The sequence below is a fragment of the Phaseolus vulgaris genome, chromosome 1, assembly GCF_000499845.2.
Source record: "Phaseolus vulgaris cultivar G19833 chromosome 1, P. vulgaris v2.0, whole genome shotgun sequence".
NCBI lineage: Eukaryota > Viridiplantae > Streptophyta > Magnoliopsida > Fabales > Fabaceae > Phaseolus > Phaseolus vulgaris.
The window spans coordinates 18,096,704-18,168,792 of record NC_023759.2 but is presented as its reverse complement, the minus strand read 5'-3'; the positions used below and the strand labels follow the sequence as shown (position 1 = coordinate 18,168,792).

The following is a 72,089-nucleotide window of genomic DNA, read 5'->3' as shown; positions in this document are numbered from 1 at the left end:
AACCCTGATTAACTGAATCACTATTGGATTCGTTGGGAGATGACTTGGGGTCATCTGGCCACAATTATACTATCATCTCTCTAGTGTTAGACAAGTCTACGCTAGAACCATATTAATTTGACAGCAAAACGACAGCTATCAGTCATCAGTAGCAGAGTCTCAATCTTCTTGAATCCTCTTTACCGTGGACCTAGTTGTTGGGCCTAAACTAGGGCCTGAGGTTGGGACTCTTCTATCATCCCCTCCCTCTTGAAGAGGATTTTTCCTCAAATCACATGCTTCTGCCTCTTCATCTTCACTATCTGCAAAAGGTGTTAGATCCATAACATTGAAGGTAGTATGTACTCCATATTCTTTAAGCAGGTCAATTTGATATGCATTATTATTGATGTTTTTGAGAACTTGGAAGGGACCGTCACCCCGGGGACTAAGTTTAGACTTCCTCTTATTAGGGAATCTATCTTTTCTAAGGTGAAGCCAAACTCATTCTCCCTCCAAAAAAAAATAATCTCTCCCTTCCCCTTATTGCTATGTTTCGTGTATTTCTCTGTTTGTTACTGTATTTTGTTTTTAATCCTCTTGTGCATTTTCTTTACAAATTTTGCCTTTGTTACTCATACCTTATGCACAAAATCTTGTGGATTAGGTAAAGGTAAAAAATCCAAAGAAGTAAGAGGATTGAACCCATATACAACCTCAAATGGAGAAATGTTAGTAGTTTTATGAACTACTCTATTATATGCAAACTCAATACGAGAAAGGTGTTGAACATGGGAGCTTTGATGTTTCAAATCCACATGAAGCCTACAGTTGTGCTGCTTTTTGGTTTGGGTTTAGATTAGGTTCTTTAGAATCTTTGTTAAGATAAGTTCTTATTCCTACACAAAGCTTGATAAAACAGTTTTAAAAGAAACAAAGTGTTTTTCCAAGCAAAGGGAAAACAACCGGTGGAATCATCGAGATAATCGGTTGTTTGTCACTTAGCTGGCTTGAGGTTTTTAAAACTGCTTTTTAAATTAGTTATGCAATTGCTTGACTCGTGTGGAGGAAATCTGTATGCTCTTGTGGTTGTAGATTACTTTTCCAGGTTTACTTGGACTCTTTTCCTACACTCAAAGAAGGAAGCATATCCAGAATTCAAAAAGCTAGCAAAAAGGCTGCATAACACATGTTGCAGCAACATTGGAGCTACCAGGAGTGATCATGGAGGGGAATTTCAAAATGAGAAGTTCATCAACTTTTGCAACAAGTTAGGAATCTTTCAGAACTTCTCTGCACCAAGAACACCCCAACAAAATGGAATGGTGGAGAGGAAGAATATATCTCTAGAAGAGCTTGCATGGACTATTATGAATGATTCTTCCCAACCTAAGTGCTTTTAGGTTGATGCTGTGAGTATTGCTTGTTATGTGATGAATCATGCGCTAAGCAGACCTATCTTGAAGAAAACCCTGTATGAACTATTGAATGGAAGGAAGCCAAACACAGGCCATCTGAAGGTCTTTGGTTGTAAGTGCTACATTCTAAACAATGACAAAGATAGTCTGGGTAAGTTTCATGCTAAATCAGACAAAGGTATCTTTCTTGGTTACTCTTTATCTAGCCATGCTTATAGGGTCTATAATAAAAAGCTTATGGTTGTTGAAGAATCTATATATGTTGTCTTTGATGAAACTAACAAGTCTGAACAAGGTTTAGCAAAGATCAACACAGAAGAAGATTAATAGAACATCTTCCTGAAGAATCTTGACAACAACACAGAAATTCAACCGGTTGATTCTGCGAAACAACCGATTGAAAATCTACAACAGGATGATCTACCAAAGGAGTGGAGGATCCCAATAGACCTATCTTTTGACAATATCATTGGCCATATCAACAAAGGTGTGTCCACGAGAAGGAGTATGGCAAACTTCTGCAACCATACAACTTTTGTTTCCAAGATTGAACCAAAATCAGTCAGTGATGCACTCAAGGATGAGCACTGGACAACAACAATGCATGAGGAGCTCAACCAGTTTGTGAGAAACGATGTGTGGTCCTTTGTCCCTAAAACAACCCAGATGAATGTAATAGGTATAAAATGGGTTTTCAGGAACAAGTTGGATGACTCAGGCATCATCACAAGGAACAAAGCCAGGCTCGTTGCCAAGGGTTACAACCAAGCTGAATGAATTGACTATGATGAGACCTTCGCACTGGTAGCAAGGTTAGAAGCTGTAAGACTTTTTTTAGCTTTTGCTTGCATGTGTGGTTTCAAATTACTTTAGATGGACGTGAAAAGTGCTTTTCTCAATGGAGTTGTAAATGAAGAGATTTATGTTTCACAATCACCTGGGTTTGAAGATCATAAGCATCTTGATCATGTGTACAAGCTAAAGAAATCCTTGTATGGCCTCAAGCAAGCACCACGACAATGGTATGAAAGGCTAAGTCACTTTCTTCTATCTCATCAATATGAAAGAGGGAAGGTTGATAAAACTTTGTTCATTAAAAAGGCTGATTCTGATGTTATCTTAGTACAAATATATGTGGATGATATTATTTTTGGCAAAACTTTGTGAGGATTTTGTCAAAGCTATGTAGGCAGAGTTCGAGATGTCAATGATGGGGGAATTTTCCTTCTTCCTTGGAATGCAAGTCAAGCAATCCAAAGAAGGTATCTTTGTATGTCAAACCAAGTACTGTAACGACATACTCAAGAAGTTCGAGATGGAAGCCTGTAAAGCTGCAACGACGCCTATGTCAACAAATTGCTACTTAGATGGTGATGAAGCTGGACCACAAGTTGATCAAACCAAATATAGAGGTTTAATAGGCTCTCTACTGTACCTTATGACAAGCAGGCCAGATATAATGTTCGTTGTCTGCCTCTATGCACGATTCCAATCTTGTCCCAAGGAATCACATCTTAAAGCTACCAAGAGGATCCTGAAGTATCTGAAAGGCACAACATCCATGGGGTTATGGTTGCAAATTAGACAGAAAGAGTACGAGTGGAATATTCCACCTACTTGGATCAAGCCTCATTTCATCGCACAGTAAAAATCAAGCATGTGTAGCTTTATCAACAACTGAAGTTGAATATATAGCTGCATGAAGCTGTTGTGCACAGATTTTGTGGTTCAAGCAACAACTTGAAGACTTTGGATTAAAGATTAACAAATTTCCTTTGTTGTGTGACAACACGAGTGCCATAATTCTGACGAAAAATCTGGTTCAACACTCAAGGACAAGGCATATTGTGATTAGGCATCACTTCATCCGTGATCATATCAACAATGGAGATTGTGAAATTAAGTTTGTCTCAACAGAAAGTCAGCTTGCAGACATCTTTACCAAGCCTCTATCCAAGGATAAGTTCTATTCTCTAAGGAATGAATTGGGTATAATTGATATGCATGCCTTGTCTTAAAGTTGTTTTTAATCCTGCCTTTTGTCTATTAGGTGAGACAAATAGGGGGAGAAGTTGGTTTTGTAATGTTCTTATTAACTGCTTTCTTTATTGCTTTGAACATGTTGCTATGAACTGTTTTAACTAGTTTAAATTTGAATTTTGTTAAAAATATTAACCTCTGATATACAAAATTTCAACCGGTTATTCCTGTGAAATAACTGTTGTTTATCTGTTTTGCACCTATGTATGTTTGTTGGTTTCTCATCTGAATTGGCTGATGTTCCTGTTTTGGAAATCACCAAGAGAGAACTGGTTTCTAGTGCGTATTTGATTTGGAATAGATTACCCTGTGTTTCTTTGTTTGCTCATGAATGTAGGTTGAACAAATTCTAAACAAAGAACATTCCTAAAAGCATCCCAAGGATTTGTCTCCATCAAATAGGGGGAGATTGTTGAACATGAGAGCTTTGATGTTTCAAATCCACATGAAGCCTGAAGTTGTGCTTCTTTTTGGTTTAGGTTTATATTAGGTTGTTTAGAATCTTTGTTAAGATCAGATCTTATTCCTACACAAAGCTTGATCAAACAGTTTTAAAAGAAACAAAGTTTTTTTCCAAGCAAAGGGAAAACAATCGGTTGAATCATCAAGATAATCGGTTGTTTGTCACTTAGCTGGCTTGAGGTTTTTAAAACTTCTTTTGGAACTAGTTATGCAACTGCTTGACTCATTCAACCGGTTAAATCGTGGTTTCAAGCAGTTAAATGTGTGTTTTGATAACAGATTTTTCAAAACTTGTTTTAACTGATTCAGTGATTAGAACTGCCTTAAACAACTACATTTCAAGTGCTATAAATATAGCCTCTCTTTCAAAGCAAAATATACATTCAAATATAACAAGTATTGATACAAATTTGAGATCAAAGAAAGAGATTTGTTTTTTATAGGAGTTTTTCAAAGTGCAAGATTGTTGTTCAAGCTTTTTTGTGGTAACAAGATCTGATCATAGGGCTTATGGTTTTTGTAAATCCAAGTGTTATCTATCCTTGTGTAGATTCTTGTAATTGTACTTCCTTTATATACTGTGTGTGTTTGAAATCCTGTAAAGACAAAGGTTGTTCTGTCTTAAGGTGTGAAGTGTTGCAAAGAGGGTGAGTGGGCTTTGTGGGATTCAAAGTCACCTCTTTGTGGTGTGTGTTGTAATTTGGTTTTGATTACTAGTGGAACTCAGAGGATTGTCTGAGAATTGGATGTAGTTTAAGGATTGAGTAAACCAGTATAAACATATTGTGTAAATCACTCTTCTCTCAAACTCTCTATAACTGTTTGTGTTAATTCATTTCTGTTGCTGGTATAAACAATCGATTAAAATGAAGTTTTAACCGGTTAAAATTTTGATAACAGTTTCTGTTTGATTGCTTTCCTTAAGTGCTTATTTGGATTGTTTGTTAAAGATTCATTCTAAACCAAGTCTTTGCGAAAATCTTTCATAAAAAAATTCACCCCCTTCTTGTTTAAGCCATCAATTCTAACAAAAGGCACTCATCCCAAGATTTGTGGTTTCCCTTCATGATTGATCTAAGCATAGTGGAAAGAGATCTATTTACAACTTTAGTTTGTCCATCCGTTTGAGGTTGACAAGAAGTAGAGAAATTCAACTTAGTTCCAAGCCTTTCCCAGAGAGTTCTCCAGAAATGGCTTACAAATTTAGGATCTCTATCCGAAACTATGGTCTTAGGTAAACCATATAGTCTTACCACTTCTCTAAAGAAGAGCTTAGAGATGTTGCTAGCATCATCCACTTTATTGCAGGGTATGAAATGAGCCATCTTGTTAAACCTATCCACTACCACAAAGATGGAATCAAAACCTCTTTATGTCCTAGGGAATCCTAATATAAAATCCATGCTCATATATTCCCAAGGAGCACTTGCAAAAGGTAAAGGAGTGTCGAGTCCAATGGGTCCTTCCTTAGGGAATACATCACCAAATTCTTTTAAAAGTTTTTGGACTTGAGGAGGTAGCTCACAAACTTTAAAAAGTGTGGCAATGCATGCAAGTATTCCTTTACAAAGAAGGAGGCCTGAAGGTTGTTCAGATAGAAGTATCTTTTCAATTTTGTTTTCAAATTTTTCTTCTTTCTGAATGACCCGTGGGAAGGAACACTCTTCTCTCACGCCTTAGCTTTCTCTCGAAGGTCTCTTTTGGGTTTTTCTATTTCTCTTTTTATTTTCATTTGTACTTGGTCCTTTACCACTAGTGAAGGTGTTAAAGGATATAGTACAATTTTTTTCTCCCTATGAGTAAAAATTATCTCATTGGTAAGAACATTATGGATAGTTTTCTTGTCAAATTGCCATGGTCTTCCCAATAAGATGTGACAAGCTTCCATGGGTACTACATCACATAAAATCTCATCTTTATAGTTCCCCACAGAAAGACTGACTTTTACCTGCTTATCTACAGTTAATTTCCGATCTTTATTTATCCATTGAAGTTTGTAAGGTTTTGGATGAGGTACTAATTGTAGATTAAGTTTTTCAACCATCCTAGTGTTACAATAATTGCAGCAAGAGCCACTATCCACAATGAGAGAACAAATGTTTTATGAAACTTTGCATCTTGTATAAAAGATGTTCTCTCTCTGTGTTTCATGGTTCACATTAGGGTGACTGTTGAGGGTTCTTCTGATCATCATTAATTCTGCCTCACAAGGATATGCCCCCTCACTATCTTCCTTCTCTTCTTCCCCACTAAACTCATCTTCTTGGTTGTTATACTCATCCCTCCCTCTTAAGATCATGGTTCTCCTATTTGGGCATTGGGATGCTATATGGCCTCTACCAAGACACTTAAAGCACTAAATATCTATACTGCGAGGTTGTGAGGTAGACACATCTTTTCCTACAGTTTTGGGAGTTTCTTTGGATTTATCTTTTGAAAGACTATCCTCCCTTTCTCTTATGTACTTTTTCTTGGGATAAGAGTTAGAGTAAGAACTCTCCTTGCGACTTGATTCCTTTCTCAAATTTTGTTGTTCAACTTTTATACAGAGTTGGATCAAGTCATTCAAGTCCCGATAAGGTAAGAGTTCCACTGTATCCCTTATCTCAGGACTGAGACTGTTGAGGAACCTAGCTATGGTGGTGGTTTCTTCCCCCCTAATAGAGTCTCTCATCATGTAAAGCTCCATCTTTTGCCTATAACCTCTACACTCATGTTCTTTTGTTGGAGTCTTTGGAGCTTGTCCATTAACTCCCTATTGTAGTATGAAGGAATATGGCAGTGTCTCAGGGCTCCCTAAAGGTCATTCCAATCACTACAAAAAAGAGTGTATATTGTGGCGGTTATTTTCGTATAAACTGACATTTATAACCGCCACAATATACACTCGTGGCGATTTCCCAAACCGTCATAGAACTGACCGCCACAAAGTTTAATATGGCGGTTTTACGCTATCCGCCGTAACACCCGCCACTTTAAACATGTTGTAAGTAGTGACGGTTTTTATATGTAAGTAGTGTCAGTTATAACTATCGCAATTTACATTCATTGAAGAAAATTTTGGTGCCATAATATACGCAATTAGTGGTGTTTTTAACTGACGTAATTTTAATTCTTAATAAATAAAATTTAACCACCATTTTTTTATAATCTGTTTAATACAATTAACCTAAACATAATATATTTTCATAATAAAATAAAATAATGTATAAAGTTATAAATCATCCATTTATTTCATTAAAAATTAAAACAAACATAATAATGTTCAAAAGTTTATATGTAATTGAAAATTAAAACACATAACTCATTTTTGTTATCTTATGCATATCTCATTTTCATCTCCTGTTTTTACTGCATGGCTGATAGATATTTGGTAGCTGAACTTGTTGAAAGGTTTTTGGATCTAGTATTTGGCTTGTAAATCAGTTAACTTCATATCATTCCCTTTTCTCTATTTCAGGTTCAATCTTTCTTTTGAAGAAAGCTTAGATGATATTGATGGTTCTGATGAGGGGAAAGATGAAGCTGGAAAACCCTGGTTTTTTAGATAGAAAGAAGTGCTGGTTTTCTTGATAGGGAACTTGCTGTTAGTGGCTTTACTAGAAAGGAAAAGGAAGATATTCAAAGGGTATAGTTTTTTTCTTGTTCGTTTAGAGGGGGAAGAAAATATAGGGATCATTTTTGTAAAGGCAACATAACTTTGCTTTTATATTTTACACCTCGTTTGGCTTAGCTGCTAACACCCTGCATGGACCTCCATTTGGAATTTGGTGATGCATAAAATTGTTTATTTTTAGTTATTGTGCGTAGATTGGTAAGCTTTCATTTTTGTATTTGGTTCAGCCTCAAAGGTATTTAAATCTCTAAGTGCAGTTCATTGAAGGCAAGGCAGAGAGTGATACAAATTCAGACAGTGAAGATGTTGACTTAGTAGAAGACGTGAATGAAGCAAGCACTATTGATGGTAATTCTTCAGACGTTTTGGAACAGGTAATGCCATAAAGCAGATACAAACTATGTAAAAATGTGTTGTTATTTATTTTATTTCAATAAAATCAATTATAAAAGGTGTACATGTAAATAGAGATAAAATAATAGCTAGCACAAGTTGACATAAAACAAATAGGCTTACCTGTAGCCATAAGAGCCAAATAATTGATTCCCGTATCCTTAAATGTTCCACATGAGGGACCGACCACTCTGCACCAAAAAAGAAATATTTGATTGAATCATCAAGGTTTTCAGTCTGCAAATATAATGAATAGTCATTGTTGGTTCTTGCATTGATCAATGGCTAGGATAGTAATGCAATATTAGTATACTTTCTATCTAAAATGGAATTTTCATCTTGATTTTCCTTTTTTAGAATCAATTTAAACAACACGTTCATGATGCAACTGAAGCAGAGTGATATTCAGTATCTTACCATGGTGTGAGTCTTTTCAAATCCAGTTTGACCATAAGCAAAAATACAAAACATTGTATCCATCCATCACAGATGTAATCAATGGTTAAGTATCCTTGTAAACCTCATCTGAGCACAAAATTCTAAATTTCAACAAAGGGATGGTAAGAGAAAAAGGTAGTCACACTGGTTCCAAATACTATTTTGGCTATTACAACTCTACCTTGGCCAGTTGTTGGACCAAAAACACTATTAAATTGAAAAAGTTTCCTTCTATCTTTCAGTGTTTTTGATGGATCTAAAATTAATAGAGAACCATCTTCCCTAATGAAATCAACAATATTCCTTGATTCAACCTGGAATGATGGCCTGATTCTGCAGTAAACTTGAATATTACCTAAGTTCAAAACTAACTTATCATCAAGACAAGAATACACAAAAAAAAAAAAAAAAAAAAAGTGAGCTTATACATTAAACATAATCAAACTAAAAGTATTTCAATCTTTCAAATCTTGGACCATATTGTATAGTATTCTCTTTGTGTGGAGGCAACATTAGGGATTTTTGGTTTCGTTAGCAGAGAGAGGGAAGAGGCGTTAGGGTTTCGTGTGGAGCATAGAGAGGGAATATGCATTTGGGTTTCGTGAGGAGCAAAGAGAGGGAAGAGGCGTTAGGGTTTTGTGTGGAGTAGAGAGTGGGAAGGGAAGGGAGTGAAGACAGGTTTTGGTTTTGTTAGCAAAGAGAGGGATGAGGGTGAAGACATGTATTGGTTTCCAAGAGTGAATTTGGTTTCCAAACTGAAAGCAAATTTTCAAAAAAAAATTATTTTCCAAGGGAAAGTAAGTTTTCAAAAAAAAAATCAATTTCCAAGTAAAAGCAAGTTTTCAAAAAAAAGGAATAATGAGAAGTGGTCTATGGAGGGAAAGAAACTGGGGGACTTTATTCTGAAGGATAATTGTGGCAGTTAGTCAAATGACGTATTATACTGAAATTTGTGACGATTATTAATAAGCGCCATATTAAAATCGCCATTTTTTACACCATTTTTTGTAGTGAATATTCTATGGGAAGGCCCCTGTGGAGGCGCCTATCTCTCTCTAGGGTTGTCCACCAATACATAGCATTTCCTTAAAAGCTTAAAGTGGCTAAGGGTACCTTCCTCTCCTCACTAACATGATGGCAAGCAAAAAACTGTTCTACTTTCCTTTCTCAATCTAGATATGTTTCAACATTTTCCTTTCCATAAAAATGAGGTAGGTTTACCCTAGTCTCTTTGTGGCTCTCTCTTCTAGTTCTTCTAGGTGGAGGTTGATAATAATCATTAACTCTCAGGCTCCCCTCAACATGTGAGTCACTCAACCTAGAACGAGATGCATGTGATTTTTTTAAGTTTCTAATGTATTCATCCTTTTCCCTGAAAATCTTCAACTCCTTTTCCAAAATCGCAAGATGGGCATCTCTTTCCTTTTTATCTTCCAAAATTTGAGCGTCATGTTGCAATTGTCTTAACGATAGTGATTGAAAATCTCTAGCCAATTGTTTCAAAAGAGATTTTGTGGATTTTCTATCACTTTCACTATGACTTGAAGAACGAGTAGACATGTTTAGGATTTGTGATAAAAGTAATTTTCAAAAAGAAAGATAGGTTGAGTGAAGTAGGTAATTTCCCAGGAAAGGGAGGTGGATCACTAAGATCTCTTAAGTACCAAGCCTTTCCTTAGCCAGATACTATCCCACAACACTCTCAGAAACCTTTATCTAGCCAATTTACTTAGAGCACAATCAAAGATGAAAACAAAAATTTTATGCAAGAAAACTATGCAAAGCAATAAAACACAAATGAAAATTTCTATCTAAAAAGCTAGTGAACTAGTCGAATCCTAAGGTGAGGCTTCTTGACACTTTGGAACCTTGAAGACACACTCACTAACTAAAGCGTATTAATCCACTAATTAATCAAAGTTCTTGAAAATTACAACTTAAATAACTACAATGAAATTAGGTCAACAATTTTTTTTATGCACAAAAATTAAAGTTCTATTCTATGCATTCTTTCTCTTGTAGCTCCTTTGTGTATATTTGTGTATTTTTCAAATGAGGTTGTTGTTGTTGTCCCTTGCTTTGTCTCCTTAGGTTATTCAACCTTGAATATTTAATTCAGCTCCTTTTTAGTGATATAGCTTTCACCAAAACAAAATTTTAGCTCCACTACTCACCAAAGCACTTTTAGGTAAATTCCACCAAAGAGAGGTCAAACAAGTTTTAAAGCAACAAAACTCAAATTTAAAATCAAGGACTACTGCAAATGAAGTTGATATTTGACAAGACTTGAAAGAGTATTCAATAAAATTGACAAGCAAAAAATTAAGGCACACAAGAAAAGGTAGCACACAAAGTGGAATCCTAGTGAATGGAACTAGAAAAGATGAATAAAACCAAAACAACACTACAAAATTTTTGTGTAAATTTTTCACAGTTTTCCAAATTTATTCTGGACAGAATACTTCAAATTTGAGCTTGAATTTTTAACCACAGAAATTTCAATGTTTTAGCTCAAAATAGGCGTTGGAATTTCACCAAAAAAGTGAGCCAAATATTTGTAATATTTTTTTCAAGATCACTGCCCCATCACTGTTTTTCCAGAGCCAGAATTTTGCACTCTGTTCATATTTCATTTATCATTTTTTTGTATTTTGAATTTTTATGTCCTTCTTTTTTCCAATTTTTATCAACAAATCAAACTACTCAAATCCAAAATTTCATAAATTTTCACCCACAAAATTAATTTATGGGAAAGATTCCATCCAGCATAGTAACAGTGAAAACAGAGAAATCCTAACTTGGAATTAGAAAACATCTAGGAAACTTCAAAAACACAATGGAAATTATTGGAAAAGAACTTGTATGGAACTAACACACAAGTATGAACTAAAATATGAAAATTAAAAAGGCACCAAAGCTTAAAAACAGAAATATAAACTGCACTCAAAATCAAAATCAAGCAACCAAACCAACAATAAAAGGCACCACTTGGAATTTATGACATTGTAGGATGAACATGACTTTGACAAAAGTTGTATGGATTCAAAAGTAAAAAAGACTCAACCACAAACACTTTGCACCGATGAAAACATCAATAAGACTGAAATAAAATTAAAAACAAAATAGCCAACACAAAATACTCAATGGAACCTAAAAACAGTTTGGAAGCTTAAGAACAATTTGAACCAAAATAAAACCGTACAACAATATGAACTAAAAACAAGATTAAAACGGCAAGAAAACCAAACAACATATGACAACACAGAAATAAAGAAGACTCAAAAATAAAATGAAGAGAACACTTATCTCTTGAAAAACCTTGGCTCTAGATACCAAATGATAGGTTTCACTTCATGACCGGTTGTTCTTCTTGGAAAAGGGTGGCGGAAGCAATGGATGTGATGGATCAAGGAAGGCTCATATAGAGCTATGGGTTCCTTGTACGTGCATGAAATGTATGAAGACTGATTGGTTGGGCCATATCACTTGGAGAAAGGTGAAGGTGAAGATCAAAGTGTCTAACCTAGAGATACTAGACAAGGGAGTTGAAGCTTGCAATATTTGGAGCATTTTAATCATAAAATTGATCTTACTAAACATGAGTCAAAGCACCCTATTTATAGGAGATGGTGCCTTGAAGAGAAAGGAGCAAGGGTAGGACACAAAAGAGGGGTTGCTAGGGTATTGACTAAAGTCAATGTCGCACCCTAGGAGCAAAGTTCTAGAAGCTAGGTTAACTTCCTACCCTAAAAGGCTCTACTTAAGCTACAATGATAAGCACACATCCCCTATTATGTTAAAGGAACCCTATTCTACTAAAATTACAAATAAATAAACTAGCTCCCGTGGCTTGGGCTTTACTTCTTGTGGTCCTCTTTGAACATATAAAGAAAAGTTTCTCCGCCATCAGTAGCAGAGTCCCAATCTTCTTGAATCCACTTTGTCATGGACCTAGTTGTTAGGCCTGAACTAGGGCCTGAGCTTGGGCCTCTTCCATCAAGTTTGGTTGAGTTACTTAATTAACAAACTTTATATTTTTATATGTTGTTTAAAAGATCCTTCTTTATTAGTACAGATAAAACTTACATAAAGAGATATGGAAGAAAATAAGTACACAATGTATTTTTTATTGGTTTGAATGACCATACAGACTACGTTCAATTCTTAATCTATATATTGAGCTCCATTAAGTCAATTAACATTGTGAATTACAAAATGAGTATTTTTTGGATTCATAGTTACTCTTCATTAAATCCTTGAATATTATTTTACTAAGTCACTCCTAGCTCAATATTTTTTTCAACTCCTAACCATTCCTGGTTGACCTTATTCAAGTTTTTTTTTTCCACAGGACACTTTTGGCTTAAATAAAAAAAAATTGACAACAATCACCTCTTGGCTAATAACCTAAGTATTCTTTACCAAAATAACCACTCATGTCCAAGATGAGAAGAATGTGTGAAGACTGATAAAAGGATCACATGATTGCTCACTGGAGAGGTTGATTGTCTGTTAGTGTGTATGAACTGAAGTTCTCTCTTCTAGTTTGTATTAAAGGAAAATTACCAAAGTTCAAAAGGGGTGAATTGAACTTTTAAAAAAATTCTTTGAAAATTCGAGTTAGAATGAAATTCTTATAAAAAAGTAACTTATTAGAATATGGAATAAGTGATTGAAAATACATATCACTAGTACAAATAAGAAATGTTAACTGGTTAAGTTTTATTTGTTCAACCAATTAATCACTTGAATTTATGAATACACAAGAAACACTGATAAAATTGAATACAAAAATGTTAAGAGAGAGAAAAAAAAGAATCATTCATAGATTTTTATACTCGTTCACTCTTCCTCAAGAGCTACATCTAATTTCTCAACCACACTAGTTGTGATAACACTGACAACAAAAAATCTTTACAACAAAAGACTGATTAGATTATCACACTTGAACCCTACAATGATGATTTACACTACAAGCAACACCATGTTGCTCTAAAGAAATCAGAAACACTATCTAATTTAAGTACAAAAATTTAGAAACAAAGTTATCAATGGAAAACTACACTTGAACTGTAGAAACAACCAGGTTCTAGAAATTTAAGAAAACTTCTTCAATCAAGATATGTAATCCAATAATGCACCAAGAATTCTCTAAGAATTAAAAGTATTCGTTCAAAGTAAAAGTGTTATAAAAAATCACTTAGCTCTTTCTTGAAAATTGTAAGAATTCATCTTAGAGAGATTTTCAAAAGATGTTTTTATAAACCTCACATCAAAAAAACTTTTTTAATCATTCTATTATTTTTAATGGATTAAAAAAATTGATTCAACGAATTGATTTCACATAAAGTGAAAGTAGTAGATTAATTGAAGTCTTTAATTTGTTAAAAACATAACAGATAACAACATCCTAAAAAAAATAAAGAGATTTCAAATTGTTAAATAACATATTTCAATAGACTAAACATCTCTATGTGACTTTTTTTTATATTTTTAGGTAGTTTTAAAATATTTAAACAAAATTTCAATCCACTAAAATTTTCTTAATACCAACAATAAGTTCTAGACAATTAAAAACATTTTCGAAAACATTTTTCTTCGATTCTTATGGATTATTTACCTATAAATAAAGAAACTTACAGACCATAGACACGTATAGACCATATGACACAAAAGAACACTAATACATAAAGGAGATCTTCTTCAATATGATCTTCAATCTTCATCAAATACAAGCTTTAGCTCCAACAAACTTCAACAACTTGTTGATTTGAATACTAATGATGTTCTTCTTGAAACTTTTGTTGACTTAAAAACTTATGCAACGTTCTTACACAATACAATGTTGTATTTTACTTCTTTTTCTTGAATAACTTTATATAGACTCTTGCAGAAAGCAGACTTTGTAAAACTGTTTTTGGCTATTTAGCAACTTCTACTCTTTTTAATTCCTTCTCATTTGTCTAAAGAGCTTGATAGTGATGATTGTGTTTAATGCACTTCATGCAACAAAAAATGCTTAATTATTTGTTTATGCAACATCCTAATAGCTAGATGTACTTATCTCCTTTTAGAGAAAAGTGAATTTCCTTGATTAATCTTTAATTGTAGTGTCATATGAAGTAGAAAACTCTTCTAAAGTTGACAATGCTTTGTTTAGGATTTTGGTGAAGAAAAGCAACTTTACATCTTTGTTCAAGAGATCCTTCTGATGTGATGTGTCCTTTGTCTAACGAATCTCTTTTCTTAGACGTAAGTAGTAGATATTCCCAACAATCATAGAATATACATCTATATGTTATCATTTAGTATGAGGTCAGCTTACTTTTATATATTGATCATATAAATATATTTGAGCAATATCAAACATAAAACAAGACCACACAATGTTGTATCCTTTGTCAGATGAACCACTTGCGTCTTATATGAGTTGTTGTTGAACAAAACTATTGTCTTACAAATGAAACACACTTATGTTTTTATGCTTAATTGTTTTTAACACTTAATCAAAGTTATAGAGTATTTAACTTTTTTCAAATAGAAGTACTTAAAAAAAATACTTTTATCATATACTACAAGAAAAACATTAAATAGAAACTAATTTTAGACACAAAAAATAATTAATTATTATATTGACTAAGTTAGATACTATTTTATAAACCAAAAAATTATCAATATCTAAAATAGTTTATATTATTAATAAAAAATTATAAACTAATTTTTAAATTGATATCTAACATTAGCTATTAATATTTTAGCTACTAACTACTTTATGGTGTAAAATAGTTAGTAGTTAAAATCTTAATAGTTAATGTTATATACTAATTTAGAAACTACTGTAAAAATTTATTAATAATAAAATCTACTTAGATATTAATAGTTTTTTTAATTTATAAAATAATATTTAACTTAATTAATATAATAATTAATTATTTTTTATCTCTAAAATTAGTTTTTTATTTAATAATTTTCTTATAGTGAGATGTGTACTGTGTTAGAATATATGGCTTTAAACTAGAGGGGAGGTGAATTGTTTAAAGAGGGTTTTTATAAACTTTTAAGCCTTGAATGAAAATACTTCAAGAAAACCTTGATTAAGAAACCAGTTTTTCAAAACATAAAGCAAAAGGCACAATACTAGTAAAAACAATCGGTTGTTTTACCGAAACAATCGGTTGTTTATACCAGTTAGCAAATACCAAAACTGAATTTAAAGAGTTAGTGATAGAGAGATTGCACACAGATATTTATACTGGTTCACTCCAACACCAGAGCTACATCCAGTCTTCTCAGAAACCCTGAGGAAATCCACTAAGCAATCACACCTTGATCACTTACACAACAACCAAGAGAATGACCTTGAACACCTCAAGAAACACACTCTCCTTGGCCAACACACCAACACCAAGATTGTTGATCTTGATCCCCTCAAGAACACACAACCAATCTTAGCAAACACAGAACCGAAACTTGATTCACAGAGTATAAGGATTACACTTGTTACAGAAGATAATATGAAATCAATACAGGCAGAATCCTATTCCACGAACTTTGATCAATCACAAACTTTCAGCAATCTCAGCTCTTTGAAAAACTCAAAAACTCTTAGCAAAAACTTGTCAAAGATTAATTCTCAAATCTTTTTTTCTGAATATATTCAAAGATGTAGTTTGTTATCGAATCTTAACAAACTCTTAAATTTCATTAAAAGATTGGTCAAAGCATTTAATGACTGGAGCGTAAACAGTTAAATCATTTAAAGCTCAGTCAAAGATAAAACATTTTTTCTGTTATGGTCCCAAAACAATCGGTTGTTTCCTCGAATCAATCGGTTGTTTTGGTTCTTAATAGTTCAACCATTTGAAAAACAGTTTTCAATCTTTTTCTCAAAACACCTAAGTATAAACAATCGGTTGTTTCGACAAAACAATCGGTTGTTTTAACTTAGTTTGAAAACATTTTATTTTTTACAAAGATGGAGATGTTTTATGCTTTAGATTCGATCAAGGGGCGGATTACAAAACTCAAACTACCCCAAAACTATACTAAACCAGCACAGCAACACTAAGCACAACCAAGGCTTCAACATCCTTCAAAGGGTTTGGATTCTTCAAAGGTTGAACATCACTTGGTTCAACAATCTCCCCCTATTTGATGAAGACAAATCCCTGGTGCTTGTGTTTGATCTGATTGAATCTGAAGCAGTACCTGCAAAAATAGCATTTAAACTATCCAATGCTTCTTACAACAGCAAGTTATATTTTTACATATTCCAAGCATATACCATGATAAACAATCGGTTGTTTACACGAAACAATCGGTTGTTTTTATCAGCAGCAGCAGAAAACACTTTCATATCAGAGATTTTAACAGATTATTCAATATCAGATAAAGATATACAAGAACCAATTAATTATCCCCCTATTTGTCTTCACAAATAGACTTTAGCATGTAAAAAAACAGATTTAGGAGAGATTATTAAGATCAAGAATACCTAACTCATTTCTTAAGAAGAAAAACCTCTCTTTTGGTAAAGGTTTTGTGAAGATGTCAGCTAACTGCAGTTTGGTCTCCACAAACTTCACTTCACAGTTCCCATTGTTTACATGATCCCTGATGAAATGATGCCTTATCTCAATATGTTTGGTCCTTGAGTGTTGAATCTTATTTTTGGTAAGATTGATGACACTTGTGTTATCACACATTAAAGGAACCTTGCTGATTTGTAAACCAAAATCTGCAAGTTGTTGCTTGAGCCATAGAATTTGTGCACAACAGCTTCCAGCAGCAATGTATTCAGCCTCAGCAGTAGAGAGAGCAACACATGCTTGCTTCTTGCTATGCCATGAGATTAGGCTTGAGCCAAAAAGGTGGCAAGTACCACTTGTGCTCTTTCTATCTAGCTTGCAACCTGCAAAGTCAGAATCTGAATAACCAATTAAATGAATTGGAGAGTGAGAAGGATACCATAATCCTACAGATGATGTTCCTTTGAGATATTTCAAAATTCTTTTTTGTAGCTTTGAAGTGTGACTCTTTAGGATTTGCTTGATATCTTGCACATAGACACACAACAAACATGATGTCCGGCCTACTAGCTGTTAGACAAAGCAAAGATCCAATCAATCCTCTGTATTTTGTTTGATCTACACTCTTTCCAGCAACATCCACATCCATGTAACAACTTGATGGCATTGGAGTGTTTGCTTCTTTGCAACTCTCCATTTCAAATTTCTTGAGAATCTCCTTGCAATACTTTGATTGACTTAAGAAGATCCCATCCTTTGTTTGTTTAACCTGCAATCCAAGAAAGAAAGACAATTCTCCCATCATAGACATTTCAAACTCACCTTTTATTACAGCCACAAATTCTTCACACAAACTATCTTGTGTAGCACCAAAGATGATATCATCAACATAGATTTGCACAAGAATTATTTCTGCATTTGATTTCTTGATGAAGAGAGTCTTTTCTACCATTCCTCTTTCATATCCATGAAATAGCAGAAAGTCACTAAGCCTCTCATACCACTGCCTTGGAACTTGCTTCAGTCCATACAAAGCTTTCTTCAACTTGAAGACATGGTTGGGATACTTATGATCTTCAAAGCCCGGTGGTTGATCTACATAGACTTCCTCATTGATGTAGCCATTCAAGAAGGCACTCTTGACATCCATTTGGAAGAGTTTAAAACCACTCATACAAGCAAAAGCCAGCAGCAGCCTCACAGCCTCCAATCTAGCAATAGGAGCAAAGGTTTCACCATAATCTATACCCTTTTCTTGATTGTAGCCTTTTGCAACTAGCCTTGCTTTGTTCCTTGTGATCACACCATCCTCATCTAGCTTGTTCCTGAAAACCCATTTCGAACCAATAATATTCATTTCATTGGTTTTAGGGACAAGAAACCATACCTCATTCCTTGCAAACTGATTCAGCTCTTCATGCATAGCTTCAACCCACTTCTCATCCTTGAGAGCTTCCTCAATTGACTTTGGTTCAATTTGAGAGACAAAAGTTGTGTGCCTGCAGAAGTTTGAGATGAAGCTACGTGTGGAGACACCTTCCTTTATCTGTCCTATGATGTTATCCATTGACAGATCTCTAGGAATCCTCCACTCCTTGGGCAACTCACTCTGTTGTAGAATTTCAATCGGTTGTTTCTGCGAATCAACCGGTTGTTTTTCTGCACAAATTTCCAGCTTTTCCAAACTGATGCTTTGTTCATCTTCCTCAGCACTGGTCTTTGGGATTTGATTGATTCTGCGATCTACCTCATCAAAGACAACGTGAACTGATTCTTCTACAGTCATCAACCTCTTGTTGTAGACTCTATATGCATGACTTGTGAGTGAATAACCAATGAAGATACATAGGTCCACTTTCTCATCAAATTTTCCCAAGTTTTCCTTTCCATTGTTGAGGATGAAACAGCTGCAGCCAAAGACTTTGAGATGACTGATGTTAGGCTTCCTTCCATTGAAGAGTTCATATGGAGTTTTCTTCAAAATAGGCCTTACAAGCACCCTATTCATCACATAACAAGAGGTGTTCACTGCATCTGCCCAAAAATACTTAGGAAGTGATGATTCACTAAGCATTGTCCTTGCAAACTCTTCAAGAGACCTGTTCTTCCTTTCTACCACTCCATTCTGCTATGGTGTTCTTGGAGCAGAGAAATTATGCAAAATTCCCAACTTCTCACATAATTTGCTAAACTTCTCATTCTGAAATTCTCCTCCATGATCACTTCTAATAGAACCTATGTTGTTGTTCTTTGTATTTTGTAGCCTTCTTGCTAGCTTTTTGAATGCAGAAAAGGCATCACTCTTTGATTCCAAGAAAAGAGTTCAAGTGTACCTAGAAAAGTCATCAACAATAACAAGAGCATAATAATTTCCACCAAGACTCATAGTTCTTGAGGGTCCAAAGAGATCCATGTGAAGAAGTTCAAGAGGTCTCAAAGATGAAACAACATTTTTAATTTTGAAAGAACTTTTCACTTGTTTCCCTTTTTGGCATGCTTCACAAATGTGATCCCTTTCAAACTTGAGTTTTGGCAGCCCAATCACAAGATCCTTTTGAAATTAGCTTGTTCAAATGATTCATGTGAATATGAGCAATTCTTTTATGCCAAAGCCAAGATTCATCTTGCTTGGATAGAAGACATCCATTAGAACATGGTGAAGAGATATCTAGTAGATATACACATTATTAACTCTCTTACTTACCAACATTACCTCTTTGGTCTTGGGTAGACAGATTTCACATGTGTTTGATTTGAACATCACTTGATATCCCTTGTCACATAGTTGGCTAATGCTCAGCAGATTATGCTTTAGCCCTTTTACATAAAGCACATCATGGATTACCAAGATGTCTTTGTCTCCTATGGATCCTCTCCCAAGAATCCTTCCTTTGTTGTTGTCTCCATAGGTGACATGACCCTCTTGCTTAAAAGAGATATATAGGAACTTTGATTTGTCCCCTGTCATGTGCTTGGAGCATCCACTATCCAAGTACCATAGTTGCTTGCTCTCCTCCAAGATTTCCTACAAAAGAGATTTTCATGTACAAAGATTTGGTCCCCTTATGAGTGTGGGTCCATCTGGTTTATACTCATCAATTAAAGCTTTATTTCCCTTAGGAATCCACTTCATAAGACCTTTAGGAACATCATGTTTTCTGATTTTACAGAACCTCATAGAATGGCCTCTTTTCATGCAATAAAAGCATGTAACAATCGGTTGTTTCGATGGTCCAATCAATTGTTTTTCTGGCATTTTCGAAAATGATTTTGAAAATCTATCTTGTTTGTTTTGTGGATTAAAACCCAATCCAACTTTTCCAAAAACACAGTTTTGAGATGCTAGAACATTCTCAAAGTTGGATTGGCCTTTAGAAAGCTTATCCACTGTTTTAACAAGATAATGGACCTTCTTTTCAAGATTTTCGCAATTTTCACAAACTAGAGTATCACACTTGCACGAAGAGTTTTTGTAAGTGATTTCCAGATTTTCAAAATTTGTTTTTGAATTTTCTAATTCCTCTTCCAGTGCCTTTACTCTGTTTTCAAGCCAACTGTTCTTTTTCTTTTAACCGATTGTTCAAGAGAGCCAATCGGTTGGCTTCTTCATGTGTTTCTTGAAAGGCTTGAAGCAATTGACCATAATTTTCAGAGTTTGAGGAGTTTGATGAACTTACACTACTTGAGTCATCCTCCCTTCTGGCCATGAAGCAAAGATTGAGACTTTTCTTATTTTGCCTTCTTTTCCTTCTTGCTTGGCTCTTTGTCATTGCTTCCTTTGGTTCATGAGCAGCCTTGAGTGTGTCCCACATATCCTTAGTGGTTTTGCATTTTGATATCTTGAAAAATTCATTAGTATCTAGTGCAGAAGCTATAATGTTTTGAGCAGACCGATCAAGTTGGGCCATCTTACATTCATCATTTGTCTATTGAGACAAAGGTTTTGCAATGAAAGAATTATCCTTTTTAAACTTTGGAATGTAAGGACCATTCTCAATTGAATCCCAAATTCCTTGATCAATAGATTCCATAAAGATTTTCATTCTTGCTTTCCAAATATTGTAATTCAATCCACAGAATAAAGGTGGTTTGTAGATTGAAGCACCTTCCTCAAAAGATAGTTTTCCAGCCATAGAAGAAAAAATTTGATCAACTTGAATATCTTTCAAGAACCAAGCTCTTGATGCCAATTGTTAGAATATATGGCTTTAAACTAGAGGGGGGGGGTGAATTGTTTAAAGAGGGTTTTTATAAACTTTTAAGCCTTGAATGAAAATACTTCAAGAAAACCTTGATTGGGAAACCAGTTTTTCAAAACATAAAGCAAAAGGCACAATACTAGTAAAAACAATCGGTTGTTTTACCGAAACAATCGGTTGTTTATACCAGTTAGCAAATATCAAAACTGAATTTAAAGAGTTAGGGATAGAGAGATTGCACACAGATGTTTATACTGGTTCACTCCAACACCAGAGCTACATCCAGTCTTCTCAGAAACCCTGAGGAAATCCACTAAGCAATCACACCTTGATCACTTACACAACAACCAAGAGAATGACCTTGAACACCTCAAGAAACACACTCTCCTTGGCCAACACACCAACACCAAGATTGCTGATCTTGATCCCCTCAAGAACACACAGCCAATCTTAGCAAACATAGAACCGAAACTTGTTTCACAGAGTACAAGGATTACACTTGTTACAGAAGATAATCTAAAATCAATACAAGCAGAATCCTATTCCACGAACTTTGATCAATCACAAACTTTCAGCAATCTCAGCTCTTTGAAAAACTCAAAAACTCTTAGCAAAAACTTGTCAAAGATTAATTCTCAAATCTGTTTTTCTGAATATTTTCAAAGATGTAGTTTGTTATCAAAACTTAACAAACTCTTAAATTGCATTAAAAGATTCGTCAAAGCATTTAATGACTGGAGCGTAAACAGTTAAATCATTTAAAGCTCAGTCAAAGATAAAACATTTTTTCTGTTATGGTCCCAAAACAAACAATCGGTTGTTTCCTCGAATCAATCGGTTGTTTTGGTTCTTAACAATTCAACCATTTGAAAAACAGTTTTCAATCTTTTTCTCAAAACACCTAAGTATAAACAATCGGTTGTTTCGACAAAACAATCGGTTGTTTTAACTTAGTTTGAAAACATTTTATTTTTTACAAAGATTGAGATGTTTTATGCTTTAGATTCGATTAAGGGGTGGATTACAAAACTCAAACTACCCCAGAACTATACTAAACCAGCACAGCAACACTAAGCACAACCAAGGATTCAACATCCTTCAAAGGGTTTGGATTCTTCAAAGCTTGAACATCACTTGGTTCAACATACTGGACCAGAGCTCTTAGAGCTCAGCACTCGATGGTTGGACCTCGGCACCTATAAGAAACAGGTCAGGTCAACTTCTGGTCCAGAATAATGGGTCATGTAATTGGTCTCAGGTGTATGTATAAGTCCATTTTTGTATAATTAAGGTAATCCTTCTTGCATAAGGCCTAGGTGGCTGGCGAGGGGTAGTTATGGACATAGGGGTGCGCTTAGTGCGCATGGGGTCTAGCTTAAGTAAATACTTTCTTTTAGACCTAAGCCCGTGTATGCTAGGACGTGTCAGAGTTAGGTTGCAGGTATGATGAGAGTGAGCGTAGCGCCACGTTGTGGGTGCCTACGTAGACAGATTGGACCCCTGATGCTGGTACATGAGTTGGTACCCTAATGGTTATTCTGTTATTATTTTATGCACTTCCTGGAGAAAAGATTTTGTTCTGTTGCAGCACTGTGAGAGTGTGCCCCTGCACATTTTCCTGTTGAGTATGCTTTCAGTTGATATGAGATTCTCATAATAGAAAGTTGTTACAAGAGGTAGGCTATAAAAGGGGCTTGAGACCCCAGGTTAAGGTACGTTGTTTCTAAGACTGAAACTTATTACTTCTTAAATTCTTATAAGTTCGGTACTGACTTGATCGTTGGAGTGCAATCAACAGGTAGGATCCCCTTTGTTACAACGGAATTACGTTCCAGAGCAGCAAGAGATAAGACGGGTTCGTAAAGAAATAAACGGAGTTAGAGCTTGTCATCGGAGTCAACAGGCGAGCAAGTCAACCAGCAAGAACAAGATGTTTTAAAATTCTACTTAAATAAATAAATAAAAAAATCTTACTCTTACTATTGTGCATTAAATAAATAGAATGTATTTAGTATTTAATGTTTTTAACATTTAATATTGTGCATTAAATACTTTATAAAATAATAAATGATTTGAACATTTATTAATTGTGCATTAAGTACTTTATAAAATAATAAATGATTTGAACATTTAGTATACGTTAACTTTTTTCTATTCACATAATTAAAATAAAATATATTAACTCTTACTTTTAAAGATTTATAATAAATAAATATTTAAAATTCACAATTAATTGGAAAATTTAATAATTAAATATTTTAATTATTATTTTTATATAAGTATTATTCAAATTCATATTAAGAAAGAAAAAAAGAATAAGAATTCAAAGCTTATTTTTGAATAAATAAAATGATGTTTTCAGCATATATATTTTCAGGGAAATTCACAATTACACTTTAAAAAAATCACTTAACAAATTAAATTATTAATAAAATATTATATTTTATCTCATAATAATAAATATGAATGAAGTAAAATTATATTAACTTATTAAGGAGTGTATAAAATATATGGAATGTCTACCTATTATTAATTTTTTATGGTGTTCAATGTATGATTTAATAACTGACATTTTCTAATTCAATTTTTAACAATTACATTAATGATACCCCACTAAAGAATTAATTATTTTCATAATTTCTAGAAATCTCAATTAAAATATCAGGAATAAACGCTCTTACTTAAATTTAAATTTATTTTATTTTTCAAAAAGTGAATGAATGCCTGGTAAAATGTGGGATACTTTCCTTTTTCGTAACAAAAAATATATAGTTTTTTTTTTCATTTCATTTAAATGATTAAGTTTTAAATATTTTATAGATTTGAGTATTTTTAATTATTTTTTTATCAAAAAATATTTAAAATATTTTTTTTAACGGAATAATTTACAAGTTGAAAACGAATGAAAAATTAAAACAAAAAACAAAAATAATATTCACACTGTTTTATTGAAAAATAATAATTAACAAAAGTAAAAAAAATTAAATATTTACTAAAACAAATATTTTTAATAAGAATTCAATTAAAAATAGTTAAACCTGTAACAAACTTAAAACTGAATTATTTTGTTTACTTTATGTATTTTTATGGATTTATTCGGCGGTGATGTAAGTGTTTTCCCGTTAACTAGTTGGTTTTTTTGCGTGAAGAGTGAAGAGCTTCGTAATGAGCATGATGCTAGTCGACCGTTTCTAACCAAGGTACACACTCTTCAAACAACTAGCACTTTGCACAAAACCATGATAAAACCTTATTCTCGTCACGTAGTTCCTTTTCATTCTATGAAACAGATACACGCACACTTTGCAGGACAGAGTGGAACCAAAGAGAATTAAATGTTGAAGGCCAACTTCCTTCTTCGTTATGGAAGTAATCCTGTGCGGGTTGCGGCTTTCTGCTTCAAGAACCTTAGGAAAACTCAGGTCCTTGATACTGACATTTCTTCTGCTGTTGGTTGGTCTTCTCTCTCTCTCATCTCATTCTTTACGTGGCCTTTCGAAGAAATGGCAAATGTTTTTTGTTTTACTTCGAAAAAAATCCAAAATTTTGGTTGGTTTGTTTCATTCTTCATTAGTAGACATGAAATTCTGGTTTCTCTTTTGTTGTTGCTGTTGTGTTTTTTGTTCCATGTGTGGTTATGGGGGGCGGGGGGTTGTAAATTTTTGTTTTTGTTTATGTTGTTCTGTACTTGTGAGTAGTTTGGGAATGGTCGGAAAAGGGGCAGTTTTAGCTAGGTTTGTTTCAAACAGAGTTTTCTTTAATATGCAATTTTAATTGTTGTGTGCAATTTACATGTCTATTATATATATGAAACGATTATCCTGATCCTAAATTCTCTTTGTGTGGAAGTTATTGGCATTGAATTCAAGTTTAAGGAGAACAAATAGTGACAATGATGAATGTGTGGTTGCGGTCACATTGACTGAAAGTTGAAAAGAAAATCCGTTTATGTGATTGTACAGATATATGCGAAGAGAAGTTAACAGTAGCCTAGTAGGGTGTCACATACTAACGGAAAGACAACTAACAGTGATCTAAACTACAATCATATATGTGCAAGGATAGATGTTGCAGAAGTGCTATTTGATACTTGTTTCTGCAAACATTGTCAACAACTTATCAAAAGGGGTAATGAATATATCATGTTATGGTATATTTCCTATGGAGTTAAAAATGGAGACGAAAAGTTCATTAATCAGAATAAAACCTCTGCTGCTCCTCATCCAACTGACTGAACTGACCTACACATCAGTGGAATATTCTGGTTGTTACAAGATGGTATGTTACAGCTAATAATATTCCTACTCATCATAAGACATACGAAAAATCATCCTGGGTTCATCAAACTCATACCAAACTGACTCTTAGCATAAATTGATGGACTATGAATAAAAATAGCGGTGTTGGAGGGCTTAATAATGAAAGTGTCAAAATGGAATAATTTTATAGGGAAAATTACAAATAATAGATTTTTTGGTAAAAATATTTCAGGTTTGGGACAATTATTACCAAAGTGTTTATTCGTTAACCAATAATAAATATTATTCCTAAACTGGAAGTATTTGAAACTGCATTTTTGTTCATTTAATTTTGTAATTTTCTCCAATTCTGTATTCTGCTTTAGCGCTTCTGCCCTCAGAATATACTTTTTTATGATCTTTTTTCATTTGCATCATGAAGTTCCTTATTACATTGGGAGAATAGTTTAGGTTAGGTATTTTGTCATGATTTATGTTGTCGTGAATTTTCCATTTTAGATGAATAACTCTCAGATTTTCCATTTGATGTTATTACTATCAGATCAATATTTTTTATGGTCCTACTAGGTTTTGTTTTTGTCTAAGTAAAGGGTATGAGGCATAAACACTTCTCTTATGTGAATTGTCACCATGTTGGACAAAAGTGATTTTTTGTCAGCTCAAACACTTGAATCGATACCTCCCTTTGGCTCAAATGCATGAGTTGACACCTCTGAATACATACTAGTATTAATTTGAGTTAACACGTGTTAGGAATGAATTTAGGGAGCATCTAAACTGGAACAAACCTATACAGGTTTATTATAGAAAGAAAAATAGGGCAAAGGGTCAAATTGTAAATAATAGTTCACTGGGTCAAGTTGTTAGTTATTTCCATTAAGTCTGTTGGAAGTCTTTTACATATAGGACTTCTTCCTGTTCAGCATTTTTTCAGAGAGTGTTTTTGTCTTATGGGTTTCCAGTGTGAAAAGGAGAGTGCTTGTTTTTGGGGGTATACTTTATATACCTTGGTTCTTGTAAGAGTCTTGTTAATAATCACTATAGAAGTTATGCAGTTCTTTTTCTCTCTTGATGTGTCTGAGTGTTGTTCTTTTTTGGAATCAATTATCTTTTTCCTTCTAGTTCAAGAGATTCCTAACAAGTTTGATCCGATCTGTTGGATCCACTACGCAATGGATAATCAGGTAGAAAGTTTTTGAGAAGGAGGTCAGCAAATAGGGGGTGCAGTTGGCAGATATAAAGACTAGCATGGAATACATCAAGAAATTGTTGTTACAGCAGCATAACCCGAAAAGTCCTTCTGTGGAGGGCGACAATTCAGTAAATCAGAGAGATGACTTCTCAGAAGAAGAGGAACAAGTCCTATATGTAAAAAACTTCCAACAGACTTAGCAGAAATAAGTAACAACTTGCCCAGTTATTTTGTTTGCAATTTGTGACCCTTTCCCCTATGTTTCTTTCTATAATAAACCTATAGAGGTTTTTTCCATTTTAGAAACTCCCTAAATTCATTCCTAACAACACCTCCATTTAGATATTTTATCATGATACTCATTTCATTTCATTTGTGTCTTTCTCTCTTTTATATATATAGATGTGTTTGTGTGTTGTCTCAATGTCCTATATTTAGACATTAGTCATTTGTCATGTTGGAATGTCCATGTTGTAATAGGTCGTTTTGTTAATGTTTGCCCTTCATAGGTTAGAACTAAGAAAATGAAAATAGTTGCCAACTCTAGTTCAAAGGTTGACAATCATGCAGTAGCTGAAGCAACCTTTGAACTTATGTGGTTATAGCCATCACTTCAACGGCTCAAATTGGGTAACAACAAGGAAATGTTAGTGATTTGTTTACAACCAAGTTGCATTAAATATTGCTTCTAACCTAGTCTCATAGAAGGAACAAACACAGATATTGAGTACATTTTGTCTGTGATAAGGTTCTTTTAGGACATAAACTACTAGTTTTGTTAACATCAATGATCAATTAGCAGATATATTAACTAAGTTCCTTTGAGGGCCTTGGGCTGTTTGTGTCATAAGCTTGGTGCCTGACATATATGCTCCAGCTTTAGGGAGTGCATAAACTTGATTTTATTTACTCCTAACTTCTCCTAATTCTGTAGTCATTAAGGATGTTTTAATCCTGTTGATTATGTGTGGAGTTGTATACTTGCCAAGGGGAATGGTCTTGGGGCCAAGGGACCCTGGTGCCTTGTGTTCTTGGAGCTACACATGCAGCAATTATAGTATTTAGCATTTTAATTTTTCTTCACTGGGTTAAATATTAAAATGCTTGTGCTAAAGTTTTATTTGCACTAATAAACTGGTTAATTATATTAGAGGTTTCTAAGAACACTTTTATATGGATCATTGTTGATGGTGCTTGGTCTTGTTACTCCCAAAAATTGTAAAAAATGTTTTTTTTTGTCTGTTTATAATCCACTTTGTGAAATCAAGATTAACTTTATGCTATTGATTTGCTATTTTTTTATTATTTTCTTTACCTTCTACAGACAAGATTTTGCAAGATGAAATGGATGTTGTATCCTATAGAGTGCTAGGCTATCTTCTTCTTGGCATTGTCAGAATATACTCGAGAAAGGTTGAATATGCACTTGATGATTGCAATGAGATGCTCATTAAAATTAATAAATTTGTGGACTATAGAGAGGACTTTGCCCATGTGGAAACCTTGCGTATGTCTGTTAGTATACCAGACAGATTTGAGTTGGATGCTTTTGAGTTGGATGTACTTGAATATACTGGCAAGTAAGGTTTTACCAGATTATAACTTGTAAATTTACATGCTTTAGAAATCTTATTTTGGTTTTTGAGCATTTCATTACTTATCTTCTATTGTTTCAGAGATCATACTGCTCTTCCAGAAGAAATTACTATTAAAGACAGAGGTACTAGAATTCTTTCACTATTTTACTTTTATAGTAAATTTAATCTTGTCCTAATTTTTGAGTAATATATGCTGTGAAATGCAACAGAGGTTGTGTGTAAAACTGGGGGATTTGGGCTGTTTACTCAAGAGAAGGTATGCATTCCGTAGTTCTTCATAGGTGTCAAATTGTAGTGTCTCAATTCTGTAAGCCTTAACTGAATAATGTTTATTCTATTTTATCCACTCAATTATTTTTGTTTTTGTTTCTCTTTGGCTCTTCAGTAATATATTGCCTAATAAATGGTTTTTCATGAGTATATAGGTCTGTTTCTGTTGGATTCAAGAAATAAACACATTTAATTCTAGATAAACACATCTTATTCTATTTAGTTAACTTTTTAGTACAAAAGTCAACAAATACCAGGTTTCCCTAAAATGGATCTCTTTCAAAACACCAAAATCAACAACCTCACCCCCTTCTTGCCTTCTGCAAGTTGTCAAACTATAACTTGCACACCATTGCATCAACTGCCTAATTTTGATTTTAGCCTAATGCCTTTTGTTACACAAGAAGCCTTGCACTTAGTACTGAAATAAAGTAACCGTTCCTTGCAGATCAGCTATGAATTTGGTCCCAACAGTTCAACTTTTTTTATCTTCATCTCCCAAAATAAGCATTCTTAAATTTTTTCATGATACCCATGATGTGGCCATAATAATGGTTGGCCACATTGAAAACAATAAACTTCTTTCTTTCTAACATACTCTTAACAAGTTAAATGCCTAGTGCTGCAGGTTTTGAACAATGAATTTTTGTGAATTACCACTAGTATAACTTCTCCCACTGTATGTCTATAAGGTTTAACCCTTACAAAAGAAACAAAATGTTGTTCTCGAGTTCGATTAGGACTCAAAATTCACTGGTTATAACAGCCCAGACCCAGTGTTCTGGTGCAAAACCACCCCAAACAGCAAGTTGAGGATTTCATTTTTTCTCTACACCTAACATCATAAATATAGAATTTATTCTTTATCTGTTTGTCTAAATGAATGACAGTGGGCACAATTTTTGGATCACGAGTCCTCACTTTTCTTCTATGTTCTAATCACATTCATAAATAATCCTAAAGTCAATTCTTCTGGAATCTGGGTTAATTGGGCCAATGAACATTATAAATTGCTGCTCAAACTCCTATACACAATTTGTTTGATTGCAAGGCTGGTAATTGTTCATAGGGATTTTCTGTTCCATTACTAGAAAACGTAATAATTCCACTTTGAAAACCTCCAATGTTGATAGAGCCCAGGAACAAGGGTCAGCTGGAGGACCAATTGTTGGGTCAACAAAACCCAAGGATTCGGAAACTTTACTCCAGCAAGGAGGAAACCTGGCAATCAGTAGCAGAGGTTGTAGTAGTTCACAGTGGAGTGCTGATTGTAGCAGAGGGAATAATAAAAAGGGTGTGGCTCATAGAGTGCTGATAGCAAGATGAATTGTGAGTGAAATGGCTTGGTACCTACTGTTCTAGGAGCTGAGAGGTTTGTTCTTGTGATTTCTAACTATCCAAAAGCTTTTTCTTCATTTTTGGCATTGTGGTCTGTGTTAGTTTAATGCTAGTAATTCGGTCAGTCTACGTAATTGAAGGCTTCCAGATCTAATCCACTTTACATTAGTCCCTTTGATACAAATCAAGCCCACGGACAATTTGAATTCTGGTTTAGTCCTTTGCATTTCAAAAAGGTCATGTTTATTAATATAGCTAATTACAAACCTTGTCAGTCCTGGCTATCTACCCAATTGGATCTTGCCCATGAAAATTGGGTAATTTCACTTTCCACTCTTTCTTTTTAAACGCATTTTAATCCCCATCTTCAAGGCTGGATGAGTGACCGATGACATGACCTTGATTATGTAGTTGACTAGTTCTAGAATGGTTAAAACTTCTTCCATGGCGTTTTTCCATTGATTGGCCTTTTGTTCTTAGCCAAAATCCTCCAAATTATTTGGATAGTGTCTCCTATTATTTCCCTTTTCTTGGGTATTTAAATTTTCCCTTTTCTTGGGTATTTCAATTTGTAGTATAAATTATTTAATCCGTATTCTAATATTTAAAATAGGGGTCATCCGCTTCCTGCTATCCTGCCATCCTGCTTGGCATTTTCAGAGCTATATGCACCACTGTCAGATATGATAACAATTCAAACATCAACAAATACATGGTTTCCTCTCAGCAAAGCGTTTTCACCTTGAGAACTTCAAAATGACAATCTGACACATCAATTGCCTTCTTCAAGTCTATCATAGAACCTATATATCACTATAAGGATGATGTGTATAACTGCTAGATCTAAAATTCATTTAAAAATAGAATTCTATTAACATAATACAAAGATATGACTGCCTAATTTAAAGACCTAATTATCTTCCATTGATTGGCAATCACATGCTGGTTAATAAGTAATTCCCTTATGGAGTTCCACTTTAGGGATTTAATTGATTATGTACTGCAGTGCAATCAATGTATAACGTAGATACTGTCTTGCTTGGGCTTTCACCTTAAAGCTTAAACTTTTAGGTGAATTAGTCTTTTACATTCATATGAGAAAGTTATCTTGGTTTTTAATTGTATTCAATGTCTTTCTTTTTTGTTTTTATTTTCTTTTTCATCTTTCTTGTTATAAATTTTCTCCAAATAATATTAAAGTGAAAATGAAGGCAGACAAGATTTAATGAAAATTTGTTTGGAACATCTATAGAAACAAAACAGGGCATAAATTTGTACCAGATAACTGGAGCTTATCTTTGCCAACAGAGTCAAATGGGGGAATATGGTGCTGACTAATAAAATTGTACAATGATTGTAGATTATCTATAATCATAAATGTTTGGAATAATATGCAAGGTTCGGATGGCGAAGGGTGTTGACCTGCCAAAATATGTTTTATATCGAATGGAATTGGTAATAATTTGTTATATTGTACTATATATAAAGAATAATTCTTATATATGTATGGTGTTAATGAATATAATTAATTGAAACAGTAATGTAAATTAAATTAATACTAAAAGGAACTAACATTCTTAAATATTGGTGGATTAAGTCACTCAACCCACCTTGACTTGGTGGGTTGGCGTGTTTGTAGATTGAATCATCTAAGCAACTCCACTAATTTTGATAGGTTGACTATTCTAGTTCTACCTGCATTATCACCATCCATGCAAGATGTTTTATGCCAATCTGAATCATTGATGATTGACCAAATGAGCTAGTTAAATTAATTTCCGCCTTAATTGTAGCCATAATATGTTATAGGCTTATTGATGGAAATCATTTTCATATTCTTGATAGTTTTAAATTTACTTAAAATAGAAAGAACAAACCCTTATGTTATTTTCTTGATTCTGTACATTCTAAATGCCTTTTACTATGCAGTTTGAGGAATTTGATAACAGTGAAAATACCTGCTCTTCTGATCGCGATAAAGTGGGAAAGTATGTTGATCAAACTTATGAAAATATTATTTTATTTCTTCTGTCATAACATGCTGATGATTATAATTTGGATTGTTCTGTATCTTCTTCATTGAACTTATTTGATTGTGTAATATACTTGGCAGTGCTCATCTAACTGAACTGTTGAGTATGATGGGTATTAAAGTTGATCCACTTAGGGATACATTAGAAAGCAGCATTTTTTCTCTAAAGGAACCAATGAACTTGGAAAGTGTTTTAACAGTAGAAGGACGAGTAGAAAAAGAATTTGTTAAGTTGTCTGGTAAAGAGCAACAAATTATTGAAGATCAGACAATTAAAGACGCAGTTACAAGTGAAGATGAAATACATGAAGATAGTAGTAGAATCTCTCAAGATGAATGCATAGATATCAGTATGTTTTGTGGGAGAGAGGAGGAACATGTGTCATCTGTGGAAGAATTTGCCAAATCTTGTCAAGTTGACACCGCCCAGAGTTCTATCAAGGAAACATTAAGCTCAATATGCAACATGAGTGAGGAAATTGTAGAAGTTCATGAAGCCATAAGTTTGGAAGAAAGTATAGAAAAGCCTGAGGATAAGAAATCCCAAGAAAAAGAATGTGTGCACCATGTCAATTCATTTATTGCCAATGACATCCATGAAGAGCTCATTGAAGGATCTGCTGAGAAGCATGATAACAAAGAAACATTAGGGTTTCAAGAAAAGGTTTCACTTGACGATGAAAGACTTAGTTTTACTGTATCAAAAACAAAAAATCTATGTGTAACTCCAGTGTCTAAGTTTCAAGATGATTCCATTGGAAGGCCAAAACAAGGTTCTTGAAACAGTTATTCTTCATAAGCCTTGAAAATGAAAATGCTGAATATTTTGTCTTTGTTTTAGGCATATGGATTTTTCAATTTTTTTTCTTAAAAATCTGTTTTGGCAGGTGCTACTATGCCAGAGTCAATGCTTATTTCTACACCAGCTGTGAGAGACCGCTCTCAGTTTTCAAGGAAAAGAAGAACTCTTATTGATCAAAAAAGGATTGTCCTACCAAACAAGTCTGTGGTTATACTTTAGGAAGTATTCTTATGGATTCTTTTTTTAAATCATTCTTTTTTCTATCTATTCAAATCTTCAATGCTTATTTACCTTGCTTACTTGTGCACAAGACTGGTGGTAAAGGATTGTTCCATGTGTATCTAGAATTTGAAGCTATTATCTAAATAATAAACTAAATTTTTTCCAAATATTTAGTATAATATGTCCATTCACATTGTAATTAATAAATGCGTCATAAGTATATGAGGTTTGTATTTTACCTAATTGAAAATTTGCTCATTGTTAGAATGGTGTGGGAAAATCCATTAGTTATTTTAGGAAATATTGTGTAAACAATTGTTACCATAAAATTAGGCCCATTTACTTGAATTTCTTACTCTTATAGGAATCCCTCCAATCATTTGTTTTGACTCTAGTTTCTTCCTTTTCCTATAAATATTTATATGTAGCTCATGTGATCTAGTAAATTAATTTACAGCTATTACACTCAAGATAGAATTTTAATTCAATGCTGATTTCGATGTGCAAGTCTTTTCATGGTTCTCGAACTGAGTTACATATTGAACCATTTCAGGGTAATTACAAAGCTCTTAGGTAGTACAGAAGCCATAGTTCGTAAACGAAGAAAATACTGTCGTACTTCACTTACTTGGAAAAGAGAATCTCCCATTCCCTTTCATCCTGATAGATTCTATGAGCCCTTGCTTCCTGGTAAGTTTGGTTTTATCACTGTTCTTTTTGTTTGTAACTCTTCTATCTTTACTAATGTTGGTTTTCTTCAGGTTGTTCCCCAAAGCTTCAAATCCTATTCTCTAGAAAGAAAATGAAATTACCTGATTCCCTCAAGACTGTGGAAGCTTCATGGAACCTACACTTGCTAGAGTCTCCAACTATTGCCACTCCGCCAAGCCCTCCTCAAGATCATATACCAACTGTTCCACAGACTCTTTCATTGAGTACAAATGAAAATGAGTTTCCTAGTCTGTTGGATGAGGTAAAGAATAACTAAATAAGAAATTTCTGTTTGACATTCTAATTGGAACTGTGATTAGTTTGCAACACATTCACATCACAATTGTATCTACACAGCTCAAATAAAGAAAACCATATTTCTGTTTAATCCAGGAACAATGAATTTGTATGAACCTTTAGATTATATGACAAAGGGTGAAGATTGTTAGAATATATAAAAATATGCAATATTATCTTTGATTGTGTCTTATATATCCTTTAATATTAGTTTCCTCCATAATATCTCTTAGGATTTTATTTATTCCCCATTTATTTAGGATTATGAATAGTAGTCTAGGTTTTAATATTTGCTGCAAAACTGGATTATTTACTTTAGGTTTTAAATCTTATATTCTCCTTTAGGATTAGTTTCCTCCATATTATCTCTTAGAATTCTATTTGCTTCCCATTTATTTAGTAGTACACCTGGTTTTATTATATCATCACATTGTTACACATCACAATACTTAAGTATATTATTTCTAGTTTTTTTTTCTTTTCAATTTCCTTACTTCATAACCTAAAACCTTATAATTACATGACATCATAGCTGTTTCATCTTTATGTCCTATCTCACCAGTGCCAACAATCCATTGTTGATGCTGGTGTTTTCTTTTGTTTGTTTTTCCTCACCACCCTTCTACAATATTTTTAGAGGATTCCTAGTCCTTCCATTTCCTCTGGTTCTTCAAGGAAGTCTTTTTCATCCAATAATAAAATATCCTTTTTACTTTGTCATAAAATTATAAAATGTTAAACGTGATGATTTTATGAATCAAAGCTAAGTTCCTCTCTCATTGTCAAACAAAAAAGTCTTACTCCATTAACTCTGTTTGCTGAAGAAAAAGAAAAATATATCCCCCATCGGCTTTAGCAGATGTACATGTGAGACTGCATTTCTTGGAATGTTCTTCTTGAGTATATTTATTTTTTTTAATGAAGAAGCCCCAATTTAGTTTTTCTTTTGTTTTCTCCATATTTTTGTACAATGATCTAATTGATGTATATGTGGATTTATTATGTTTGAATCAGGAAATAAATTCATTTGGCACAGATGATGCAAAATGTGAGAACTCTTGCAAATCTCCATTTATAAATTGCTATAATTTTTGTTAAATTCAATGTTTTGCTGAATAGTACATGATTTCTTTATTTATTTTCTCTACAGTAGTTGGGTGGTCCGATCGAACCAGGTGAGATGATAGTTGGCTTTTGGAATACCAATAGTTCAATCATTGTTTTTGGGATTGACTTATGATGGTGTTCTTTGATGATGTTCAGGGATGTAGCAAGTTACTTGCATAAGAGTTTTCTACCTGCAAGGAATCAGAAAGAGGAGAGTGTGCTAAACTTCTCAAAAGCTTTAGGAGGCTTAGCCCGGAAAGAAGGGGCAAGGCTATTTTATGAAGTACTGGTATGTTAAACTTTTTGTTTAAAGATTATGTTCATGCTTCTGAAATGTTTGGTGACTATTTTTCTTATAACAAACTTCTTCATTTTCTGTGGAGAAATCTGAATTGTGTTTTCTTGTCTTTAACCCTTCTTGTTCTGTAGATGACATTCTTTTCAACCTTAAAGGATGAGAATATGTTCTTAATAATTGTCAACTCTACTTTTTTTCTGGGTGATGATGATAATAGGAAAAAGTGACTCTGTAATCCATTTAATCTGTCATAGGATAATCATGTACTTTCAATAACTTTTTATTGAGGGTGATGCCTTTTCATTTAATGGGTTAACTTTGTTGTCTGATTGGAATATAGCTCTAAAATGCAAGTCAATAGGAAATACATGTCTGCCCTTTTGCTCTATCTTAGCAACCATATTGAACAAATTGATCCTGTCAATAATTTACTTTTTAGTTATTTTAGTTTTTTCATTTTTTTCTCACATGAAACAGTTGGTTGAATGTATGTGTTTGGAACAAAAACCAGAAATCCTAACTTGAAAACTCATTCGCCGTTACAGAACAGTGTGACTGAAATGAATTGTATTTCTCACACACCTTCAGCAATCACAGCAAAATTACCAAAAGGAGCTCTCTCCTTTTCACTCTGGAAAATCTAGATTCACCGAAGTTGGAAAACAAAAGCTAAAACAACCCAATAACAACTAAGGACCTATTTATTACGCCCTTACCAAACAACATAACTAACTACTTGGTTACAACTAAATACAATTTAGCCCCTTTTGTCCTTCTGTTGTAGACCTGTAAAGGTTGTTCGACCTTCATCTCGGTCTTTTCCCCATTCCTAACAGTACACCCTTATTCTGAAACAACCTTGTCCTCAAGGTTCAAATCTAGAAATTGAATAGTGAAATTTGAACCATCTTCACAAGTAGCTTCTTCTAGAGGTTGTTCTGCCATTGCACAAGCTTGTAGTAGTTGTAACTTTTATGCGATTGCTCCAATTTGTTATGGAACCTAATAACCATGGTAGTCCGCCTATGAGGCCTAATTTTCAAATATACCGAATCCCGTGCTTTTTATCAGTGCTATCTTTCTGTGCTTATTAGCGTAAACTGTCATCTGATCAAACTTTAATTGCATTAAAGCTTCATCATGATCCACTAAATCTTGAGCCACAACTTCCACCTAAGTTTCTTTTGGTGAAAACTTAGCCAAAAAAGGTGGAGGTCTCCTATATACTACTACCTCAAAAGGTGTGCAGTGTGCCGCTGTTATGTTCCCAAAAGAGAAAGAAAAAATACACACTTTGAACACTGAAAAAGGAATGATTTCTATTATTCCAGCACCTTATCAGAACATACAACAATCACAAAGGAAATTAATTCCTTTCACATAGGTATTACTCCAGTCAAAACAACACACATGCCAAAAAGAGACCTTCAACCTACCGGGTTGGTAAACTACCCGACACCCCCCTTATTCAGTATTCTTAAATTTCCTTCTATAATACACCTTCCACACTTTCTCCTTATCTTCTTGCCTACCATTACTCCTCTCTGGTGAAACAACCTTGTCCTCAAGGTTAAAGTCAGGAAATTGGTCCTTGATAGTTGCAACATCCTCCCATGTAGCAGTCTCACTTCCTCCTTCATTCCACATTATTATAACTTGCTTTACGTGTACGTTGTGGACGACTATTTCTCGTTTATCCAAAATTTCTTTTGGAGAAAAAACAAAGCCTTGCCCGTTGAACTCGTGAGGCAATTATTGGATGCACTTGGTGAGTCCCCACTGCTAACTTCAACTGGGACACATGGAAAATTGGATTATTCGAGCTTGTACCGGTAGTTGTAGCCTAAAAGCCACTGAACAACCTTTTGTTATAACCATAAAAGGGCGATAATATTGGGCTGCTAGTTTTGGATGCAAACGAATAGGCATGATTAGTTGTCTGTGCGGACGAATTTTAAGATACACCATATCTCCTACTTTAATTGGAGAAGGTTTTTTGTGACGATTGGCGAATTTAGACATTTGATCCTACGCTCTTCCCAGATGAAATTTGAGTTGTGCAAGGGCCTCATCCCTATTCATTAAATCTTGTGACACCGCTTCTATCACCGGCTACAAAACGTGTCAGAGATGGAGGAGCTCGTCCATACACCATTTCAAAAGGGGTACTTTTGGCTGGCCCGTGAAAACTGGTGTTGTACCAATATTCAACCTACAAAAGGAAAAATGCCCATATTTTCGGTTGCTCAGAACTAAAGCAACAAAGGTATGAGTTGAAAGAAATAAATGAAATGTATTTCTGAGATATCTTTACAAATGTGATTACAATCTCAATTTATAGACTATATACAACCTATTTAAGGAAAGAAATAATAGGTAATAAAAACAAGAAATAATAGGTAATTAAAGTTGGACAAATCAAATCAAATATTTCCTAATAAATAGAGAATGAAATATGCACTTAATTACAGAATGATTATCTCCTAATTATGCAACACCTCCCCTGAAGTTGGTGAATGTATTCTATCATTCTCAACTTGTAAGTAAGATCTTTGAACTGTTTTGTAGGAAGTCCCTTAGTAAACATATCTGCCACTTGGAGTCTTAAGCAGCCAGTCTTTCCCTCAAAGTTTTTTTTTTCAATCTCATCATCACATGTAACGATCATATCATCTATATATACCAAAAGTAGAGTGAGTTTATCATTTTGAGAATGTTTTATAAATAGAATATGGTCACCTTGGCTTTGTCGGTACCCCAAAGATATCATAGCTTGAGTAAACCTTCCAAACCAAGCACAAGGTGATTGTTTAAGACCATATAGGGCTTTCTTAAGTCTGCACACCTTATTCCCTTCATTAATAGCACCATAACCCAGTGGAATCTCTATGTATACCTCTTCCTCCAACCTTCCATGCAAGAAGGCATTTTTAACATCAAATTGATGCATCTCCCAACCAAAGTGCGCTGCCACAGAGAGAATAATCCTGACTGTATTCATTTTTGCCATTGGAGCAAAAGTCTCCTCATAATCAATCTCATAGGTTTGAGTATATCCTTTTGCAACCAACGTTGCTTTATATTGATCTAGTGTGCCATCAAACTTATACTTAACTGTGTATATGCACCTACAACTCACTGCCTTCTTATCTTTTGGTCTCTCTACAATCTCCCAAGTCTCATTCCTTTCTAATGCACTCATTTCTTCATTCATGGCTCGAATACAATTCTTTTCTTTTAAGGCTTCTTGTACTGATGTAGGGATTTTGATAGAATCAATAGCTGAAAAAAACTCTGGTGCTACATAGAAAGTTTTTATGTAGACACAAATTGGGATATAGGATATTTGGCACAAGATCGTTTTTCTTTTCTTAAAGCAATGGGTAAATCATCTTGGTTTGGTTCAAAAACATGATTTAAGGTTTCGTCAAGAGTACAGGTATGAGTTCTTACCTTTGGTTCGGACAATTGAAGTTGTTGTTCAACCAATACGAGTTCTTGTTGCCTTCGCTAATATTGTTTTTCAACATATTTGTCCTTATTATTTTCTCTGTTAATGATTCTGGCGCAAGGTCTTTGTCATTCTCCCTAAGAATGAAATCCTACTCAAAGGAAAATGTGACAACTCAAGGACCTCAGCTTCTTGAATACTCTCCCCCCTGAAGCTGAAAACTAGGAAAGAAAGACTCTGTTTCATGGAAGGTGACATCCTTGGAAACATAGACTTTACGACTTTGAGGGTAATAACATTTGTACCCCTTTTTGTTAGGGGCATAACCAATGAAGACACAATTGATGGCGCGAGGATCTAACTTACCCCGATAAGGACTATGAACATGGACAAAAGCAGAACAACCAAAGACATAGAACTCGAGAGGGTAATCTATTAATCAAATAAGTGGCACTTAGGACTGCTTTCCCAGTAAGACCTAGGAACAAACATTTGGAAGTAAAGTTCTAGTAATGTTAAGGAGATGATGATTTTTCCTTTTAGCAACCTCATTTTGTTGAGGTGTGTCCACACAAGTTAATTCATGAATAACTCCATTTTCCTTAAAGAACTTGGAAATGTTTTGGTTCACATATTCACTTCCATTATCAGAACTCAATCTCTTAATTGGACTTTCAAATTGTGTTTGAAGCATTCTGTAAAAATTTACAAACAAGTGAAAAAACTTCAGACTTATCTTTCATTAGGAATATTCAGGTAACCTGAGTACACTCATCAATAAATGAAACAAATCATTTTGCACCCGAGATATTAGGAATAGGTGAACGTCCCCATACATCTGAATGAATAAGATCAAAAGGTTTAGAACTTTTATTACCATTGGGAAAAAAAGTTGTTCGATGGTGTTTAGCAAACTGACAAACATCACAATGAAAAGACTCAGCAGACACTTTTATAAATAAAACAGGAAATAAGGACTTTACGGTACTAAATGGAGGATGACCAAACCCTAACTCAACCTCATAAAACCGGCTGATAAGGTGAGATTTGCACCCACTTATATACTGTGAAATGTCCTAATCTCTAGTCGATGTGGGATCTCCAACATCCCCCTCGCGCCAAGGCTACCAACTCGTGCATGGGACTATATAATGGGTGGTCCGATAACGGCCCAATAGCGGGTGGCCTAATGAGCCCAACAAACAATTGTTAGGATAGACTCAAAATGACTATGATACCAAGTTGAAAGAAATATATAAAATATATTTCTGAGATATCTTTACAAATGTGATTACAGTTTCAATTTATAGATGGCTTACAACCTAATTAAGGAAAAAAATAATAGGTAACTAAAGCTATACAAATCAAATCAAATCACTAAAAGATATCAAATTTGTCCTGGTAAATAGAGATTGAAATCTACACTTAATTACGGAATAATTATCTCCTAATTATGCAACAGTATGTTTTTGCAGCGTCTTATTTAACACCTCTGTTTGTCCATGCATCTCTGGATGATACGTTGTGCTCATCTTAAGTGTTGTCCCCTGCAATCGAAATAGTTCCTTCCAAAAAAGACTTAAAAATGTTGAGTCTCTATTGCTCACTATGGAGGTTGGAACTCGATGCAGCCTAACTACCTATTTAACAAACACTTCCGCAATCGATCGAGCTAAGTAAGGTTATTTAAGAGGAATGAAGTGACCATAACTTACTCAGGCGGTCAACTACCACCAAAATTGCGTCCTTCCCATTAGATTTAGGAAGTCTGACAATGAAATCCATGCTTTTCTCCTCCCAAATTTCCCTTGGAATAGGTACTGGTTGAAGAAGCCCTTGTGGTGAACACACTTGATACTTGTTCTGCTCACAAACAAGACAAGCGAGTACATAGATGGTTTTCTTCATGCCCATCCAGTGCAAAGATTGAGCTATCCTTCTATACGTACGAAAAATTGTGCCTTCCCATAGGAGTAGCATGGTATTCCTGGAGTAGTTTGAGGATCCAACTTGAAGACGATGATAACACCAACCTACCTTTGTAATGAAGTATTCCATTTTCTAGGGTATGATTTCCATGTGAATCAGGGTTTCTCCTCAATTCCTCCATGATTCTCTTTGAGGCAAAATCCTTCTGATTTTCTTCTTCCACTAACTCAATGTCTCGCCAATAAGGTTTGGATAAAGCATTGATATCCGCGATCCCTTCTATCCCCCCTCAAATCTTCATGATAATGTATCTGCCACTTTATTAGACGCTCTTCGTTTGTATACAATATCAAATTCACACCCCAACAATTTAGCTAGCCAGTTCTATTGGTTTTGGAGTGGTGATTCTTTGTTCCAGTAAGTACCTCAAACTATTTTGATCCATGTAGACCGTAAATTTTCGTCCAAAAATATATGGTCTCCAATGCTGAATGGCAAACACAAAAGCCATTAATTCCTTCTCATGGATAGACTTTGTCAGAGAAGACTCGGCTAATGCCTTGCTGAAAAAAGCAATTGGTTTTTTATTCTGAGACAAAACCGCTCCCAAACCCTTACCTGAGGCATCGCATTTGATGCAAAAAGGTTGGCTAAAATCAGACATCCTTAATAGTGGTGCAGTAGTGACTACTGATTTCAGCTACTACATGGCCCACTTAATTTCCGCCGTCCACACAAAGTTTTCCTGTGTTAACAGCCTCGCCATTCTTCCATAGTTATGTATAAATCTTGTATAATAACTCGTGAGGCCCAAGAATCCTCTCAAAGCTTTCAAGGATTTGGGTATTCGCCATTGCATGATGTCTGAAAGCTTCTAAGGATCCATCTGCACGCCCTCCCCCGAAATCACATGACCCAAATATTGTGCTTCTTGTTTGCCAAATTCACATTTTTTGTGATTTGCGTAAAACTTGTGTTGTTGGAGGGTTTTTAGAACCTGTTTCAGCTGTGTATGCTCCTCCCACGTTTTGTTGCATATCAGAATATCATAAAAAAAATTAATACAAATTTCCTCAACTAAACTTGTAAAATATCATTCATGGTGCACTGAAATGTGGTTGGTGCATTAGTTAGACCGAAAGGCATAACTAATGATTAGTAATGTCCATGATGCGTACGAAAAGCAGTCTTGTGTATATCACTCAAATCCACCTTGGAAAAGTAATGCGCTCCATGCAATTCATCCAACCGTTCCTCTATTACCAGAATTGGAAATTTATTTGGAATGGTTGCTTTATTCAAAGCCCTGTCCACAAAACCTCCAGCTGCCATCTTTCTTTTTGACTAAAATAACTGGACTTGAATAAGGGTTGTTGCTGGGTCTAATTATTCCTAATTTCAACATTTCCGCAACTTGTTTTTCTATCTCCATTTTAAGCAGATGTAGATATCTATACGGCCTCACATTGACTGGGTCTACTCCAGATTTAATGGGAATCTTATGATCTATCTCTCCGATGGGAGGCAATTGTTTGGTTTCTTCAAAAACTTCCTCACACTCCTTCAAAACCCCATCCAACTCCGTTGTCTGCCTCAAAGATAAACCAGCAATTTCCTTCTCGCTCGCGGACGGATCTGCACTTCTTTTATCTGCACTCTCTGTTCCCCAGATGAGCGACACTACTTCAATCCCCTTCTCCTGTTTTAACACTTTGGGAGTCACCAAAGTTCTCGTTAACTTGTAGTCTCCTCTAATTTGCACATTTTGACCTTCAATACAAAAGTTCATGGTCAATGTCTTCCAATTGACTTTCACGTCCCCCAAAGTTGTTAACCAAGCAACTCCCAATATCAAATCCACTCCTCCTAGCTCAAACAAGAAAAAGGTCTCCTTAAGCGTATAATTTTCCAACTTCACCTCCACCTCTTGACAGCACCCAAAATTGCTCTCTTCCAATGCCCATCACTCTGACCTTATGTTATAAGAAGGTGTGGATTCAACTTGCAAACCCAATTGATGAACCAAATCGGCAATGATAAAGTTGTGACTACTATCAATCAACACCAACGCTAGTTTTCCTTTCACCTCCCCTTCTAATTTCATGGTATTGGATTGCGTTAGCCCCCAACAGAAAATATGGACAAATCTATTTGTTGACACAACCTAACCTCGTCTTTGTCCTACAAAATCTCATCAATTTGCCCCATCATACACTGCTTCCATTTGCAGGTACTGGTAATCCCTCATCTTTTGCACAAATAATCACCTGCATAATTTTTTCAAGACATCGTTGTCCTGGACCATGTGCACCTCCATAGTCAAAACATCTTCCCTCTTCCCTCCTTCCTCCTTCGAACATATTCGGGATAGGGAAGGGTCCTGGACCCCCTATTTCTTGATCCCTCTCCTGCGACTCCTCCTGTCCGAACATCTCTAGTAGAGTTGGACAATTCCTTCCTTGCATTGGTAGCCAAGCTCGACGAGACCTGACCACTATTTCCATTGTACATTTTCCTGCGGGCTATTATTCCCGTCCCTCCTTGATAACGCCCGTAGGAGGCGCTATTCCTATTACCACCCCTTTTTTCTTCCCTGAGGGTCTCTTCCACGTCCAGCGCAATCTCCATTACTCTCATCAATTCTTTGGGATCATGGGGTCTAATTTGGTTACAAATCATGGATTGTAACCCAACGAAGAAAATATCCAGCAGTTGTTCATCCATTGTTTGCGGCGATTACGACACCAATAGCTCAACTCTTGGATGTATTCATCATCCCTTCCACTCTATTTAATCTTTGCCAATTTCGCAAATACAGAATTGTGTTCCCTTCCACCGAACCTCTGATTTAACGCCACCGAAAACTCTTCCCAAGAAGGGTTCGTGTAATTTTTCTGCCAAACATTGAACCAATGGCTGGCACTTCCTTCCATACTAATGAAGGCCAGTCTTAACCTCTCCCTTTTTGCACCTCAAAAAAATTTTCCTCTCTGGACTGCCATCCTATTGGATCCATTCCCTCAAAAACTGGTAGTTCCACCCTTCTAGTCCAAGGTTTAAGCTTTCCTTCGTCCTCCACATCTGATTTGTTCCCTTGTCTTGATCTTTCTTCCTTCTTTTCCTCTTCGTTCACTGAACCCTCCCCTCCCTCTGACATCCTGTCTATGTTAGATATTGTTAGATATTATTAGATATAATTAGATATTATTTGATATTATAAGATATTATGAGATATTATAGATATTGTTAGATATCTCATATTTAAGTAATGGGCTTAGCCCATATGTTTCTTTTCCTATATAAACATAACCCTATGTGTTCAATATACACAAGGGATTTACCCTATTTTTTCTTTTCCTTTAATATAATATCTAGAGCATAAGGTTAGGGTTTAGGGTTCAATTTTTATTGGTGAACCCACTTTTCACTGGAATTTTCCAGCCACCGTCCCACTGTCTCGCCGGAGCTACCACTACCTCGTCGGAGCAGCCGCCAGAATCTTGTCGGATCCGTCACCGGAATCTCGCCGGAGCCATCACCGGAATCTTGTCGGAGCTATTACCGGAATCTCGTCTGAGCCTCCGCTAGAGACACTGCCGGAATCACTGTCGGAGCCTTCATCTTTGTTGCTGCCGCCAATTAACCGATGACTGGATTTGTCCTTATCTTTTATGGCTTCTTCCGCTTCCGCAGCCACTATGGCTTCTTCCGCTGCCGCTACCACAGTGGCTTCTTCTGCAGTCATTATGCCAGATTCATCTATTTATACTAATTACATCAATGTTCATCTTTCCATTGACAAATTGGATGGAACCAATTATGACACTTGGGCATCAGATATTAAATTATGGCTTAAGACTCAAGGTTATGTTGATCATCTTACTCATCCTAGTTTTGCTGAAAATGAGGTTTTCCATTGGTTGAAAATTTATGCTCAATTATGACCATTCACTCATCTTTAAAACAAATTTTTCGTACCTACGAGACATGTTCAGAAGTTTGGGAACAAGCAAAATTATTATACACCAATGATACTCAACGTCTTTATGGTGTGTGTCAAAATCTTCTCACAATTGTTGCTCCCAAACGTCTTAATGGTACAATGGCAGAATATCTAGGTAAACTTCATGCTCTTCTTCATGATTTTAATGAGTTATTACCTCCTGTCTCTACTCCTTCTCAAGAACTAGAACAAAGATCCAAGTTCTTCATGTTATTGGGTTTACATGGCCTTCCTGATGATTATTCTCATGTTCGTGATCAAATTTTGGGATCTCCTTCCACTTGTTCTACCCTTTTGCGCGTGCCAGGTAAACACACCACTGATATAACGTCTCATGTTGATGACTTTTCTGCTTTAGTCTCTCAGCATAATGATCGTACTCGCCCTCACAAGCCGGGCAAAGGGCGTCACAAGTGTGACCATTGTGGCAAACTTGGCCACAAAATTGACCGATGTTATCCCTTACATGGTCGTCCTCCTAGATCTGTTGCGGTTGCTCAAATTGCCCCTGTGCAACCTTCTACCAATACTTCAATTGATACCCTAGGCCAGCCTTCTATTTTCAATGAATTTCTTAAATGGTATGAGGATCGTCAGAACCCTAGTTCCACGACTTCTGTTGCACATTCAGGTACATCTTTTGTTGGACTCACTCACTCCACTTCCCATGGCCCTTGGGTTCTAAATTCAGGTGTCACTGATCACATTACTGGTAATAAATCTTTTTTCTCTTCCCTATCTACTACGGGTTATTTACCTTCGGTTACCATGGCCAATGGATATAGGGTACCATCACATGGTGTTGGTACTATTAATCATTTTTCTTCTTTATCTATTGATAATGTTCTTTATGTCCCTGGGTCTCCATTTAACTTATTATCCATTAGTTGTCTCACCTGTTCCTTTGATTGTGTTATTTCTTTTACCAAAGATTTTGTTACTTTACAGGACCGGAGTTTGGGACGGATGATTGGCACCGGATGTGAGTCTCATGGACTTTATCAACTACAGATCTCTGCACATGTTGGCGCAATTATGGATTCTCCATCTCTCATTCATGCTCGGTTGGGTCATCCTAGTCTTGCAAAGATGCAGCAGCTTGTTCCAAGTTTGTCTAATGTGTCTACTTTATCATGTGAGTCGTGTCAGTTAGGGAAGCACATTCGTAGTTCTTTTCCTAGTAGTGTCTCACAACGTGCTTCATCTCCTTTTACCTTAGTTCACTCTGACATTTGGGGACCAAGTCGTATTAAGTCTAATTTAGGATTTCAGTATTTTGTTACTTTTATTGATGATTATTCAAGATGTACTTGGGTATTTTAATGAAAAACCGTTTTGAGTTGTTTTCTATATTTCAAATATTTTACAATGAAATTAAAAATCATTTTGAAATTTCCATTCGAATTTTGCGCAGTGATAATGAACGTGAGTATCTTTCTCATTCTTTTAAAAATTTTATGGCTTCTCATGGTATTCTTCATCAAACTTCATGTGCTTATACACCTCAACAAAATGGTGTAGTTGAGCGCAAGAATAGACATCTTGTTGAAACAACTCGTACTATTTTAATCCATGATGATGTTCCTCGGCGTTTTTGGGGTGATGTTGTTCTTAGTGCATGTTATCTCATTAATTGCATGCCATCTTCAGTTTTAGATGACAAAATTTCTCATTCTATTTTATTTCCACATGACCCTCTCCACTCTTTACCTCCCAAAGTTTTTGGGTCCACATGTTTTGTTCATAATTTTAGTCCTAGTCTTGATAAATTATCTCCTAAGTCACACAAATGTGTCTTTTTAGGGTTCACTAGATCACAAAAATGATATAAATGTTTCTCACCGTCTTTAAACCATTATTTTATTCCAGCAGATGTCACCTTCAGTGAATCTTCCCTTTACTTTAAGACTTGTCCTTCTCCTTCAATTTCTTCATCTAATCAAGTTAATATTCCTTTTGTTGTGCCTAGTGCACCTAACGATTCACCACCGCCACCAACTCTTCAGGTGTATAGTCGTCGTCAAACGTCTCATCGTCCATCAGCAAACTCTATTCTGGTGCCAACACCTCATCCCCCTTCGGCTCCTACAGTTGAAGCTCCGACTGTTGAACCTGATCTTCCTATTGCTATCCGTAAAGGTATACGTTCTACTCGTAATCCCTCTCTCCATTATACTTTTTTGAGTTACCATAGACTATCTCAACCCTTTTATACCTGCCTTTCGTCTATTTCTTCTGTATCCATTCCAAAATCTGTAAGTGATGCCTTAGCTCATCTTGGTTGGCGTCAGGTCATGCTTGATGAAATGAATGCGCTTCAGAATAATGGAACTTGGGAACTTGTTCCTTTACCATCTAGGAAATTTGTTGTTGGTTGCAGGTGGATTTTTGCTATCAAAGTTTGTTCTGATGGTACTGTTGCATAATTAGGAGAATTATGTTATAATTAAGTGCAGATTCCATTTTATATTTATTAGGACAGATTTGTTAGTGATTTGATTTTATTTGATTTGTACAGCTTTAAACACTCATTATTTCTGGCTTTCATTGCCTATTATTTCTTTCTTTAATTAGGTTGTAAAACAGTCTATAAATAGAGACTGTAATCACATTTGTAAGATATCTCAGAAATATATTTCATCTATTTCTTTCCATATGGTATCAGAGCCATTTAAAGCCTATCCTAGCGAGTGTTTGTTGGGCCTATCGTGCCACCCGCTATCGGGCCGCTATCGGATCACCCATAATCTATAGTCCCATGCACGAGTTGGCAGTCTCGGCGTGAGGGGGTGTGTTAGGACATTTCATTGTATATAAGTGGGTGCAAACCTCAACCCTATGAGCCGGTTTTATGGGGTTGAGTTAGGCTTAAAGTCCACTTTCTAATATGGTATCAGAGCCATTTCGAGCCTATCCTAGCGAGTGTTTGTGTTGGGCCTATCGGGCCGCTATCGGACCACCCATAATATATAGTCCCACGCACGAGTTGGCAGTCTCGGCGTGAGGGGGTGTGTTGGAGATCCCACATCGACTAGAGATTAGAGCCTTTCATTGTATATAAGTGGGTGCAAACCTCAACCCTATGAACCGGTTTTATGGGGTTGAGTTAGGCTTATAGTCCACTTCGTAATATGGTATCAGAGCTCCTGATCTAGGAGACTCTACTTCCGCAATTTTTTTAGCCTTCATTGCTGTAATCATTTTCCTTGACAGCCGTCATTGCTGTAATCATTTTCCTTGACAGCCTTTATTGCTGCAATTATTTTTTTTTTTTTTTTGGACAGCCTTCATTGCTGCAACTTTTTATTTTCCTTATCCTTTCTCCATTGACCACCACCACCACCTTGCACCATTGACCGTTACTGCCACCGCCATTGACCACCACCGACCACCACCACCGACCACCATTGCCGTCGCTCGCCGGAACTGCCACTGCTCGCCGGAAACCGCCACCGGAAAATTTTTCCGGCGGAGATTTTTTTGTGTGCGTGAACAGGATCAAATTTTGCCAATCTGAAAAAAGTTGGTTTTGAACTCTCATGGACTCCCTTAGTAAGCCATCTAGCTATTGTTCCTTTACTATGAGTGGTAAGAGTTCTAGTTTTTTATCCTTTAATGCTTCTAGTACTGAAAATATCTGGATTATAGACTCTGGTGCTACTGATCATATGACACCTCATTCCTCTTTTTTTTCATCCTACACTACTTTATCCGGTAAGCCATATATTACTGTTGCTAATGGTTCCACTACCCCCATTAATGGTCGTGGTAACATTCACCTTCAACCTTCATTTCCTTTAAAAAATGTGTTTCATGTTCCCAAACTATCCAATAACCTCTTGTCTATTCAAAAGATTACCCAAGATTTAAATTGTGCAGTGGTATTTTTCCCTTCCCATTGTGTTTTTCAGGATCTTGCCACGGGGAAGACTATTGGAATTGCTAAAGAGTAGGGCGGGTTATATTATTTACAGCATGAAGAAAGTAAAAAGGATGCTAGACTACAGGCACACACTTCTAATCTTCAGCAAGGTCGTGAATCTTGGTCATCCTCTCAGATATGGCTTCAACACAGACGTCTTGGTCATCCTCCATTTAGTACCCTAAAGTCCTTATTTCCTGTTTTATTTACAAAAGTGTCTGCTGAGTCATTTCATTGTGATGTTTGTCAGTTTGCTAAACACCATCGGACAACTTTTCCTCCCAATGGTAATAAAAGTTCTAAACCTTTTGATCTTATTCATTCAGATGTATGGGGACCTTCATCTATTCCTAATATCTCGGGTGCAAAATGGTTTGTTTCATTTATTGATGATTGTACTCGGGTTACTTGGATATTCCTCATGAAAGATAAGTCTGAAGTTTTTCACTTGTTTGTAAAGTTTTACAGAATGATTCAAACACAATTTGAAAGTCCAATTAAGAGATTGCGTTCTGATAATGGAAGAGAATATGTGAACCAAAACCTTTCCAAGTTCCTTGAGGAAAATGGAGTTGTTCATGAATTAACCTGTGTGGACACTCCTCAACAAAATGGGGTTGCTGAAAGGAAAAATCGTCATCTCCTTGAGGTTACTCGAGCTTTACTTTTCCAAACATCTGTTCCTAGATCTTACTGGGGGGAAGCAGTCCTGACTGCCACTTATTTGATTAATAGATTACCCTCTCGGGTTCTAGAGGGTGTTACTCCTATTCAGGTTATGACCACATTCTATCCTTCTATTCCCATGTTGAATAGTCTTCAGAATCGTGTCTTTGGTTGTCTTGCTTTTGTCCATGTTCATAGTCCTTATCGAGGTAAGTTAGATCCTCGTGCCATCAAATGTGTCTTCATAGGTTATGCCCCCAACAAAAAGGGATACAAATGTTATCATCCTCAAAGTCGTAAAGTGTATATTTCCAAAGATGTCACCTTCCATGAAACAGAGTCTTTCTTTCCTAGTTCTCAGCTTCAGGGGGAGAGTATTCAAGAAGCTGAGGACCTTGAGTTGCCACCTTTTCCTTTGTTGCAGGATTTCGTTCTTAGGGAGGATGACAAAGACCCTGCACCAACATCATTACCAGAGAAGAATAATGAAGACAAATATTTTGGAAAACAATATCAGCGAAGGCAACAAGAACCCGTCCTGGTCGAACAGCAACTTCAATTGTCTGAACCAGAGGTAAGAACTCATACCAGTGAGACTCTTGAGGACACCTTAAATACTGCTTTTGAACCTAACCTAAATGATTTACCTATTGCCTTGAGAAAAGAAAAAAGATCTTGTGCCAAATATCCTATATCCCAATTTGTGTCTACAGAAAAACTTTCTATGCAGCACCAGAGTTTTCTTTCAGCTATTGATTCTATCAAAATCCCTTCATCGGTACAAGAAGCCTTAAAAGATGAGAACTGGATTCGAGCCATGAATGAAGAAATGAGCGCGTTAGAAAGGAATGAGACTTGGGAGATTGTAGAGAGATTAAAAGATAAGAAAGCAGTGGGTTGTAGGTGGATATACACAGTTAAGTATAAGTCTGATGGCACACTGGATCGGTATAAAGCAAGGTTGGTTGCAAAAGGGTACACTCAAACCTATGGGATCGATTATGAGGAGACTTTTGCTCCAGTGGCAAAAATGAATACCGTCAGGATTATTCTCTCCCTGGCAACACACTTTGGTTGGGCAATGCATCAATTTGATGTTAAAAATGCCTTCTTGCATGGAAGCTTGGAGGAAGAAGTATACATGGAGATTCCACCTGGTTATGGTATTGTTAATGAAGGGAATAAGGCGTGCAGACTTAAGAAGGCCCTATATGGTCTTAAACAATCACCTCGTGCTTGGTTTGGAAGGTTTACTCAAGCTATGATATCTTTGGGGTACCGACAAAGCCAAGGTGACCATACTCTGTTTATAAAACATTCTCAGAATGGTAAACTCACTCTACTTTTGGTCTATGTAGATGATATGATTATTACAGGTGATGATGAGATTGAAAAACAAAATTTGAGGGAGAGACTAGCTGCTCAATTTGAAATGAAGGATCTTGGGAAGTTGAAGTACTTCCTTGGGATAGAGGTTGCTTACTCGAGACAGGGCATCTTTATTTCTCAAAGGAAATACATCCTTGATCTTCTCAAAGAGATTGGTAAGTTGGGTTGTAAGCCCACTGGAGTGCCAATAGAGCAAAATCATAGGATTGGGAATGATGAGGAAAACCCAAAAGTGGAGAAGACACAATATCAAAGAATTGTGGGAAAACTCATTTATCTTTCACACACTAGGCCAGATATAGCCTATGCAGTTAGTGTGGTTAGTCAATTTATGCATGATCCAAGAGAAAGACACTTGCAGGCAGTAGATAAAATTATTCAGTACTTAAAAGCCTCTCCAGGAAAAGGATTGCTATTCAAAAGGGGGAAAACTTATCCATGAAAGTATATACTGATGCTGACTATGCAGGATCGATTGTTGATAAGAGATCCACCACAGGCTACTGCATGTTCTTGGGTGGAAATCTGGTGACATGGAGGAGCAAGAAGCAAAATGTAGTTGCAAGATCAAGTGCAGAGGCAGAATTTAGAGCCATGGCTCAAGGGGTGTGTGAACTCTTATGGATGAAGATCATACTTGATGACCTAAAAATAAAATATGAAGCTCCTATGGGTTTGGCATGTGATAATAAGTCCGCTATCAGTATTGCACACAATCCGATTCAACATGATCGAACAAAGCACGTAGAGATAGACCGACACTTTATTAAAGAGAAGGATGATGGTCTTATAGCCACTGAGTACATCCCTTCAAGACTCCAATTGGCAGATATGTTTACTAAGGGACTTCCCATAAAACAATTCGAAGATCTTACTTGCAAGTTGGGAATGATAGATATACATTCACCAACTTGAGGGGGAGTGTTGCATAATTAGGAGAATTATGTTATAATTAAGTGCAGATTCCATTTTATATTTATTAGGACAGATTTGTTAGTGATTTGATTTTATTTGATTTGTACAGCTTTAAACACTCATTATTTCTGGCTTTCATTGCCTATTATTTCTTTCTTTAATTAGGTTGTAAAACAGTCTATAAATAGAGACTGTAATCACATTTGTAAGATATCTCAGAAATATATTTCATCTATTTCTTTCCACTGGTACTATTGATTGTCTCAAAGCTCGTCTTGTGGCTAAGGGTTATACCCAAATTTTTGGTTTAGACTATGGTGATACTTTTTCTCCAGTAGCAAAGATGGCCTTTGTTCGCTTATTCATAGCTATGGCTGCTCTTCAACAATGGTCTCTTTATCAACTGGATGTTAAAAATGTTTTTCTTAATGGGGATTTGCAGGAAGAAATTTATATGGAGCAACCTCCCGATTTTGTTGCTCAAGAGCAGTCTTCTGGATTGGTATGTCGTCTTCGCAAATCCTTATATGGCCTCAAGCAGTCTCCTAGGGCTTGGTTTGAAAATTTAGCAATGTTGTTCAACAATTTGGTATGACTCGCAGTGAAGGAGATCATTCAGTTTTTTATCGTCACTCGAGTGTTGGGTGTATCTATCTTGTAGTATATGTTGATGACATTGTTCTTACAGGCAGTGATCACCATGGCATCTCACAAGTAAAACAACACATTTGTCAACACTTTCAGACCAAAGATCTTGGCAAACTCAGATATTTCTTGGGGATTGAGGTAGCACAATCCAATACTGGTATTGCTATCTCTTAAAGAAAATACGCATTAGATATTTTGGAGGGAATTGGGTTGATGAATTCGAAATCTGTTGATACTCTCATGGATCCCAATGTCAAGCTTCTACCCAATCAGGGGGAGCCTCTTTCAGATCCTGAGAAGTACAGGAGATTAGTTGGAAAATTGAACTATCTCACTGTTACTCGTCCTGATATTTCCTTTGCAGTCAGTGTGGTGAGTCAATTTCTTAATTCTCCATGTAAAGATCATTGGAATTCGTATAGTGAAGTACATTAAAGGCTCTCCTGGAAAATGTTTGTTATATGGTCATAATAATCATACTAAAGTCGTTTGTTATTCAGATATTGATTAGGCAGGATCTCCATCTGATAGAAGATCAACTTCTAGTTATTGTGTCTTCATCGGTGATAACTTGATCTCTTGGAAGAGCAAGAAACAAAGTGTTGTGGCAAGATCTAGTGCAGAAGCAGAATATAGAGCTATGGCCTCGGCTACTTGTGAGCTTATTTGGCTTAAACAGTTACGTAAAGAATTACAATTTGGAGAGGTTACTCAATTAACACTTATATGTGATAATCAGGCTGTTCTTCATATTAGCTCAAATCCAGTTTTTCATGAAAGGACAAAACATATTAAGATTGATTGTCATTTCATTCGAAAAAAGATTATATCGGAAGATATCAAGACTGAGTTTGTTAATTCAAATAATCAATTAGCAGATATTTTTACTAAACCCTTACGAGGGTCTAGGATTGATTACATTTGTAACAAGCTGGGTACATATGATCTATATGCACCAGCTTGAGGGGAGTGTTAGATATTATTAGATATTATTAGATATTATTAGATATTATTAGATATTATTAGATATAATTAGATATTATTAGATATTATTAGATATTATTTGATATTATGAGATATTATGAGATATTATAGATATTGTTAGATATCTCATATTTATGTAATGGGCTTAGCCCATATGTTTCTTTTCCTATATAAACATAACCCTATGTGTTCAATATACACAAGGGATTTACCCTATTCTTTCTTTTCCTTTAATAGTCTCCTTTCTTGATGTCCCACAACATTTCTTTAATTTCCTTCAAGTCTAACATGCTTTCCTTCAAACTCGTGATATCTGCTCTTATTTTCGCCATCACTCTTCCTTGTTCGCTGGTCAATTTATCCACAACACTCATCCTCTATTCCATATTCTCTCCATATTCTCTCCCACACCCTTCTGATCCAACAGGTCGAACCAAATTGTTATGTTCACATAAGTATTACTCCTGTCAAAACAACACACATACCAAAAAGAGACCTTCAACCCGAAACAAACAAAACAACACACACAGGTTGGTCTTTTTTTAAAGACCAACCGTAACAAACAAAACTACCCGAAACCCTCTTTATTCAGTATTCTTAAATTTCCTTCTATAATACACCTTCCACACTTTCTCCTTATCTTCTTGCCTAACAGCCACCCTTTGAAATATGATATTATACCAATATTCAGCCCATGGAATAAACTCAGTCCAGCTTTTAGGTTGTTCCAAACAAAAGCACCTTAGATATAAAAACAACAAAAAATAGAAATCCTAACTCTGAAAACTCTTTCACTGTTACAGAACAGTGTGATTGAAATGAACTGTATTTCTTCACACACCTTCAGCAGTCATAACAGGGTAAACATAATTACCCCAAAAGGACCACTCAATAGTTTAGTAGATTCACCAAAGTTGGAAAACATAAGCTAAAAAGAACCCAATTACACATGAGGACCTATTTATTAGGTCCTTTTACTCTAAACACATAACTACTACCTGGTTATAACTAATTACAATTTACCTTTTTTGACCTGTAAAAGTCGTTCCCCTTTCTTCTCGGTCTTGTCCCCATTCCTAACAATGTGCATGTGTGATACTATAAGATATTGCCATTGCTTTTTTTCCGATGCTTGAATATTCAAAGAGGAAAAACCTTTGGTAGAAATACCAGTCCATTCTTAGATTAAACTAGGACTGCAACATTTTATTTTGAGTAAATTACACATATATATCCTGAGTTTTGTCAAATTTTCTCTAATACTCCTCTTTTTACTCCTGCATAACCCCTTTGTTTGAAACATATTACACTGAAATTTCTTATATATATATATGCTTATTACACACCACACCATGCCTTCCAAGAAACACATCATACCGTCTATAGTGAGTTATGAACTATGTCAACAAAACTCATTGGATATATCAGTGTAATTTCTTATTATTTTCTTTTTTTTAATTTTTTGGTTATAAATGTAAGACCACGTTACTCATGATTCATGACATGGACCTCAAAACGAACCAAAGTATGAGAATGTTTTATATGAAATTGTTTTCATTTTTACCTTGTTTTCTGTCTAATGTTTTTCAGGTTCTGAAAACTACTGGCTGTGTAGATGTGGAGCAAAATGAAGCTTATGGAGATATTACAATCTATAAACTCCCAAAATTAGACCAAACTTTTTGATTTGGTAATTTATTAATATATAGATATCAAAGGAGATATAGAAATAGAAAATTGATAGGATTTTGGTGGATTTATTTGTTGTAGTTTTTTGTCATTTATATATTAGTATGTTTAATTGTACAGCATTAGATGCCATTTTATTTTAGTCATACTTTTCGAAAATCTTGAGGATTTCTGGTACTAGTTACACTGCACAGTGATGTCAAAGCTAGAAACTTCAATATGGCAGTGATAAGCCCGAACTTCTAATTTATCACATTTCGGCAAATGTGACTGGTTATTTAAAAACTCCAAAAAGGTATTGATGTTTAGACCTATTTCTTTACATGGTAGTCTTTTGTGTGTGTGAATCAACTGCACCAAATTACTTACGTTTAGTAAGACATTTTTATATTTTCTTTTAACGGGTATCGTGTTTTTAGGATTAGAAAAAGTGGAGAATATTTTCTCAATCAAGTATGCATAAATTCATGCTAAGTCACTAGGAAGTTCAACATTAGTAGATAGCTAATTCAATTCTTGCCCAAATGTGTTATTACAAGGATCGGGATGATTCACGTCTTTCGATTTTCTGCCCTAGACAATGTTTTCCTATTTTACTGAGATGTCTTCCTTACTTATTTGAGATGTTCTTTAGGATGTCCTCTTTTGGTTTTTGTACAATAGTGCAAAGATAATTCAAAAGTTAGTTTAAGTTTTTGAATCAATAATAAATGTGTAATTAATAAACAATACTTTGGATTTGTTGTATTTAAAAAACAAGAAAAAGTGTTATGATTTTCAACTTGTTTTTTAAATGCTTAAACATAATGTGGTTATGATCTTCAAATTGTTTTTTAAATGTTTTAAACAATTTCATTAATTGTTTTTTATCAGCAAAACAATTTCATTAATTTTTTTTATTACCAAAAAAATTTCATTAAATGATCAAACAATTTTAAACATCTTTTAAAGTCAATATAAAGATTGTTTCCTATTATTCTAAAAACAAGAATAGAGTTTATTAAAAACGTTTTTCAATAAAGAAGATCAAAGAGTTTTTAGAATCAATCTTGATATCTTGGATTATTTCTATTTTGTGAAATAGGATTTTGGGTTATTCTTCTATTGTTCTTCATTTGTGTAAAGGCGAAGTGTATTCTAATTCATTCTTTTATTTTATATTGAGTTGTAAACTGATTTAGATAGTGTTCTGAAATCAATGTTGTTGTTGAGAGTATTGTGTATTCTTGAAGGGTTTAAGATCAATACTCTTGGATGTTTTGTAATCTGATTTTGATTACTTAGTGCATTCTCAGTGTTGTGTTGAGGATTAGATGTAGTTCTTGGTTAAGAGCCAACCAATATAAATTTCTCTCTGTGAGTTCCCTCTCACTTACTCTAATAAATTGTTTTATATTTTGTTCTGAGTGTTCTGCATAAAATAATCAGTTGATTGTAAAAACATGTTTATATTTTTTACAAAACTTTAATTTGTTAAATAACTAATTGAACAAGTAAATCAATTGATTGATTTAAAGATCTAGCACTAGTCTTTGCGGAAAGCTTGTTGTGGAAACCATTCACCCCTATTATTTTATCCATATTATCTAACAATTTGCATAAGTAGTTGAAAGTTACTCAAGTTTCGATCCTAAATCTTTTTAAAAATGACTATTACGAAGTAGACTTTAAGCCTAACTCAACCCTATAAAATCGGCTCATGGGGTGAGGTTTATACAATGAAATGTTCTCATATTTAGTCGATGTGGGATCTCCAACACACCCTTCCACGCCGAGAGTGACAGCTCGTGCGTGGGACAACATATTATGAGTGATCTGATAACGACCCGATAGCGGGTGACACGATAGGCCCAACAAACACTCGGTAGGATAGGATCGAAATGGCTTTGATACCATATTACAAAGTGGACTTCAACCCCATAAAACCGGCTCATGAGGTGAGGTTTGCACCCACTTATATACTATGAAATTTCCTAATCTCTAGTCAATGTGGGATATCCAACATATCCCCTCACGCCGAGAGTGACAGCTCGTGCATGTGATAACATATTATGGGTGGTCCTATAACGACCTGATAACGAGTGGCCTGATAAGCCTAACAAACACTCGCTAGAATAGGCTCGAAATGGCTCTGATACCATATTACGAAGTGGACTTTAAGCCTAACTCAACCCCATAAGCCGGTTTTATAGGATTGAGTTAGGCTTAAAGTCCACATAGTAATACTGAAAAATTACTTTTTGGGGAAGGTGCTTCTATAAACAAAACACCATTGTTTTGTGGATTGAATTATTAATTTTGGAAAGTTAGAATGATTTTTTTTTGAATCAATTGATAGAGGAATCTGGGATGCTATTACAAATGGTCCTTTTATTCCTAAGTGTGAAAAAAGGTAATGTTTTTATTGAAAATCCTTGGTCTCACACCGAGACTAAAGGAAAAAATGCTCAATATGATTGTATTGTCAAGAACATTATAACCTCTGGTTTGAATTTTGATGAATTTTTCAGGGTTTCTCAGTGTATCTCAGCAAAGGAAATGTGGGACATCATTGAGGTGACACATGAAGGAACAACAGACGTAAAGAGGGCAAGGAAGTATGTCTTGATCCAAGAATACGATTTGTTCATAATGTTGAAGGAAGAAACAATTTCAAATGTGCAGAAGAGATTTACTAATATAATATCTAATTGGTCTAGGAAAGTTCTTTGAAAGAGAAGAACTGAATATAAAGATCCTCAAATTCTTTGGTAGCCAAAGGTTACTGCCATTTCATAATCAAAGGACTTGACTACCCTAAGCATTACATCACTGTTTGGAAAGCTCAAGCAGCATGAGCTTGAGAACCAACTCAATGAACAAGAAAATGAAGAAAAACATGTGAAAAATATTGTTGTAAAACCTGTAGTACAAAATGTTAAAATTCAGGGCCTTAAACTAGAGGGTGGGTGAATTGTTTTCAAACATTTTTCGAAAGTTTTGAAAGTATGAAGAAAGTCAAAGAAGAATCACAGCCAAAGGAATCAAAGAACATAAGATAAAAAAACAATTTTAGTTGAATTCCAGAAATTCAACCGGTTGTTTTATCAGCAGAGTGTAAAAACAACTAAAAACATATATACAAGAGTTAAGAGAGAGAAAGAATCACAGAAGCAATTTTATACTGGTTCACCATTATACCAAGAGCTACATCCAGTTCCCATCAAAAACCAGATTACAAACACACAACCACCAAAGAAGTGATCTTGATCCCCTAAAAAACACACACTTCCTTTGGCACACCACAAACACCCCATAGATCAGAACACCCTTGACTCTTTGTACACCAGTACTTACAGAATTACAAATCAAGAAGAAATAGGATTGATCACACCTGGTACAAAATCAAATCAAAGTACACAACAAGTCTTACTTCACTCTTAAAGAAATATCCAAAGGCTTAAGCAATCTTGGAGAAAACTTGATTTTAAAAACTGATCTTGTAACCTTAATGCTAGGAGCGTATAACAGAACATTTATACTCCAATTAGCAGTTGAAAACATTTATTATAAAAGCCAAATCAGTTTCAAATCATTTAAAGCAAATTTAACAAACTTAACAAAATTATGTTAAGACAGTTAAAAAAAAACAGTCGGTTGTTTTTTCGAAATAACCGATTGAATTGGTTTGACAACAAAGTCAACCAAATTCAAATATGCCAAAACCAGTTTCAAAAAACCTTAAGTATGAAACAATCGATTGAAATGATAAAACAACTGGTTGTTTTTCTGTTGCTTCATGAAACACTCTTTTAAAAAAGATTTGAATTAAACCAACTTTGGATTCAAACTAAGAGTGAATTAACAAATTCAAACTACCCCAGAAAACACCCAACTAAGCTAAAAACAACCTTCAAGCAATCCATAGAGATTTGGAGTCATCAAAGCTCTTCTTCAACACAAAAGACTGATAAAGATTCAAGCCACTGCAGTGACACTAAAACTCTCAACCTACTGACAAGGAAATTTGGTAAGTTCTTGAAAAAAGAATAGTAGGGACAAGGCATAGTCTTCAAACAAGCATAATTTAAAGAAAACAACTTATTTTAATTATGCAAATTATACTTGTTTTGATTAGAGCAAACAAGGACATATCAAAGATGAATGTCCAAACACTATAAGCAAAGAAAAAGGTGTTGACGGGAAATATGAGAAGAAAGGAAAAGCTAGAAAAGAATATATTGCCTGACAAGATAATGATGATTCTTCTTCAAGTTCATCATCAAAGCATGATGAGAAAGCTAATTTGTGCTTAATGCCAAATGAAGACTCAGACACAAGCAGTGTAAGTTCAAATAATTCTATTAGTTTTGAGAATTATAGTTAACTGCTTGATGCCTTTAAATAGACTAATGAAGAAGCTAACATGCCGGTTAAAAGGTTTAAACAACTGGTTAGAAAATTGAGTCAAGGAGAAGAGCTAACTCATTCAAAAACTGATTTGAAAAATCTTGAAATCATTTACAAAAACTCTTCTTGTAAGTGTGTTGATTCAAGCAATTATGAAAATTGTGATTCCCTATAGAAGAAGATTCACTATCTTTTAAAAACTATGAACAAATTTTCAAGAGGGCAATTCAATTTTTAAATTGTTCTTGCATCACAAAAAAAATTCTTTGGCAAAGCTGGTCTGGGCTTTAACCTAAATAGCAGAACAAACCCTTTACAAGTTTTTTTGAAAACAAAAAACTAGCTGTTAAATTTCTTAAACAAATTAAAACTTGTTTTTATTGTATGAACAAGGGCTACATTATTAGGTCTTGCAGAGCAAGAACGTTTGCTTTTCTTAAAGGTCTTTTAAAATGGGTTCCTAAAGTTTCAATTAATACTATTAAACCCAGATTTATAAGGGGACCAAATCTTGCTCCTTGATCTATTATTGCATGGATTTCTGAAAGCCAAGACACATCTCTACTTGGAAAGTGGTTGTTCAAAGGAAATATATCTAGAATAAAAAAAGACTTTGTGCTTCCACGACTAAATCTCAATGATAATGCCTCATATGACCAAACGAACATCTCAAAGGATCCATTAGTTGAATATATTAAAGTGATCCTATAAAGGTATCAAACAAAGCACATTGCATTTTCCACATATTAAAAGTTGATGTTTTGGATTCTATTCGTAAAAGAAAATAGGTTTTCTTGCATGTACTGCAAATTGAAAATAAAGTAGCTATTTGATATTTTCAATATGTTAAAAATGCCTTTCAACTGATTGATTTGCATATCTATCACTCTTGCATAAACTGTTATCAATGCTAACGTATCTCTGTGTTAGTTTCTTTTTTCCAAATTCAAGCGATCAAACATGCATTTGTTGTGTGCCCTAAAATCCAGTTACCCATGAAAAATATCTAGTTGTTTTCTTTGAAAAATTAACTGCAATTGAAGTATTGTCAATCACCATTATGTGCAGACAAATCTTTTTTTTTTAAATTAACACAAATTGCAGTTTCCAAAACTGCAGTAGTTGCTTTTTCTCCTTTAAGAAATAAAACTCACCAAATCATCTTTAATATTGTCATCTTTTTGTGTATATATTGAGTGTATTCATAACATCTATCACAAACACCATCTACATCTCTTTCTTCAATGCATTTTCATAAAAAACACTTGCATCATGGCCTCTTCATCCCATTCACCATGGAGAAAGAAATCTCGTGCAACAAAGGGTGTTACCAGGGTTGGTCACCTAGAGACTTGGTTCTCTGATCACAATGAGCATATTAAAAGCTTTATGCATGAAATTAGTAGGAAATCCATAAACATTCCCAAATTGTTGTCTTTCAACTGGTTGAAAGAACAAAACCTCAAGGAAGTCAGAAAAGCTTTGAAGAATCAAAAGCTATAATGCTTTCTAGAAATGAATGGGAACATTTTCCCTGATCTGGTCAAAGTGTTCTACGCAAGTGCAATAATATGTGAGCTATCTTAGAAATCCTCTCATGAAATCAAAGGATTTCATGTTGGTGCTCTCAAACTGGACGAAAGAGTCACAACCTTCATCACTATCTAGATGTTGACTCCAAGGGGGATAAATCACATTGTGCTACCTAAAGAAGATATAGTGTTGATTTATTGCATTATGAAAAACATCAAGGTCAACTGGATCCATGTCTTCAAGAAGCACATGCAAAAATCTGTGAGGTTAAGTGACTATCACTTTTTCTTATGTTATTCTTGTTTCAAAATTTCTACAATATTTTGAAATTAACCTAAATGAAGAACTAATAGAAGTGGTAAAGTCATCTCATGATATTAACAATGGTTCTCTAAATAAAATGGAGTTTATAAAAGTGAATAACATGTAGGTTAGCAAGAATGAAGATTCGGTTGGTCCCTCTGTTGGATCAAGTAGAAATGAAGGTTTTGATGATGATGTTGGACCAAGTGTTGATGTTGCAGAAGATTATACAATGCATTCTCTTGTAAGCTATGAACCGCTTGTAGATCATGGAATTCCTATGTCCAAATTTCAAAGGTCGATATAAATCACATGGATAACATGGTTAGTGATAAAAAGAATTACTATTAATTTTGTGTTGTACGATTTCAATACTTGGATGAACATATTGAAATTGTTCACACTCAGCTCGCAGAGTTCTAGTATGGGAGGGACACTTTAATACTATATCATCTTGACTTTGTTACTGTATCTCTAAACTGTTAATTTATGTTATCTTGCTTATTTTCTGTAACTTTTCTTTTTGTCGATTTGTGAAGACAAAAGGGGGATAAGTATTTCTGTTGTTGGTTGTTGGTTTGTAATTTTTGTTAAGTTTTTGGGCTTTGAACTATTTGAACATTTCTGTTTCAAGTCTCTGTTGCATTGTTTAGTTATACAAAAAGAGTGTTCTTTATAAATCTGTTTGGACTATCTTTCTATACTTGCACTGTATGGATTTCATGGTATGTAGTTCTGTTTTGCAGGATCTTTTAATAAAAATTTACAATATAACACCAGAGATTTGTCTTCATCAAATAGAGGGAGATTGTTGAACAATATGACTTTGAAGATTTCCAAATCTGGCATGAAGAATCTCTTGTTTTGTGTGTATAGTTAGGTAGATTTTGAATTGTTAATTTGCACATAGTTATGATCCAAGTTCGTATAATTTGACATCTCTTTTGAAAGTTTTTTTTTCAATATGTGTTAATGTAAGTTAGTTGATTCGTGTTTTAAATCAATTGAAATAGCTTTTGTTTAAGTCTGATGACTACAACAACTTTTTCAACAGATTAACTTATCGCGTCAAACGATTGAAAAACACTTAAGGTTTTTAAAAGATTTTAAAATTGATTTGTTTTCTTATGTCTATTATGTAAAGCAAAATCAACCAGTTATTTCGATAAATGAACTAGTTTTTTATGTTGTGATTTTAATAGAAATTGAAAACAATAAGTTTGTTGAAAAAATGAATTAAATAATTTTAACAAAATGTTGTTATGATTTTCAAATTGTTTTTTAAATGTTTTTAAAGAGTTTCATTAAATGATCAAACCATTTTAAACATATTTTAAAGTCTATATAAAAATTGTTTTTTGGTCATTCCTAAAAAAGAGAGTTTATTGAAAATGTTTTTCAAAAGAGAAGACCAAAGAGCTTTTAGAATCAATCTTGATATCTTGGATCATTTCTACTGTGTAAAATAGGATTTTGGGTTATTTCTCTAATGTTATTCATTTGTGTAAAGCCCAAGTGTATTATAATTCATTCTTTTATTTTATATTGAGTTCTAAACTGGTTTAGATAGTGTTTTTGCAATAAGTGTTGTTGTTGAAAGTATTATATGTTCTTGAAGGATTCAAGATCAATACTCTTGGATGTTTTGTAATTAGGTTTTGATTACTTAGTGAATTCTTAGTGGTGTGCTGAGGATTGGATGTAGTTTTTTGTTAAGAGTGAACCAGTATAAATTTCTCTTTGTGAATTCGCTCTTACTTACTCTAATAAACTATTTTATATTTTGTATTGATTGTTCTGCATAAAACAATCAGTTGATTTGCAAAAACAACATGTTTATATTTTTTTACGAAACTGTTAATCTGTTAAATAACTAGTTGAATAGGTAAATCAATTGATTGATTTAATTGATCTTTTCAATCTAGCACTAGTCTTTGCAAAAACCTTGCAAAAACAATTCACCCCCTCTTGTTTCAGTCATATATTTTAACACTAGCAACATTAATATGCTAGGACTTTTTTGTTAAAAAAAGTGCATCAAAATTCAAAAAGGAAAAAAAAAACCATAAATCAGAAAAGCTAGATCATAAGTGTGTGATTTATTTTTTTAAAATCAAGTCTTGATTTGGTGAGGAATTTTTTACAACTGTTTTTTTGGTTGTTTTTATCTTATATTATACAAATTTCAACGTCAAAACATTTTTTAACAAAAGAAATAAATCAGCCAAGCACCAGTGCTAATAATTTTAATTTTTTTTTCTGTTTTTGAAGTCTTTTTTAGTGCTATTCTTTAGGATTCTGAATTTGTGTGCCTAATTTTGTGTGTCACATAACCTTTGTGTTAAATTTCATTATTTTGTTTCTTTGTTTGAGAAAATGCTTCAAGAGAAACCCTATTAAAAATATTGTAATAGTTTTTTATCATTTAGTAGGGGAACTGTGTCAAGGGACTCCAAGAGTCACTTGCACTTTCACATACGAATCGTCTAGTATTACTTGCTTGCTTTTGTTCTTGTTATATCTTTTGCTTTTCTTTTTATTGGTCTTCAGTCCCTGTGGCACACAGGGAGTCTATACCTCAATCTTTTGTATTTGACATTTCTTGGGTCTCTAGGACTCCTGAATACCGAAAAATAGGAAAAATCATTTTGAAGTTTCTTTTGAGGAAGATTTGTTTAATATATCTGAAGAATATTTAGCTAAGAAAGACTTAGTTCTTAAGTAGTCCTAGTGATTCACCTATCTTTCCTGAGATTAAACTCATAAAAATTGTAACCTAATGACCTTGTGAGAAACTTCCAACTTTGAAAACCTTTTGTGAAAATCTTTTATCACTCATTTTTTGAATTAAAACCTTTGTGAAAAGTTTTATTTCTTTTTTTAAAAAAATGAGTGATCATTCTCATTCTTCAAGTGTACATGGTAATGATAGGGATCCTAGAGAGGAACACTATTTGATTGATAAGGAGAAATGTTGAAAAAAAAAATACTAAGAGAAAAGATAAAGAGATAATAGAAATAAGGGACATGTTTAAATTAATGAGAAATCAAAACAAAGGCAAAAGCAAACGAGAGGAAGGGTCCAGTCATAGGAGAAATTACAGTCATGACCCTCAGTCTCAAAGTGAGGGGGTGTATAATAGTCATCACAACAATAATTACTATCAACCACCCTCGAGACACCATCATAGGCCCATAAATAACACTTTCCCTAAAGAACATAAGGTAGACCTTCCCCCTTTCCACGGCCGAAAGAATGTAAAAGAATACTTAGATTGGGAGATGAAGGTTGAGCAAATTTTTTAGTGCCACCAGTTTGATCATGAAAGAAGATTATCCCTAGCTAAACTTATCTTTCAGGGACCAACTATGTACTAGTGGACATCTTTAGGGAGAGACCTTAGGGTTCATAATAACCCTCAAATCAAATACTGGAACAAAACGTAGGGCATCCCTAAAGAAACACCATGTACCCTCTTATTATGATAGGGAGTTGATGTACAAACTCCAAAGACTCCAACAAAAAGACACGAGTGTTGAGGAATACAAGCAAAAAATGGAGTTTCTCATGATGAGGGCAAAAATTAGGGAAGAACCTAGAATAACCATGACAAGGTTCTATTGTGGCCTAAACCTTGAGGTCCAGGATAGGGCTGATATTTTTATGTATCATGATTTAAATGATCTAGTTCAACTGTGTGTTAGGGTAGAACAACAGATTAGAAAAAGGTCTACCACTAGGAGGGAGGTTTATTCATCTAAATTTAAAAGTGACAAGCCACAAGAAGAAAAGAAGAGGAGGGAAAGAGGAAAAAAAAAAAGATAATTATAGAGAGTCTTCTTCTAAAGAGGCTAAAATAAAAAATATTTAATGCTTCAAATGTCTTGAAAAAGGGCACCATTATCCTCTTAAAAGAAAAATGGTTTTTAAATGATCAAGACATTGGAAGTAAGGATAATTCTTATTCTTCACCTGGTGAAGAAGAAGCTTTAGACTCTGGGAAGAAGAAGTCCTTTCTTGTGAAAGAGAGTTATTATTGGTGAGAAGGCTTCTTAGAAACCAACCTATTGCATTACTATAGTCACAACGAGAGAACGTTTTCCACACGCGATGCAAAATATTTAAAAACACTTGTTTTGTTATTGTGGATATTGATTCTAGTTATAATTGTGGCAGTCCAAAGTTTGTGGAAAAGTTAACCTTGACTACTAAAACTCATCCCAAATCATATAAACTTGTATGAATAAATGATGAAGGTGGTATAGTAGTCAAAGAACAAGTAAATGTACCCATCTCCATGGACAATTATGAGAAAAATGTTTAATGTGATGTTATTTCTATGGAAATTGGGCACGTAATACTTGGAAGGTCATGTCAATATAACCATAAACATATACATGATGGCTACACTAATAAAATAACTTTCACTTACCAAGGAGGCAAAATGGTTTTACTTCCTCTCACAGCTCAACAAGTGAGAGAAGATGAAATAAAAATAAAAGTAAAAAATAGAAAAAGAGAAAAAGAAAAAGAAAAATAAAAGAAACAAGGAAGAAAAGTCTAGAGTTGAAGCCTCTAGGAAAATATGCATGCTCTTGCACTCCTCTTTTGAGGAAGGTAATAAGTGATAAAATTCTAGACTAACCTTATGTTAAGGTACAACTACTCAGAGCGAATTGACACACTTTCACACTAAGTAACTGATTCTATTAGAATGTTTTTCTGTGGGATTTCCTTTGAAGCATTTTCCCAAGCTTGAGCAAAAGTAAACAATGCAAGAAAGCAAAATAACCAAAGTTTCATGACACACAATGTCAAGGAAAAAAATGATTTGCACTTGCCGCTTGTTAATGTGTTGACCGTGAAGCTCTTTGTCTTTGAGCTTTGTGATTTAGATTTGAAGTGGCACAAACACTTTGCTTGAACTCCTCTTTGTTCGTGGTAGTAGGCCAAGTGATAAGTGTTATATTTTAGTAATATTTCATATGAAAAGACATACACTTATGAATATTTATTGATAAAATATTTATCACTACTAGCCAACACAATTTGTGATGTAAGTATTTCTTTTGAAGCAAAATGGTCAAGGAAACTATACCGACCCGTCCTCAGGCGTTGACCAAAGTCAAACATGCGGTAGGACCCACCAAGAGGCTCCAAGGAGGAAAGTTAATGTATTGACCGCCTTGGGTGTCGCCAGGTTTGGGCATCGCCAGGTATGGGCGTCGCCAGCTTTGGGCGTCGACAGGTTTAGGCGTCGCCCACCTTGAAGGCGTAACCCGTTGTCCTAAGAGCGTGCTTTGAACCAGATGGTGCCACCCCCTCGATAGATACAACCTGTAAGAGGCCACGCCCTAGAGGGGCATCTCCATGCTGTTAGAAAAGATGGCTTTAAACTAGAGGGGGGCTGAATTATTTAAAGAGGGTTTTCACAAACTTTTCAAAACTAGAATGAATTTATCTCAGGAAACAATTGATTCAGAAATTCAGTTCGCCAAAGCAGCAAGCAAAAGCTGTAGTACCAGAAAAAACAATCGGTTGTTTCGTAGAAACAATCGGTTGTTTATACCAGCAAACAACAAATAAACTGAAATTAAAGAGTTAGAGATAGAAAGATTGTACACAGTTGTTTATACTGGTTCACTCCAAACCCAGAGCTACATCCAGTCTTCTCAGAAACCCTGAGGAAATCCACTAAGCAATCACACCTTGATCACTTACACAACAACCAAGAGAATGACCTTGAACACCTCAAGAAACACACTCTCCTTGGTCAACACACCAACACTAAGATTGCTGATCTTGATCCCCTCAAGAACACACAGCCAATCTCAGCAAACACAGAAACGAATACTTGTTCAACAGAGTACAAGGATTACACTTGTTACAGAAGATAATCTGAAATCAATACAAGCAGAATCCTATTCCATACACTTTGATCAATCACAAACTCTTAGCAATCTCAACTCTTTGAAAAACTCAAACTCTTTGGAAAAACTTTGTCAAAGATTCTTAAATCTCAAATCTGTTTTTCTGAATATATTCAAAGATGTAGTTTGTTATCAAATCTTAACAAACTATTAAATTGCATTAAAAGATTTGTCAAAGCATTTAATGACTGGAGTGTAAGCAGTTAAATCATTTAAAGCTCAGTCAAACAGAAAACAGTTTTTCTGTTATGGTCCCAAAACAAACAATCGGTTGTTTCCTCGAATCAATCGGTTGTTTTGGTACTTAACAGTTCAACCATTTGAAAAACAGTTTTCAATCTTTTTCTCAAAACACCTAAGTATAAACAATCGGTTGTTTCGACAAAACAATCGGTTGTTTTAACTTATTTTGAAAACATTTTACTTTCACAAAGATTGAGAATGCTAATGCTTTAGATTTAATCAAAAGGTGGATTACAACATATAAACTACCCCAGAACTAAGCTAAACCAGCACAGCAAGATCAAACAAAGCAGAGGCTTCAACATCCTTCAAAGGATTTGGATTCTTCAAAACTTGAACACCACTTGGTTCAACATATGCAAGGTACGTAAGTAGTTCAGGGGATTCCCAGGGGAAGTGACTCAGAAACGGGTGCATCAGTTGGCTCCCATGTAGTCACCCTTGGGTGTGCCAGCAGTCCAACAGGGCTACCACACGCGCTGGGATACTCCTAAGTCTGGAATACAGTGTCGTGAGGTACACTCACTAGTGAACTTAATTCAAGAAAGCCACGTGGCGGAAACACCAGCAAAGGTATATAAGGCACAAAGAGAAACAACATAAGGTACGTTTTCCAAATATTCTGTCATTTGGCAAATTGTACGCATTTGTGAACTTGAGAGAGAATAGGAGAGAATTCTGTTACGCACTTCCAAGAGCACGGTTTTTGCCCTGTTCTGATACGGAGGTGCACGGTGTTTCTTGCCCCGATTACTGACTTGAGCGTCGGAGTGCAAACGGCCGCGAGCGCGCCATTTGCCTCTGTGTTGCAGGAAATCTTCACAAAAGGAGAGGAATAGTCTCGAAGATACGCTCGGAGGTGCTCGAGTTTCTGGCAGGAACAGAAACAATTAGAAACAAATTTGAAATGCAAGGTAAGACAGAACCAAGATCACAAGTGTTCAGGACTATTGTCAACATTGGTCAGCAAATTTGAAAACATTATATCAAATTTTATAGGACGTATTTGAGTCCTAAATTTTAACCATAAGTAGCTAAGACAATAAGGAATAAGTGTACCAAATTTCAGGTCAAGAAACATACTGAGAGAATTTTAACAATTGAATCTCCGAGAGCAAATTGTGCACAACGCTAATCAAAATGTCATGTAGAATATGTGTACATGTAAAATTTGTCCAAACATTTTGAGGATGAATTGGATTCCCAAATTTTTACCGCAAGTGAGAAATACAACAAGGAAGGAATGATCAAAGTTAGGAAATTTGATGTGCCTTTTTAACACAATGTTCTTAACACTGTGAAGGATACGTGTTTAAAATTTCACAACTGTTAGATATAATACTGTGAGTGCTGGTACATAGCAGTAATTATCTGTTGTAGTGGGTCTTTTACATAGGTTCTTCCCCTATATAACTATAAGGTTCAGCCCCTATTATTGTGACTTTGATTGAATAATACTCTCTTTTACTGTTTCACCTTTACTCTTCTTCTTACTCTTACATGGTATCAAGAGCGGGTTCCTTTTTTTCTTGAACTTTGATCATGTCTTCTTGATCTTCTCCTACCTCCGATAAAGAAACCCCTTCATCCTCTTCCTCTCCCTCTTCTCAACTTCATACCTTTCCTACGTCTCTCACCCTGAAACTCACCGATTACAACTTCCTGATTTGGAGTCAACAAGTTCTTGGGCAGATCGAAGGTCTCAATTTACTCAAATTTTTGGAATCATCTTCCGCTCCTCAGCTGTTTCTCTCTTCTGGTAAAGAAAGCCCCAATCCTCTCTTTCTTCTACATAAACAACAAGATAATCTTCTGGTTGCTTGGTTGTTGGCTTCGATGTCGAATTCTTTGTTAACCAAAATGGTTGGTTAACGATCGGCTTATCAAATTTGGGACAAGCTGAATGTTTATTTTGCGTCCAATACCCGTGCGAAAGTTCGCAAGCTCAAAACCTAGTTGAAAACCCCTAAGTGGGATCGATCTATCAACATTTATCTTCTTGACATCAAGTGGGTTGTCGATTCTCTCGCGACTGTTGGCTCCAATGTTTCCACAGAAGATCATCTTGAAGCCATCCTGGATGGTCTTCCTGAGGAGTATGATTCGTTCATCACCTCTGTCACGTCCCGTCTTGATCCCTACACTATCGACGACATTGAAGCATTGCTCCTGGCTCAAGAAGAGAGGTTTGACAAACATAAGTCTCTTGATCATCCTTTCATTCAAGCTAATACTGCTTCTACTCAATGGAACCCTTCGGCCTCTTCACGACCTTCGTTTCGTGGAACCAATTTGCGTGGCAGTCGTGGCTCTGCCCGTCATTCCTTCAATAAACGACAACCATAGTTTTGTGATTCACAAAAGAATTCATGGAGTGGAGTTTTCAATTCTTCTTCTTCTCAACCTCTTCGGGTTCAATGTCAACTCTGTTTCAAATTTGGCCATACTGCTCTTCATTGCTGGCCATTCAGTGTTTCTGCTAATACTGCCCTCTTTCAGCCTTCCTCTATAGGTGACCCTGAACCTTCAATTTTGGGAACCCCTTCCATCGTCACTGACCCTCTATGGTACCCTGATAGTGGCGCCACTCATCATATCACGCATGATTCCTCTATCTTCTCTAAGAAAATGACCTATTCTGGTAATGATACTGTGCAACTGGGAAATGGGTCAGGTATGAATATTCAACATCTTGGTTCTACTTCCCTATGTTCTTTTGGTTCTAATGCTTCCTTCCGTTTACATAATCTTTTGCATGTTCCTTCCATTAATAAAAATCTTATTAGTGTCTCTAAGTTTGTACGTGATAACAATGTGTTCTTTGAATTTTATCCTAATCTGTGTTCTGTAAAAAATTAGGATACCAAGGAGATTCTTCTCCAAGGAAACATACATGATGTCTTGTATGTTTTTCCCTCATTATACAACTCTTTACTATCCTCTGTGAATACTAGTTCTCACATCTCTGTTATATCTTCGTATGAATTGTGGCATAAAAGACTTGGTCATGCTTCATCTAGAACTATTCAATGTGTAATGCGAACGAACAATATATTGTGCAATAAAAATTCTTTCTTTTGTGATTCATGTGTTGTTGCCAAAAGTCATCAATTACCTTTTTCACTTTCACACACTATCTATATTGCTCCTCTTCAGTTAGTTTTTGTTGATATCTGGGGTCCCTCACATGTTACTGCGCGTGATGGATCTACGTATTACATTGCTTTTCTTGATGCGTTTTCTAGGTATACTTGGTTGTATCTTATCACTTCAAAATCTCAAGCTACTGCTGTCTTTTTGCGTTTCAAATTACTTGCTGAAAAACAAACTGGTTTTCTCATCAAATGTCTTCAAACTAATAATGCTAAGGAATTTATTTCCTTAACAAAAATCTTGCATGATCATGGTATTACTCATCGAGTTACTTGTCCACACACTCACGAACAAAATGGATATGTCGAACGCAAACATCGTCATGTTGCTAAAACAGGTTTGGCTCTTCTTTCTGTTGCTTCTCTTCCTCTTAAATTTACTTAGGGGTGAGGCTTTTATCTCTACTGTACATATTATTAATATTTTACCAACGTCTGTTTTAGATAATGTTAGTCCTCATGAAAATTTGTTTTCATCTAAACCTTATTATACCTTTCTTTGTATCTTTGGGTGTGCTTGTTATCCTCTTTTGAGACCTTATAATCAACATAAGTTTGATTTTAAGTCATCTTTGTGTTTGTTTCTTGGTTATAACAATACACACAAAGGGTATGTTTGCCTAACTCCTTATGGAAAGACTATCATCTCAAGACATGTGATTTTCAATGAATATTTGTTTCCTTTTTCCAAACATGATAATCCTTTTGTTATTCATAATGAGAGTAATACTACTGATTCTTCCTCTTCTTCTTTACCTATAATTGTGGTTTTTGTTCCTAATTGTTCCTCTCCTACACTTACACCCACTCAGTCATCACCTATATCTACTGCTCATAATCATTGTCAGACTACTTCTCCTCTTCCTGTTCCCAATCTTCATCCCATGGTAACTCGCGCTAAGGCAGGTATATCTAAACCCAAAATTCTCCATACTGCTGTGACTAATGATTCTTTTCAGTCGTCCACCTACAAACAAGCTATCAATCATCCTCAATGGCTTCATGCAATGCAATATGAATATCATGCTCTTGTTCAAAATAACACCTGGACTCTTACTTCCTTGCCTGATGGTGCAAATTTAGTTGGTTGTAAATGGATTTTCAAACTGAAATATAACTCTGATGGGTCTCTTCAACGCTACAAAGCTCGACTTGTAGCCAAAGGCTTTCAACAATCTGAAGGATATGATTTTACTGATACTTTTAGCTCTATCATCAAGCCAACCACCATTCGAATTGTCTTGACTATTGCACTAACCTCATGGTGGCCAATTCATCAAATCGATATCAACAATGCCTTTCTCCATGGTGACTTATCATCTCCTGTCTACATGCAACAACCACCTGGATTCTCCATTGACTCTACTATTGTTTGTCGACTGAATAAAGCCATATACGATCTCAAACAGGCACCTCGCGCCTGGTTTGAAAAGCTCTCCACAACTCTTCTTCGTCTAGGCTTTGTTGCTGCTAAGAGTGACACTTCTCTCTTCACACGGTTTACTCAATCTCACACTATCTTTATCCTAATTTATGTTGATGATATCTTAGTTACTGGTAGTTCTTTGGTCTTAGTGCAGGAATTCATCAAACAATTAGGCTTATCCTTTGCCTTGAAGGATCTTGGACCGTTGCATTACTTCTTAGGAATCGAAGTTTCTTGGCTTAAAGACAATTCCATTCACCTATCTCAAGCAAAGTATATTAAAGATCTCCTACGTTGAACTAACATGGTCAACTCAA

At 35.0% G+C, this 72,089-nt stretch overlaps 1 protein-coding gene across 8 annotated transcripts; it reads left to right on the top strand.

The window, feature by feature from the left end:
• The first annotated feature begins 24,164 nt into the window (after window positions 1–24,164).
• Window positions 24,165–54,954, top strand: LOC137813714 (sister chromatid cohesion 1 protein 2). 8 transcript variants are annotated; one of them, XM_068616108.1, is made up of 16 exons: window positions 24,165–24,273; window positions 24,364–24,526; window positions 27,849–28,104; window positions 28,201–28,244; window positions 28,332–28,378; window positions 31,660–31,718; window positions 31,844–32,535; window positions 32,650–32,764; window positions 33,340–33,476; window positions 33,548–33,759; window positions 34,809–34,842; window positions 34,945–34,969; window positions 35,058–35,190; window positions 45,531–45,717; window positions 46,552–46,721; window positions 54,697–54,954. In XM_068616108.1, exons 2-16 carry the CDS (start codon window positions 24,409–24,411, stop codon window positions 54,790–54,792), a joined length of 2,325 nt encoding a protein of 774 aa, XP_068472209.1. In that variant the 5' UTR covers window positions 24,165–24,273; window positions 24,364–24,408; the 3' UTR covers window positions 54,793–54,954. The 8 variants fall into 8 exon arrangements, with proteins under 8 accessions (XP_068472209.1, XP_068472212.1, XP_068472213.1 ...); XM_068616111.1 differs by lacking the exon at window positions 46,552–46,721; XM_068616112.1 differs by lacking the exon at window positions 54,697–54,954 and having other exon boundaries at window positions 46,589–46,721.
• Window positions 54,955–72,089: the final 17,135 nt, after the last annotated feature.

Excerpts from the sequence above, each read along its gene's own strand:
- LOC137813714 (XM_068616108.1), top strand. The coding sequence starts at position 24,409 with ATGTTGAAGGCCAACTTCCTTCTTCGTTATGGAAGTAATCCTGTGCGG. Across the intron at positions 32,765-33,339 it reads AGGATTGTCCTACCAAACAA|GGTAATTACAAAGCTCTTAG; the intron begins GTCTGTGGTTAT and ends GAACCATTTCAG. Across the intron at positions 33,477-33,547 it reads CTATGAGCCCTTGCTTCCTG|GTTGTTCCCCAAAGCTTCAA; the intron begins GTAAGTTTGGTT and ends GGTTTTCTTCAG.